The 72,089-nt window shown below is 31.9% G+C and overlaps 1 protein-coding gene and 1 long non-coding RNA gene across 2 annotated transcripts; both read right to left on the bottom strand.

Moving 5' to 3' along the window:
• Positions 1–20,084: 20,084 nt before the first annotated feature.
• Positions 20,085–20,705, bottom strand: LOC129289970 (uncharacterized). The gene has a single exon (XM_054926708.1). It carries the CDS (start codon positions 20,703–20,705, stop codon positions 20,085–20,087), a length of 621 nt encoding a protein of 206 aa, XP_054782683.1.
• A 745-nt stretch (positions 20,706–21,450) lies between these two features.
• Positions 21,451–24,193, bottom strand: LOC129291560 (uncharacterized). Its single transcript, XR_008588703.1, has 2 exons — positions 23,867–24,193; positions 21,451–21,698 (listed from the first exon to the last, which is right to left on the bottom strand). It is a non-coding gene; the product is annotated as an uncharacterized LOC129291560 (long non-coding RNA).
• Positions 24,194–72,089: the final 47,896 nt, after the last annotated feature.

The following is a 72,089-nucleotide window of genomic DNA, read 5'->3' on the forward strand; positions in this document are numbered from 1 at the left end:
TACCAAGCCTTTATCTAATATTCTTAGAACCGAGCAAGTTATTAAATAGAAAAGACAAGCAGTTTAGAGTTCGCACGGTCATGTCGAGATGACGTAATAATTAAATAAAAATAATATTAAATATATATATATATATATAAAATAAATATAAGAAAAAATCTATAAGATATTAATAAAATGATATAATAAGACTGTAAATTAACAATATTATAAATTATAATTTTATAACTTGTCAAATATAGATGAATTTCTATAAATTATATATGAATAGATTTAAAAGTATTTGTATTTGAATCTATAATTGTCAACATCTTTATAAAAAAAAGTCTCAAATCATATTTTATACATGTAAATTGTCTAAAAATTAATAAAGTTGCTTTTAGTAAGATCTAATTTTTGAAATTTTCTAGCTTTTTAAAAATTTTTAAGCTTTTTTAATTTTATGTTTAAAACTGTCAGTTTTTAAAAAACCACTCCAATTCCTAGTTTAACTTTGGTTTTCAGGTCAATAGTGGCTTAACATTAGTCCAATTTAGCTCAATCATGAAAATTATTTTTTTGATCCAAATTGACCTATTAACTGCTTCAGTTAATGGTTTGATTTGTCCAACTGTTTGGTTTGTTCTAGTTTTTAAATCATTCCATTGTCTGATCCTATGTGAAGTTTTGGAAAAAAAAAAAATAACTTCAACCACAAGACGGTAAATGTGGTAATTAACAACTCTTCATTTTTTCATAGACCTGATAATTTAGGTCAAGCCCAACAGGCCAACCTAAACCCATCAGAAAAATTTAGACTTGTGCCCAAAAAAATAATAAATTTTTAATGTCCGGGCCTATTCAAGTAGCCCAAATAGACTCAAGAAAATTGGGGCCAAGCCTGATCGGGTTCGAGCTTGGCTCGAATACCTGAATAGAAAAATAATTTTTAAATAATATATATATAATATAATAAATATTAACTAATTCTTTAAGTTTTATATCATTTTATTTTAAAATACCATATATTTGAGTGCATTATTATAGTTATTTTTTCAAACAAAATAAAAATATTTATATTTTTCCTATTTTAATTATTTTTAATCAAATTAAAATATCTCAAAATTATATTTAAAATATATTTTAATATTAATTTTTATATTTTAAGACACAATTTGTTTTAAAAGTTGAGTCATATACATCATGTTTTGTCCAAAAAATTATATTATATATTTTTTATAAATAAGATAATTAATTTTAAATTAAAAATAATTTTAAAAATAAAATTTGGCCATGTATGAATTCCCGACCCTACTATTAGATAAATATAATAAATAAAATAATATTCTTGAATAACTATTTTATTATCGTTCATGCCAAACTTAGTTACAAATTAAGAATAAACTAAAGTAAATACCTTTTACATGTAGGGGTTAAATAATATAAAAAGTTAAAAAAATTAAAAAAAAATTGTATTTTACTTATAATTAAATAATTTTTTTTATATAATATAATGATGGTTATTTTCTTCATATTCTTAAAAATGAAATGTATAATTTACCCAATAGTTGTTAAAAGCTTTGAATTAATCAAGGTAAAAATTTTAAGTTAGTGGTCAACCGTGATTGAACTGAAATTAACTTATTCATAATTAAAATAATATAATTTAATTAAAATATATAAATATTTTTATATGACCATGATAAAAGTATATTTAAACAAACAAGACACTAATTTACAAGTAAAGAAAATATTCATGAATAAATTGCACATAATACAACAAAACAATGATAGAGCTACTTAACTACAAAGTTAACAAATTATTATTTTATTTTATTTTTTTAAATTTAAAGTAATATTTTATACTTAAAAAATTATTTAAAAATTAAAATTGATTAAAAAATAAAGAAAAGCTATTTTTAAAAAATTTCGAGTATTCAGGCCAATCTCAATAAGCTCAAAGCCTGAAGGTGTTAGGGTCGTGCTTGGTTATATAGGCTTTTTAGAAAGGGTAAGATTTTTTAAGTTTTATTTGAATAAATTCAATCTGAATTGAACTCAATTTAAATAAATCCGACCTACTTGAATTACCGCCTGAATTTTCCCACTGATCATCTGACACTTTTTTTTTTTGGGTCCCCTTTACACAAACTGGTTATTCATGTGACTTGAATGACCTGACACATTCAAACTTGAGCCTTCGGCTTTTAAATCGACGTTGCTTTTGGACTTGATTGCAGCAACATGTCTGGCTTATTTGCAAAGTCATCAATTGATACATCCATATATTATTATTAATTCAGAAATTAATTAATTGCATTTTATAATTAATGATTCGTTTTCTTAACAACAATATACGGCCAAGTTAAAAAATACACGCAACTAGATATTTTTCTTGTAATAAATATTTATTATGATAATATAATACAATTTTTGATAAAATTTTATATATTAATAAGACTTATTAAATACACTTTACAAATTATTTTTTAAAAATAAAAAATAAAAATCTAAAAATAATCTTAATTTAATATTTCATTTGTAAAAGAAATTTAAAGAGAGAGAAAATATAATGAGAAGAGTAATATTATAAAAATATTATTAATGAAATTTTATTTTTATCAGAGCATTTTATATTTTGAGATAATAAATTTCTTTCAAGAGTATCTTATAAATTGGGATGAAGGGATTATTTTATAAAATTAATGAACAGAAACTACAACTTCATATAAATTAGGGGATAAAAGTAAACTTTTTTTTTTAATTTATTAATCCAGATTATAGATCCCCTCAAAGTTACTGTCCTGTCCATTTGGCTATGATATAACTGTCTTTTTCGATTGTCTAGACCGGTGATCGAGGGCCAATTGGCAAAGAATCTCCTTAATTTCAACCCTTGAACAAGTCTTACTCTCTGATTGTATGGAAATATTCATCGAATCAAATGATTCTTAATCTTGATGAAAGACCATATTATATGATCCGCGCGTCTTATTAAAATAATAAGATCACAAGAAAAATTTAAATTTTGTTACAGCTAGGACGATTCCCCTTTGGGAATTGGAAATGGGTTCTTCCTTTTTATGAATTTGCGTTATCTAAAAGCCTCCCACTTGGTTGGTCAAACAAAAAGCCCCCTACTCGGACTCTCGACTCTCGAGAGAAAAGTGTGGAGAAAAGAAAAGGAGGGGAGTGAAAATTATATTTTGGAAGAATGATAGATAAATATTAAAAGAACTAATTTAATCAATTTAGGTTATATGTGTCAAATTTTAAAAATTTTATAAGCTTGGTTCTCAATTTTAAAAATTTGTTGTAATAAATTTATAATTTATATTTAAAATTTTAATATGGAAAACAAATTTATGTATTCTTAACCATGTTAAATTTAAAACATGAGTTGCAAATTCATCACAACGAAGTGGTAAAATTAAGAGCCGAACTTGCAAAATCCTAAAGTTTGATAATTAGAATCTAGATTGAATTAATTGATCCTTTTGGAACCTCTTTGTCATTCTCCCTTATATTTTTTATACCTAACTAAGAAAAGAAAAATGAAAGATAGAGAAAATTGAGGATCCATATGTTATTCTTTTTCAACTTCTTGTTTTTGTTTTGTTTGTTTTGGATGGGTTGGGCAAGCCGAAGAAACTTTTTTTTTTCCAACATTTTATTTAGCAAATATGAGGTTATTTTGAAGAGAAAACTTTATATCCAAATTTACCTATGAATGTTTTTTATTTCATGCTTCCTACCTCCCTCTATTTTCATCCTTATATATGGTTACGTTGTAGTTTAAAAGTTTTAGTTTATAGTATATTTAATAATTTTATAAATAAAATTAAAATTAGATAAAATAATTTGCAATAAATATATTTCTATTCCATTAGTTTTTATCCAAAAAATATTTTATTCCAGTAGTAATATATAATGAAAATTATATAAATAATATATTAAAATTTTAAGTTTTACAATATCTAAATATTTTCTATAAATAATAAGGTTAATATTGTCCATATGAAATTAATAATTTTTTTCTCTCTATTTTTTCTCGGTTAGACAAGCACAATGAGAAAAAATTATATCTCTTTACTTTTCTGTTCTTTTCATTTTCTCTCATCATATTTTATCTCCTTATTTTCTCTCGTTAGCCAAGCACTGCATCAGTGTTCTTTAAAGTGAAAATAGAACAAAAATTCTAAAACCTTCCCTTCTCTATTTACAAAGTTTGCGTCTAAATAAAAATATTTTGGGTTATAAATGATAATTACACAGTGAGAATATCTGCAACAAGAGTTAGTTAGTACATTTTGGACAAACCATTTTATATGTTATTTATATTTTTCGCCAATATATACGTTATTTATATAAAGACAAGTATTAAACATTTACTTGATCCATATAAAAAAGTACTCCTAAACGTAAAATCAGGTTAACTAATTCAAGAAGATTAAGAAATTGGATAAATTGATTATTTGTCATTAGTGTAAAAAATGTGTCATTTTTTTTTTCCTAAAATTCCCATATTTTAATGAAGGTTTGCTTTGTACACTTACTTTGCTAGTATTTAGGGGAGTTCCAGTAGTCCTATTTTGTCAAGGAGCAACATCTAGAGTTCCCTCAGATGAAAGAGCCTGAGTGACTTGCTGAGGAGCCTTTTGGATAGAGTCAGTACCTTGAGACTAAGAGACTAGGTGAGAGGATTATGGTAATGCAAGGTCTCCAGGTGGAAGAGGAGAGTTATCAATTACCTTGGGTCTAACCCGAATTCTTACCTTCTTCTTATAACCCTCTCCTTTCATTCGAGCCTTCGAGAATTGCTGAGCCTTCTCAAGGGTCTCTTCATGTGTACTTTTACTTGGAGTTCCTCTAGCTGATCTTCGCTTCTTAGTCATGATATCTCAAGCCCAGAAGAAATCACCATTATAACATCCTAAAATATTTTAATCTGAGATTACCTAAAATAAATGAGGGGAAATTAGTAAATTAATGAAACAATCGAATTTATCAAGTTTCTATTGGGTTACACTACTACAAGAAGGCCTTTTTATATTGGGTTACACTACTGCAAGAAGGCTTTTTTACGTTGATTATTTTGGACATTTTAAGTTGGTTAAAAGGGGGTCGTCAAAAATTCTGTCATTGAAAATAGGACTTTCCATGCCTGTTAAAGCCTAAACTGACATGGAAAGTAGGCCTTTCCACATTGGTTTATAAAATAACCAACATGGAAAGTTCCTATTTTTTTTTATACAATCTATTTTCCAGTACATCCATAACTTAAACTTATAAACTGTACAAAATATATAGCAAGTAAAAATAGCAAGCCAGCTAGCAAAAACAACCACTAGTCTTCCTCTATACTGATTTTGTTGCTTCCTCCATTTTCTTTTAATCTTCATCCATTATCTTCCCTTAACTTTCTTATATCCTCTGCGAGACATGTAATGGGGATATAAATTCTATGATTGTAATGCTTTATTTGCAATGCTTAATTTCTGTGTAAATGAAAAAAAAATTAAATCAATGAAATCATATTAAATAACTTTAGATAGAAAGTGACAAACTTATTACTTGGAATTTAGGATCATTTCGAGATGCCACAAATTGTCTCCAAGTGCCTCAATTAAGAAAATTGTACTTTTGACATGGATTCCAACTCGCCTTCTTCCTATTTGCACGGATGTATTCTCTAGTCAATGTTGACTTGAAATCCTTCCAACACTCACAAACATTCTTGAACCAATCTTCTTCATCTCAGAGGTAGCAATAGTATCATTGGTTAGCTGCAAAGTCATTAATTGTTAAGTAAGTTTAAAGCTTTTAAAAATACTATAAAAATAATAGTTAACAGTACTTACCAAAATTTTTTCCCAAACTTAATCCTTAATAGCTTGTGGTACTTATCTCCAATTCTTGTATAGAATACTAATTTTGCCATGAGCCTGAAGGCCCACGAAGCTAATAAATCAATCTCCCTCAGCACCAAGTGGAACCAAATCAGGACTAAGTTCAACATATAACCTCACTGTAGTCCAATGAGGTATGACTAACTCTCTCAATTTTGTAGGACCTCTACTTCTCTTCTTACCAGGTGAACTAGTGGTATTATCACCTCCTCCAAAATCCTCCATATATATATATATATATATATAAATCTATTAGAAACAACAAGATGAGATTGATTAAAGAAAGCAAATAAACTAAAATGGTAAACAAAATAAAAAACTATTACTTTATTCATTCCATCATATTTCTTCACAATGATCTTATCTAACAGCATATTCATTATCTGTCACATGCACTACACTTAATTTGGATTTGTTGTCAAAGGTGGAGTCTCGTCAAAATCAAAACTAAAGTCATCATTACCATTTAGTTTAACAATTTGTCTTTTGCCTTGAAGAACAATATACAACCGCTTATTTGATAGATTAGTTACATAAAACATCTGTTTTGCTTGATTTGCTAAAACGAAGGGCTCATCAGTGTGACTCACCCTATCAAGAACCATTAAGGTGAATCCAGCAATCTTGTCTATTTGGATGCCACTCTGATGAGCCTACTTACATTGAAAATGAAAATTTTGAATTTGGTGTAGTTAATCCCCCAAATCTCTTCAATAGTTCCATAATAAGTCATGGGCGGTCATTTTAGTTTTTCATCTTTCGAACTAGAAAAATGCTAAGTTTTAGTGACCACTATCACTCCATTATTATGCACAGTACTTGATTTTTATCTTGGGCTTTCATATATATTGAATACCCATTTATGTCAAAATCGCCCCAACATACAATCTCAGAATGAGGCCTCTCAGCTAACCATTTTATTGTATCAAACATATTGGGCTCTTTGCAAATCTTTTCCTTGTACCACTTGATGAATGTCTTGTTTTGCTCATTTCCTAGCTACATATCATTCTTTTTGGGTTTTTCTCCTTTAACATCTTCTTGTGAGCATCTAAGTAACATTGAACTTCTTCAATATTATTCACGATGTAAAGATGAGCTTGTAACACATCTTTATGGCACATACTCTTCACTCTGACCCTTCATGTTCCCTTGCCTGCAAGACTAGTTGTCATGCCCTAAAAATTAAATGTGATTGGCATGGGATATATGCACAAATATACATCCTTTAAGCCTTGATCGAGGAAACTCTAATATGATGTTATAATTCATTTGAAATAGGATTGGAATTCATTGCAACATTTTTATATAAATAAAATATTTTTAGAATTTTTGTAAAAATTTAGGCAGAACCTCTCCTCTCAATAAAGCCTCCCAAAAACAAATCAATAACCATTATACAAAACAATAGCATTAGGAAGGAACTCTATCCCTATCAATAGATAACAAAAATATAAATAATAAGGATGAGGACCCTAACTATAGCTTATGTAGAGCACCTAATGTAAGAATTTACAAAATATAATATATGGATTTAAGTTTACATTAAAAGAAGCTTGATCTATAGTTCTTTATTTTAATTGAATACTACAGCCCCTTAATGGTCAGCGAAAGGTACAACATCAACTAACATATCTGAGACCAAAATAATAATTTTTCAGTGAACAACATCCCAACATTTATGAAGTTTAAAAGGGTAAAATGAATAAAAAACAATGATTATAAAAATTAAAGAGACAACAACTTCATATAAAATATTTCACAAATTTTGAAATTAAGAAATTCTATATAGCTAGCTATAAATAAAATCTTAACCATTAAATTTATAATATCAAATATTCTTATCACTTGATCTCAAGAAGACAAATAAATATAGTAACATTTACTAATTAAACCAATAGAGTATGTAATCACCAATAATTTAAAAATCATGTTTCCAGGGACTTATCAAAATAATTAATTAACAAATATAGACACATAGTTTACGAGGGTAAATAACCAAATGTGACTTATGCCACGAAGACAAACATGGACACACAATTCATGAGGGTAACTAACAAGACGTGGTTGAAGCCACAAAACAGATGTGGACACATAGTCCATGAGGGTAACTAACCAGACGTGGTTGAAGTCATGAAACAGACATAGGTATGAGATCTACAAATAACAGATGTGAGAATTAAAGCTTATGAAAATCAAACTAGCTAGTCATTGACAATGGCGCACCAAGGACTAATGAAACTACCATTAGCAACTAGTATTCTATATAAAGTCTCCTTCAAATTCATTTTCAAATATATGAGAAAATCATCACTATTAAAATACAGTCTCTAATCCCAAAATCAAACTCACGTGAATATATATATATATATATATTAGCATCAAAAATTGCCAGAATAAAATTTCATAATTGATGTCCATACTCACATTTATTAAATAATCAAAAATTTCCAAAACTAGTAAAATGATTTTTATCAATATTGAGAGTATATCTCATAAGGAGCAAACATTCAAATGCCACGACATAATTGTTCTTCACCACCATCTTATAACTTCCAAATGAAGTAATTTATTTAATAAAATATCAAATTTTCAATATATTTATTATTAACATAATCTATATAAAAATATAATATTTCAGTAAAATAATTTTATTGATACATCAGCTGAGATGCTATCCACCTGCCTAAAGTACTCCCAAAATTAAAAATTCACCCCTTTCCACTTCAAGCAAATTTCTCCTCTTTCAAATATCCTATAAAATATAGTAAGGTTTTAATAGACTTTCAACCAATTCAGTAATTTTCTTCTGACATTATCACGACCAATATTAAACTATAATAGGTATGAAACTTTATAATCGATGCTTAACACATAAAAGTTACTCAGTAGCCATAGATAATTATTGCATTAAAAAATTACCATCTCCTCTTCATTTTTGACAAAACACCTAATATACCTCATTTCCAAACTCTACAATAAAGCTTTGTAACATTGAAAATCTCTTATCAAATAATTTATCAACAACCATCCACTGCCAATAATTCAAATAATTTCATACTAATTTTATAATCAAATTTCCATTTCAATCTTCAATTTAAGTTCATAGAGAGAATTAATGAAATTTCAAAAATATGCAAAATTAAGTAAAACTTCTTCTAGCAGACATTTTGTCAAACACCTATCATGCATCAATTCTCAAACTAATACCAAGTCCTTCCTCCTTCAATCTAATCTCCCACAAATTACAATATTGATATTGAAATCAATCAACCTACCCAATTCCAATCCTTTAATAGAAAAATCAATTGTACTTTGAAAAATTGAACATAATTCCTCCTTCTTCCAATAAATAACATGAGTGAATTTATCTACACAAAATCATGTTCTTAAACTCAAGATTTTGATTTGATTAACCTCATATACTCCCTTCTAACACTCATAATGGTTACAATTAAGGAAGAAAGTCAAAAACCCAATTTCAGCCAAATCCCAAAAATGCACACATACAATAGAAGAAGGGAGATGTATCTTGACTCACTACCAATGCATTTAAGGAACGAAGAGAAGAAGTTGAAGCTCCTTAACTCAAGTGTATTCATAGTAGAACAGGGAACAAAAAATTCCAACCACACGACAATAGAGGAAGACGAAGTTGACGGCACCAAAGAGGGAAAAAGATCTTGAATCACCCACATAGCAACATGAGTGAAGATGAAGAGAATGCTGGCTACACAAACAAGGAGGAAGAGGAAGATAAATGATAAGTGATGCATGTAGTAGGGAAGATAAAGAAGATGGCTCATAATAGTACCCCCATGGTAGTGCACAACCAGAGGAAGAAGGAGAAAGAATTAGGTACATGTAATAACCCAAGAATTTAAGTAAAATTAAATATTTACATTTGTGTTTTAATAGTAATTATATTAGTCTTTGGAATATTTTTGATCAGAAGGCTGTTAGTGTAGTGGAAGATGGTACAAATATTAGGTAACAGGTCTTGTGTTCGAATTTGATGAAGGCAAGGAAATTTCATTTTCTTGCTTTTTGTTTGTGAAATTACTGAATTGCCCCTCATCAATCTAATAAAAATATGCATTCTCCTCTTCAATTTTTCCAGAGATTCAAGAGAAAGAAGAGAAGGTTTGACCCAGCCATTCTTCAATCCTCTACTGCACCTTCACCTTCATCCCCTCCATGGCCAACCGTCACCGACATAGGTGCTGCTGCTCTATTCGCCATTAACCAGTCAACTCGTGGCTTCTGTTTTTATTTCCTTTCCTTATTCTAGATCGGTAAGGTTTCTTCCTCTTTGCTATCGATGAGGGTGTATAGGATTTCTTCTTTCCCCTTACTTGTTCCATCAATATTAGGATGCTCATTTTTCCTTTGTTCATGGTGATCGTTTTTTTCTCCTTGGGTATGCCAATGCTAATGGAGGTAAAGAAGTCTTGAGATCACTTAATTCTCATAGTTTTTGCGTGTGAATCATTGAATGGATGATTGAAATAAAAAAAAATATCTCCTCTATTTCTGCTATTGCTCATACTGTTGAAGGAAGGAGATGACTCAAATTTGAGCTGAAAATTTATTTTGAAGCTTGGTAATAACATGCATATGGGTTATAATTTTGGAGTTAAATAAATTTTTTTGGATTAGTTGATGTTGAAAAAATTTATTAGGGTGAAATTGGGAGAGAACAACTTAGATATAAAACTTAAATATTGGTGCCTATGAGTTGTTTGTTGAAATGCTTATTACAAGAATTGAGCTTGATTTTTAAATTTCATTTATCCTTGTGAGTGAAATATCCAAGTTGAGTGCTATTGCTCTATGAATTTAAGTTGAAGATTCAAAAGGAAATTTGAGTATGAAATTAGTATCAAACTATTTAAATTCTTGGGAAATAGTTGGTATTATGATGGAGTATTGAGTTAGGGTTCTAAGGGACTTTTATGTGTAAAGTTTTCCTCCTAAAATTTCAAATTTACTTTAGTTAAATTTTGATTGTAGTAATGTTGGTAGGAAATAATTGAAATTATGGAAATTTTATTTAAAATTTTTAATTTAATTCATAGGAAATTTGGAGGAGAATTTAGCTGACATTAAAAGGTGAATTCTTGAATTCTGAAAATTTTAGGTAAGTGGATAGTGTCCCAACTGATATTTTAATAAAATTTCCTTCATTAAAATATTACATTGTTATGCAAATTTTTTTACAACAACAATGTAATTATTAGATATTTTGTTGATTAAATTACTTTATTTCATGAAATTATCTTACCAGAATTGATTATTTTAGTTAATCAGTAAATACAAATTTGGATTCTAATTATGAGATTTCATTCTAAAAATTATTTAATTGCTCTGATCTGTATTTGCTTAGCATTACTCTTGTGGACCATGTGTCTATATTTGTTTCATAGCTCATGCTGCGTTTAGTTACTTACCCTCGTGGACTGTGTGTCCACGTTTGTTTTCGTGGCATAAGCCGCATTTAGTTATTTACCCTCATGAACTGTGTGTCCACATTTGTTACTTGTTCTGATAAGTCCCTATAACTATGAGTTTTTAATTATTTGATGGGTTTATTTTCATTGGTCTTTGATTAATGGTATATTTATAATTATTTAATGCAGTTATTTGCTTTATTGAAATGAAATGAAATGATGTTTGATATAATATTTTAATGAATCAAGATTTTATTTAATGTTACATAGAACACTTTATGCTGAAGTTTATTAAATATTTGTTTGCAAAAATTGTTATCTTTAGCACACATAATTATTTTAAACTTTATTTTTATACATATTTAATTATTTATTGTTGAGATGCTATTCACTAGAAATTTATTTTGGTCTCAGATTCTTTAGCTAATGTTGATTCTACTACTGACCTTTGAAGGGCATACAATTGTTCTGGGTAGAATTTTGCTTAGCATTATCTCCTTTTAATGTAAATATTTGAATTCATGTATTTTATTTTGGGAGTAAGGTTAGGTGCTCCACGTAACCTATAGCTAGGTTTCTATTTTGATATATGTTGTCTGCTGGCTAAAAGGAGTTGAGCTCTTGATTGATATTATATTTTGTTTAAAATATTATATTATTAAATTTTTGGGAGATTAGATGCTGTCAAAATTTTTATAAAAATATTGAAATTTCTATTACAATGATTTTTATTAATTATATCACAATTTTCATTTCAAATTCAGCTATGTTTTAAAAAAGAAAGATTTCTCAATTTAAGGCTTAAGGGATGTGTGATATGATTTACGTCTTGTGCCGGTCACCCTCTATTTTCGAGGTGTGACAGTGCACCTTTGATGGCTGAAGATTGAAAGGATAGAGGAAGAAGAAGGTAGTCTCGGGAGCTCTAGAAAATTGAAAATATACAGAGGGAGGAGAAGAATGAAATCCGATACGTGTGCTAAGGCTAGGTTTTGATTCATTGTTTCTTTCTTCTTTTTAAGGGCAAAATAGGAATTTCAATATGGGTTGATGTAAAAATAAATCTTCCTCTTTCCATCTAGAGGATTCAAACCTTGGACCCAAAAATTCAAGACCAATAAACCTTCTACTAAGCCACCATATCTCTCTTGTTATATCTAACCCAAAATTAATAAAAATACATTTAAAATTCCTTATCATAAATTTTAAATTTTTACCTAAAATTTTGGGTCTTTATACTAGTTCCCTTATGGCAAGATTTAGGAACTCTAATAGCCTTTATCCCATTTAGGTATGTGGTACAAAACTCGACGGCCTCTTTAGCAACATATCTTTCAACAACTAAGAATTCAGGATGATATGAATTCTTCAAACATCCCTTTAATATTTTCATGTAATGCTCAAGTGGGTACATCCACCTAAAATAGGAAGGACCATAAAGCCTTGTTTCCCTTACCAAGTGAACAATTAAGTACACCATAACATAAAAAAAAGCTAAAGGAAAGTACATCTCTAGTTGGCACCAATGATATAACCTTCGTTTTTCAATTCATCTAACTAATTAGGGTCAATTCCCTTGTTGCAAATAGAATTGAAGAAACTACGCAACCTTGTAATTGTATGCCTCACATCATCTTTCAATATGCCTTAAATTGCCACCCGTAATAATTGTTGCATCCGTACATGGAAATCATGAGACTTCAAGTATAACATGTTAAATTTCAATCCAAAAAACTAGTTGCTAATTAGGGGTAAATTAGTAATTAGTGGATTGATTATGGTTCTAGATAGGGGATTAATGGGTGGTGTTGATTGGTTGGTATGGTTACTGGATTGAATGGTAGAATGGCAAATCGGGACATAACATGCCAACACTAGTGAGATTTGGCTCACTATGCCACACATCGCGGGTTGCGTTGCATGCGCCGCGACGTATGGCACAAAATTCACTTAAAACTAACATGCATTAGCTCATGAATCATAATGAGAAGGGGAAAGAAATGCATCAGAGAGGGGAGAGAGGATCTCTGTGCTAAGGCTTTAATTATCTAGAGTTTAGAGGTTTGCTTTGGCTAGCTACTTGCCGAGTAAGTTTCATACCACCCTGTACTATGTTTCTATCCTAATTTCATTAAGTTTGGTTAGTAGAGAAATTGAATTAGGGAGCTTTAAGAATTTAGAATCTAAGGACAAGCGTTCAAAAGGGCTTTCAGGTGCGAAACTAAGGTTTAGTGACTAATCTAAAGTTTAATGGTTGAACCTTAAGGATATGGGCATAATTAACATAAATTATTAGGTTAGAATGGAAATAAAAATCATAAAACAAGTTAGGAGGGTATTTTGGTCATGGATGGCCTAAAAGCAAATGACTATAGAGAATGGATTATATGAATTTGAAAGGGTTTTAATTGAGTTGTTTTATGTATTAAGGAATTTAGCTCAGCCAAATTAATGCTTGTGCTAAATGTAGAGAATTGATTGAGGAATGTTTCTAATGTAGATTAAGCATTTGAGAGATTGCTTATGGGAACATACACCATTGGGAGTTAACTGTGTGAATGGTAACCCTTAGTAATAAGGGTAAAAGGTAACTGGAGTAACCCTATTATCTGTTGGTTTGTTAAATTATTTACAAGTACTTTATATAAAAGTGTGCATTGTATTTTATGAACTGATAGATAGTACTATTGTGAAAGAAATATGCATGTGGGTGTGTGAGTAATGTTTGAAATGGATGTGAAAATGCATGTGCATTTGCAACTATAAGTATATCCTAGACTAGAGTAGGAGGTCGCAGTCTTACTCTGTGTAAGCCTAGAAAGTCCTAAAGGTCTTAAGCATAGAGCTTGCTTCGCCAGGAAGACCTAGGAGAATGACCTATAAGTGTACCTTAGACTAGGGTAGGGGGTCGTGACCCTAGCAGTGCAAGGCTAGGAAGTCTTGACAGTTCAAGCATTGAGTGTACTCCATTAGTGGGGACTTAAGAGACCACTCATATTGATGATACTTAGTCTGTGATAGTGGTTTGGTAGGCCTTGTTTCATGTAAGGTTGGAAGCCATGGTTTGAGCATTGAGCTTGCTCCACTAATAGGAACCAGGAATGCATGAGCATAATGGATGGTTGAGTATGACTTTGTATATATGCATTTTTATACAGTTTTGTTGAAATGATGCTATTATATCTCTCATTTATGATTTTACTTACTAACCAATATTTGGGGTTTATCTAAGTTACTGAGACGTATGTCTCATTCTATTACCTTTGTATAACTAGTAAAGAAAGTGCAAGAAGGTCAGGAAAGGAAGCAAGGAAAGAGTAGTCTTAATTAATGGTGGTATGACCACTCTTATGTAATGAATGTATAATAATGAATTTAATGATTTGAGTTGCCAACTAGGATGCATAAGTGTATATGGATGTCAATATGTGGTTTTGTTGTTCAGAACTTGCTTATATATGTGATATTGTATCTTGCCGAGTGTATTACAATGGTGAATACATGAGTAGGTCTAGATATTATCCAAGCAAGTTTATATCGTGTTGTATAACTTATTCCACTATATATGTGAAATGGTTGTATGAAAATGTGTATGTGTGTGGAGCTAGACCAAATGGTTGGGCTTAGCTCCATTTGTATGAGTCAAGTTCATTTGTGATTTCTGAGTATATGATGAGGCTTAGCCCCATATGTAGAAGTTAGAGGTGTGAAAGTGGAATAAAGGTGCATGTATTTGTGTGGATATGTGTATTGCCTCATATAAGACCACAAGTGTATAATGTGGCATTGAGAGGTCAAAATGTGTGTGATGTGATATATATGATGTAATGCATTAGTCAGGTGTGTGTAGTCCTTTGGACTTGGTTCAAAGCCTAAAGTGGTTTAATGGAACAAGAAATGAAAACTAAACTCTTAGGGTGCAAGTCTTAGAAGAAAAAGTGACTTTTTGCACCTGGGTGTCCAATTCTAAATTGGACCATTGGATTGTGTCCAAACTTGTCTCACTAAATAGATTATGTTATAAGCTTCATGTGGATGCTTCAAAATGGTGCACGGTAGAAGTTCATATAAAAAATTCTACCGTCACAATAGAATCTAATACATGCATCGTGGTGCATGGTGTGCAAGCCACAATACAACTAAAACACGCTGCTCTATGCCACATGCCACGTCGCATATGGTGTAAGCTGCAGCACATGACACATTTTTCAAGAAAATAATTGTTTCTTTGAGTCATGGGAATAGCATTTGCGGTTCCGTTAGCCCTTTTTATTTGAACTTATTTTATATAAAGTCGGGATCCTATATTTTTAAAAACAAATTTAAGAGCTTTAACTCTAATATTGTATTGTTATTATATGATACTATGTTTATGGATTGGTAAAGTCTAGATTATACGGGGGACTTCTTATCAAGCCTATTAGTTCAAATATTTCATTGACACAAGATTTCTCACATTAGAAGAATATTTTTGGGGCACTTTAATATCATGTAAACACTTATAGAAGCTTTCTTCCTCCTTTTCCGAAAGTGTGTAGGCCATGGGTGGCAGATAAGTCCTCATTGCTGCTTCTCATCATGCTAAGTTCAATTCAAACTCCCAAGCCATAACTGTGCTATATAAACCATCTAGCAACATTGATCATAATAAAATCATCACAACAAATTTAATTCCTCCAAACAAGTATAAATTTCATTTCTTTATCCAGCCATTTATCACAAAATTTTTCTATCTAGAAATATAAAGAAAATAATTATATTGAAATATATAAAAAATTAAAACAGCAAAAATTCATATCTATATATGTAACCATCCACTATACTTTTTATAAAACAAAGAAAAAAAATATAAAACATCAATGATACTTGGAATCTATGGAGAAGAAAATGCAACCTAAAAAATAGAAAAAAAAATCCTGATACTTGACAATGTGAACAGTGTTTGTGATTAGTGACGGTATGAGTTGATGAGCAAATTTAGACTTTTAGTGAAGAGAAAGGACATCTGCAAAACTGAAGAGCCGTGCCATGCAACTCTTTAGTTTTAAAAGACATACGACGTCTGATATTAGAAAATTGACGTGGTGAAGTCTTTACCCATTGGTTTTTAATAACTAGTGAACATAATATTAAATTCCCAGATGCGTATCAGTTCGACGTAATAGAGAAGGGAGATGAGAGAAGCAAAAACATGAAGGAGTTAAGGTTTGTTTTAGAATCATCATTTAGAGGGGATTTAAGCTTGGAAACACTAAAGTAAACCTTTTCCTTCCCTCTCTTCTCCCTCTACCCATGTTTCATTATTGTTTTTGGGAAAGGGGATGATGATTTCACCTCTGTGAATTGTTTGGAAAAACATATGGAGTTTGTTTGGGTTATTGAGAGTTAATTTAGCGTTCTATACCCAAGGATGGTGGTTTTATGGCATTTTGAAGTTAGGCTCCAGGGTTTGAACGAACCCTAGCTTCAAATTTGTATAGTGGGACTAATGTGGGTTTTAAATTAGTGTTATCTAACTTCATAGAAGCTAAATGAAGCTAATGGAACATGGTTAGGGCGTTTGTTTAGTCAACAATAAAGATTAGGGGTTTCGGTAGCTTGATTAAGCTAACAAATGCCTATATTCTATCTAATAATTAATGATTAACATCTTATAATGTAGATTCTAGTTGTTTGGAGCCTACTTGAGCTTGATGAGACTTGAGAAGTGATGTAAATCCATGGGTAACCCTTTTCAGTTAAAAAAAAGTTGGGGTAATTAGATAATTGACCCTACTTGTTAACTTGTTGGATCATATATAAGGTTTTATAAATGTGTAATTATATAATTGTGTGTGAGAGAGTGTGTATGTGTGCAAGCATGCGGGTGAGTGAGTTTGTTTTAGAACTCATGTGAGGTGGAAAAATGGTTTTGACACTATATTATGATGGTGGCACAAATTTTGGCAATATGTTGATTTAAAATGGTCATAACTCAGGACTTATGCCCTCTCTTTATGCTAATTTAAAATACCTATATAGAAACAATAATTTTAAAAAAATTCAATAGCATAACAATATAAAAATGAATTTTCCTAAGCATAATAATGCCCCATTTTTTAGAACAAATACAGAGCAAAATCATAACACCATTTATAGAGAATAAAATCAAAGACGGTAACCCATTATTTAAAACAAGTGAGGAAAATAGAAAAACACATCACCATTATTCAAAAACCAATAACAAACAATTAATCAAAGAACAATCCAATATCAAAAAAAGTAAATGAAAAAACTCCATAATCCAGAGCAAGAATTCAATTAATTCAATTCATTCTATCATATATAATAATACCAACAGAGGGAATGTACATTCAGTAAGGCAAGTAATTTGAACATATAAATCAAGAAAATTCATTAAAGAAATTGTCAATTTTATATAAAGAAAACAAATGGAGAAACAGAGAACCAACAATGGAGGAAATCTCAAGCAAATACACAACAACCATGAAAAGAATAACATCAAACCTCAATAAAAATAATAAAGGAAGGAGATTTAGGATAAAATCACATACATAATACAAGAATATTGAAGATGGAGAGAAGAGAAGCAAGGGACGAGACCTACGAGCTCCCAATGACCAAAAACTTGAAAGAAATCAAGAAACCGACATTTGAGGAAAACAACAGTGATCCAATGCTTAACGATGGTGGATAATGACAAGGGACTGCCGGAAAAGGGTTTTCATGAAGAAGGGGAGTGTTTTGCAGGAGGAGGAGAGAGTTTGAGGAGTTTGAAGATGTAATGTCTGATAGAATGGAGGCATTATTTGAAAAGTTTTAAACGAGCCTATATAGCAATTATTTCAAATTAATTGCTATATAGTCTCAAGACTATATAACAGTTAATTCAAAATAACTGCTATACAATCTCTAACATTTAAATATTAAAAAATAATGTAATAGATAACAGTTACTTAAATAACCGCTATAAAGTTTAAAAGACTATATAGCAATTGTTTGTAAACAACTGTTATATATTCTTTGGGCAATTTTTTTTTTAAAAAAACTATAGAACGGTTTTACTCAGTAACCACTATTTAGACTTTGAGACTATATAATGATTATATAATATAACCTCTATATAGTCTCTAATCCCCAAACCTGGCTCCACTATATAATGGTTTTTTCAATAATCATTATATAAAGGGCACCATATATTGCCTAGTTTTTAGTAGTAATTCTCACTGACAAGAAATTATGCTCAGTGGGAAAATAAAAGAGCCAAATAAAAGAGTGAAATCCATCCTATCTAGGCTATTCCCTACCTTGATTGGGGGTTTAGAATGAATTCATGGAATCAATAGAAAAATCACCAAACAAAGACATGCATAAACAAAATAAGAAGAAGAATAAAGAATAAGGAAAGCTCCTGGCTTAGAAAAACTTTTTCAGAAACCATACTCTACCTCCATACTCTTACCTGTGATTTTGGATCATCAAAATGGGGCTCCTTAGGGTTTTATTCAGCCCAAGCCTATTTTTATTAGATAAATGAGATATTTCATTTAAAAGATCGATGCTACAGCTGCTACGTTCACATCTGTGACTAGTCGATCAAGCTCGTCTTTATTTTAATTTGTTACGTTCCACTCGTAATCGAAGCACGAAGGGCTCTCATCCATTCAGTCATCCATTGGCGGGCGAGAGGAGAGATTGTGTTACAACCATGACCGGTAAAGATTCATGCTGTCTTCATCCACGAATGATTTGAAACAGAGGCAACTAAGTTTCTCCAAGGAGCTTGGGCTTGTCAGCGAGCAGTTTAGATTTACGATAAGCTTGTCCTCAAACGGTCTTAACCCGAGACGTCACTACTTCTAGCGAGACCTTCATCCGTTAAAGGTGTCCTTCAGCCTTGTCCACGTTCGGACGTAACCTGAGGTGTGATTCTTCTTTCTCTTTAGTGTGTTTTTGTTCTGTTTTAGCTCCCTTTCTCTACAAAGCATATAAAGTTCTTAGTGAAGCAATATATCTGTTTTCCATATATTTTATGCCATAATTACTTCGAATTGAGAGCTAAAACATATAAGTAATGTATAAATTGGACCTATCATGTCTACAGAAAAAAAGAAGAGTTTAGGGGTAAAATTAGAATTTAACTCTTCAGTATTACTCAATATTTACTATTTAATTATTGCAAGTGACCTGTTCTACACATAGAGCTGAAAGTTTTATGAAGTTATACCTCTTTCTTTGGAAAAATCAAAATACCCGTGAAATATTTTTGGGGATTTTCCAATTATAAACAAACAGACAAATATGGATGCGTGCATGCATACATATTAAAAACCAAATCTTCATCACTTTATGAGCAAAATACATTAGCCATGTACTATTTAGACATTTCAACAAAATTAAAGAAAAAGTTGCCACAACTGCTTCTTTCCTTCCGAAGAATAACTTTCCATGATATCAATCAAGCAATGAGCAAACTCAGAGTTGAATGACGAAAAACATTAGGTCCACATTGTTTTCACAATAACACAATATAAGGCTGCAAAGCGATATAATTACGTGATAACATAAAGAAACATATTATAAAGAGTACAAATCAATACGATACCAATAACATTAAAAGTTGTCCAAATTTATCTTTTGAACAATAAATCTGCAAGAGCTTCGTCAATGGTAGTAGGCCATGAAAGAATGACCAGAAAAATGACTATCGTTGACACCATTAGTATCCAAAAGTCCGGGAAGTATATCAACCCAAATTGGTAAGAGTTCTGTTAAAATGGCTATAGTAGTGCTCATTCAACCTCCTCGAAAGAGTGGCATAATAAGTGGCATTTGAAACAATGTTTTTGCAAAGAACATAAATCATGCCAGCCAAATCTTTGTCGCTCCCCTGTTCATGGACAATAACTTTACGCTCAACCAGCACATCCACATCCTTTTCTGTGTGAACGAGATCACCAATTAGAGCAACATAGCTGCATACATAATGATGTTTAGGATAGTGACATTGCTCAAAGCCCATTAAGTTGCGTAGCACAGATTCTGTTGAGCCATCCACTTTCAATTTTGGAATTTGCAAACAAGCTTTGAACCATTTTAGTCCAAAGACTAAGAAACCCAACCAATGAAGAATTGGTAATTTCAAGAACTTGGCACCAAGTAAGCATCTATCTGAAACCGGCTCAAAAGTTATCCCTACCCTTTTCAATTTCGTTGCAGTCTTTATAACTGAAGTAGGCTCCTCATTATAGACCAAGTCCTCTGGAATAAAAAAATATCTAATCAAATCGGTGAAATGTTTTGGGTTGTCCCATCCCTGTTTCAGCTTCTTTTTCGATGTCGGAGTTTTGATATCGCCTACTGTCATAACAGGATAAGGATCATAAGTTTGAAAGAAGCAGCGAGCAAGCTCAAGAAAACTTGAACATGATCTTTCTCCCTTCAAAAGAGACCTTGAACGAATTTCTCTTCGGGCATTAGGTACATGCTGAAATAGTTCGCCCAAGATAAAAAATGGGATTTGGTTTTCTAGTAGTAACAAATCCCGTTGAATGCTCTTATTAATAATGGATTCTCAAACAAGTAATCATTAATATTTTCTTCATCCAATTTCCGGAGGAATAGCTCCATGGTGAACACAGCATCCAACAACATCATGCGTATAAAACTCTTCTTATTGAAATTAGTGTATTTTTCTGAATAATGATTCCTTATTTCTTCAATCCTATCATTATTTCCAAGCCAATTTGTGTAGTCCTTCAAACACTGTAGTTTCCCCTCATTTGATAGTCCTTGATGAAAATAACTAAAATATAAGCATTTCTGTTTTTCCATTCGCTTCAATTTTACATTGCCGTGGTGGATTGGACCAACTGAGATTAAATGAGAAGTATAGGTGTCACGCTCCAAAAATAGGAGTGACGGCACGGGATATGTATACAAACTCACATCCATTAAGCCTTAATTAAATAAAATTTTTTATGTTTTTAGTCGTAATTATATTGGCATTAGAATTAGGACATTTTTAATGTTTTTCCCTCAAATAAAAGTCTTAATATTTTTGTAAATATTTAGCCAGAACTCCTTCTATAAATACGAACCCCTAAAAAGTCTAATAGAAAATTCTCAAATAGAAATCACTATAATTAGGGCCTCTTTTTCTTTTTGACCGATAGACAAAATGTATAATAAAATAATTACTCTAACTATAGTCTATGTGAAACACCTAAACATATTCTTAATGACGAAATAGATAAATTTCATATTTACATCAATAATAAATATTTACTTAACAAATCTCCACCTAGCTTAGCAAAAATCCATCATTGGTAGGCAGGACGTACAGCGCCAGCTACACTATCTGAGACCAAAATACTTTTCAGTGAATAACATCCTAACAATAAATAATTTAACATGAATAAAAAGAAAAGTTTGAAATAATCATGTAAGTTAAAGAAACAACAATTTTCATAAAAAAATGTATATACCTCAGAATAAAATGGCTTTATAAAATTTTGAATAAAATCTTAAACCATTGAACTATCATAGTAAATGTTAATATCACTTGATTTTTAAGAAATCACATAAATGAAATAAATATTTGTAAATAAATTACTAAATAAAAACCAATGGGATATAAAATCACCAAATAATCAGATTCATAATTATAGGGACTTATCAGAACAATTAACAAATGTGAACACATAGTCCACGAGAATAAATAACCCAAACACGGCTTGTGCCACGAAAACAAACATGGATACATAGTCCACAAGGGTAAGTAACCAAACACAGCCGAAGCTACGAAACAAATGTGGACACACAGTCCATGATGGTAATGCTAACGAAACGCAGCTCAAAGCCACGAAATCAAACGTGAGTACGATGCTCATGAATAACCATCCCTCCATTCCACGTGCATTGGCCATTGCACAAGGCAAGTACCTCCTATAAGCACCCTGCTAGCTAGGTGTACCATGGCGCGTCAAGGGCTAACGGAATTGCCGTTAGCAACCAGTGTTTTGTATAAAGTTTCTTTTTAAATCCACTTTCAAACATGCGAGAAAATCACCACTTTCAAAATAAAATTTCCATTTTCAATGTCAAATTCGCATGAATTATTTTTCCATAGCAATTCAAAATTTTTAAAATGAAATCCCATAATCAAAGTCCAAACTTGTATTTATTGAATAATTAACATTTCAAAAGTGATAAAGGTAATTTTATAAAATAAAGAAGTTTAATCAAAAAACTATCCAGTACTCATATTGTTGTTATAAAATGATTTGCATGAAACTGTAATATTTTAGTAAAGCAAATTTTATTAGAAAATCAGTTGGGACGTTATCCACTTACCTGTAAAGTTTTCAAGTACATAACTTACTCCCAAACTAGTCCTCAAGGGTCAATGCTTTGCACTAACATTCCTAATATTCAAATAATATCATTATCACCTCTCCAATCATGCTGTACCACCCAAAATATTGAAATCCCAAACAATTAAAGAGATAAAAGAAAGAAAACCTTCACTTTTATCTTTTCCAATATTGCATCAAATATCCCAATGATATCCCAAAAATGAATATCAAATTGGTTCTTAAATTGTTAGCTTAAATTTCTCTCCCAAAAACCTCTAATTTCTTCTTTAACTTTCATCGTAAAGAATGAATGTTTAACATGATTGTTAAATCAATAATGGCATATTTGTCGTATATATTTTTTCACTTTAGATCAAAATCTTCCTTTCTATACTCAATATCTAAACCATAAAATCAAATGCTTTTTCTCATTATTAACTCCATTTCCAAATGTTTTCTTATATCTATAATTAAAATTTTCACCTCCCAACTCCCATCAAAGAGAGTAATTAGCTTCTAATGATAATTTATTTAATCAACAATATACCCATCATATGTATATCATGCCATTATATAACAAAAACCCCTCTTGGTCATTTTGTCAAATACCTTGTGGGCATTAAACTTCAAATAATCATCAAGCTTCTTCCTATGCGGTTCTACCTTCCAAGAATTTTCCAACATAAATATATGAATAAGTCAACTTTCCAAGTCCATTCCATTAACAAAATCAATATAAATTTTAACACAGCTCAAGCTCACACTAAATCACCTTCATTGGACTAAAATTCAACTTAATTCTACAACCCCCTTTTGACAAGCACGTGCAGCAAAGGAAGAAGAAAATTCACACAGCACATTGAACCGAAAAAAAAATGGAAATTTCACACCAATCACTCCCTCTCACACACACAGATTTAGCAAGAGAAATGATTTACAACGTCAGCCATTAAAACACACGCACGCACACGTAGGGGATTCAGTGAGGAGAAGAATTCTAAGCTTCTGCCTAATAATAGCATCTACTAACACACCAACCAGGGAGAGCAACGACAATCCGAGGAAGGAGAAAAATTTCGACACCCATGCTCAAAATGGAGGTTCACGGCAAACACAGATCTAGGAAAAGAAAGAGGAAATTCAACACAGAAGAGGGGAGGAAAGGACTCACGATTTGCACCACAACGCTGTCGTTCTGGGAAGACATCACAGCAGCGACAAGTGGAGCTCCTGTTCTCGTCAGCAGCATGTTGAAGAGCAAAGGACAGGGGTGGCTAGATCGAGGATGAAGTAGAAGAGATGAGCAGAAAGGAAACAAGGCAGCAGACCAAGGTGAAGATCCGATGACTCCCACACCACAGAAGATGATCGGTGCTGATAGAGGGAAGGATAGCCGGTGACTGATGATGGTGGAAGGATAGTCGGTGATGAGGGAGAGAAAACGAACCAACAGTGAGGGGGAAAAGAAGGAAAATCGAGACTAACTCCGACTCTCTCACTCTTGTTCTATGTAGCTCACCGACAAAGAAGATGGAAAAATAAAATATAAAAGTCGGTGGAAAAATTACAAACAAAAACCCCCATCAGATTTGTTTTTAATATCTTTTATAATAAAAGACAAAGACAAAGGCACCTCAATACTTTCTCCTAAACAAAATACAACTAAATTTTAGACAATTAGTATAAATTTAACTAAATTATCATTTCTCATTTTCCCTAACATTAAAATAAATAAATTAAATTAAATATCAATTGGGTAAAGAAAAAAAAATTATTAAATTTTAAAATTTTGGTCATTACAATAGGCATCATTGTTTTCCTTCGTTAAAAGCTCTGGAACATTGTAGATACAGCAACATTCTTGAGATAACATAGGTTCCCCTTGATTGAGGATGTCTAAAAATATGTGTTCGGCAATATCATTGTTATCTGCTGCCATTGGATCCCTGTGCAATACTCTAACAATTCTGCACTAAAACAACCTTCGTTGTGTTGCTTGTTTAGAATTAGTAGGATCGTGTTCAATTAATAACATTAACTCAGCTTGTCATATGAGGCTAGCTCAAGTTGTAAGGTTAAGATAGGGTGTGAATAAAGGTGTCAAAAGGTTTAAATACTTATGCTATAAACAAAAATACACTAAATTTTCTTGATACAGATATTTTGAAACTAAATAATATAGCGTGTACATAAAATCATCTACATACTATTGATTAAATGAACAAATGATAAAGGCCACAGAGAACAGCAAATAAATGAAACTTACAAGAAACGCCCTTGAGCCTCAAAATTTGCAAACCTCCAAACAGAGCTGATAGTATTGGTGGTACTTCTTCAATCTTCGAGGTCTAGCCTCCACTTCTCCTGCAGTTATATGTAATACTCTATTTTTCTCTCCCTCTTAACATTTTTAATATATTATTGAGTTCAATTGTTAATTTTTATATTCATTATTAGGTTTCTCAATGATTGTCTTCACCTAACATTTTTCCAACAAAACTTAATTAATAATAATAATCATGTTAAGATTAATGACTTATTTCGTAAAAAACGAAAATTAAATCAAAATTATTTATTTAGTTTTTATGCTTGACTTGTAGAGTCTTTTTTAAAGAAGACTTTTATTTCGTGACAAAAGAAGAGTCCAATCCGTATACTATGATTAATATAATTAACCTTCTGTTTTGTCACTACTAGCCAGATGCATGTGAATTACAACAACCAGATTGATTTGAGTTATTATCCTTGTCAATCCAGGCTGGCAAAACATTATAATAGCACCCTCTCTTCTAACTGACCCTAATTGTCTTGATCCAGGATAAAAATGCTGTTACAGTACATATTATTTTCAGAGTCCAAGACAGTTGACAATTATTTTCCCTCATATATGATTAAATTATTTTAAAGATTAGAAAACAGGAAAATTCCACGAGACCTCATTATTGCTCTAAATCTATATATCCACGTTTTTCTTTCTTGACAATATGTCTCTACTTATTTTGGTTGTGATACTATCATCCATATACTATACATACATATATATTAAATTATGAAAACTTGATATCAAAGTAAGTACAAAGAGAATAAAAAACATGAACTGTGTGTGTGCGTGTGTGTGTGAGAGATAGAGAGAGAGAGAGGGTAGGGCAGGAAAGGAGAAAATAGAACCCCCCCTCCTTTTTTTTTTAAGATGGAACTTCTTTTTTTCACATGGATTTCAATTTACTAATTAATTCTGATCCACAACAAAAAATTGCCTCATAACTAAGCAACCCGACTTTCTTTTTTCTTTTTTCTTTTTTTTTTAAAAGGAATTTGAATACACAAAACTTAAACATAAGACCTTCCTTAACATAAACAATGTTGACTCATTCAAACCAGCTACAATGACACCCCCATATGCAATTTTATTTATTAGATTAAAATTAAGTGCTTACTTGTCCCACAAGCTATTTAATTAGATTGTACAACTTGATGAAATAAAATGTAATTAATAATGTGACACGTAAGTTGAAATGGTTCTAGAATATTGATGGGAAAATCACAATTAAGCGCCTCTATAGCATCATATTCACAAAAAAGGGCCAAAATGATTTTAAAATTATTTTGCAGAATCAAGGGACCAAAATGTAATTAAAATTCATTAGGAAATTACAAAACTAACCCTCATTTATTTTTATTGTCAAATGTTTACTAATGGGCTTTGTTTACTTGTGTTTATTATGAAATGTTTACTTGTCAAAAGGTTATGTTAACTTGTTATTTTACTAAAATTTACTTATCAAATTACTTTATAAAACATTTATAAGAACCAGCATATAATAAATTTTTTAACAAGTCTATATTATTAATTTAATAAGTAACTATTTGTGAAATGATAACTAACTTTGATAATTTTCCTTAATAATTTGACAAGTAAATTTTAGTAAAATAAAAAGTTCACATAAGCTTTTTTGCAAGTAAAATTTCAATAACAAAAACAAGCATTTATTAAAACAAAAAAATCAATGCATAATAAATTTTTTAACAAGTCCCTAATAGTAGTTTAACAAGTAACTATTTGTGAAATAACAAGTTAAGGTATTAACTTTGACAATTTTTCTTAATAATGGACATGTAAATTTTAGTAAAAAATATATAAAAGTTTGACCCTAGTTTTGATGATTACAAAATAAAAAAAATTTGTATATTGTAGGTTTATTAATTAAGAATTAATGGCTTGTAAGGAAATTAGTTGCCCTTAAGAGTCTTATTCCGAAATAGGTACTTTTATACCCAAATAAGTACCTTTATTGCCAAATAGCCAAGCAACAGCTAAACTATTCTCATTTCTATTCCAATTAAAGTTTCTTTCTATTCCTTTGTTTTACTTGAAAGATATGTCAATTGATCTTAGGATAAAAAATTCCATTTTTGAAAGCCTTTGTAATTTTTCAGTATTAAGGTCCTTATTCCGGAATGGCTCCTTTATTTCAGAATAGCTTATCATTATTTGATTCTTATTCCTAAGTAACCACTCTTTTGTATCTTTACAAATAGCTTATTTGGGAATAGCTATCCTTATTCAATAATAGTGGTTGCTCTTTCAAAGTTGTTTATTGATATGCCATTTTGAAACATCCTCTTATTGAAGAATAGCTTCCCTTATTCCCAAATAAAGATCTTTAGTTCATGGTATGTGTAAACTTATTCCAATGCAAGAGCTATACTTTGATAGAATCACCTTTAAAAATTTTGTTGAGCTATTCTTCACTATTTTAGAATAAGGTTGTTTATTCCGAAATATGCATGAAGATTCATGCTAATTTCACGATGGCTTCCTTAATTCTTATTCCCTTCACTTTTTATAAGTTGTGTTAGTCATTTAAACATCTTAGAATCATTTTAAACACAACTTTGAGTTGGATTAAGCACTTGTTTCTCTTATTCAAAAAAATCCTTATTCTTCAATAGCTTTGTTCTTCCAAAATAATCTCTTACCTAACTTTGTCAAAACATTTATTGCAAAGAGACGTTACTTTTCTTACTTCGCCATAAAACATTGTGCCATTGCCTCTTTTTTGGAGAAAGCTTAGAAGAGTGAAGACAATGACTCTAATGGATATACTAATCAGAATAATGGATCTTTTAATGAAGAACCTATATAAAGATGAATTTATGAAGACAATGAACAAGAACGAACAATGGAGTTGTTACACGAGCCATTTAATTTATTGTTTCACCAACTTTCTAAGTTTATATTCATTTTAGTGAGCTTTATTGATTGTAAATCAACTCTTTTAGATAGAGAATATTTCACAGAAGTAGTTCATTCTTGAACTTACTTTGCTTTTCATTGTTTTCTATTTTTGAAACAGTGGATCTTAAATTTGGGGAGCTTAAGAGCGATAAATCATTACCTTTATAAAGGGAAGTAGTTCAAACTTTAGTATAATTTTGGGATTGTACTAAGGCTACCAAGAGCTTGAATTAATCTCGGTGAAGTTAGTGGATAAAATCTCAAGTGGTACTTGGGGACTGGACATAGGCTCACGTGGTTAGAGCTGAACCAGGATAAGTGATATGAGAAAGCTTCTCTTCCTTACTCTTTAATATGATTAGTGATATCTTTCTAAATTAATCTCTTTAAATTTATTTAAAATTAGTTAAATTTTTAGTAAACCCAATTCACCCCCTCTTAGGCAGGCTTTCAATTGGTATCAAAGCAAGGTTGCTTAAATTTAACTTAACCATCAGGGTATAAAGATCCTACTAATGTTTAATTTTATAGATGATAACCTTAAAGAAAGATTGTCCACAACTAGACCATCAACCTTCAAGGGTGAGGACTATCCATTCTAGAAAAGCCAAATGATGATGTATCTCAAAGCTTTCAATATAAAAATGATTGACATCATCACCAAAGGCCTATATGTTCTAATGATAGTTGAAGGTGATGGGCTAGTCAGAGAGAAGAGAAAAAGATGAATAGATTAATAAGGATAAGCATGTAGTCAATTATAATGCCAAGGCTAAGCTCACAATAGCCTGTGTTTTCAATCATGCCGAATATTATCATGTCACCTATTATACAATGACTAAGGAGATGTGGGATACTTTAAGGCAAGCTCATGAAGGAATTGATAGAGTAAGAGAATAGAAAGAGTAGTCTTATACATGGGCATGAAACTTTCAAGATGAAAGATGAAGAAACCATCAAGGATATGCAAATCAGATTCACGCATATCATCAACCACCTGATGAATTTGGGAAAGACATATACCCAAACCAAACAAGTAAGGAAACTACTCAAAAGTCTTAATGGAGTAGGAACCCAAAATCATAGCAACCACTAAAGCTCAAGGAGTCTCAATGAGATCTATAGTAGTACTCTTTGGAAGCTTAGAAGAGCATGAGCGCACTCTTTTACAATACAAAGAAGAGATGAACAAGAAGACGAAAGGGATTTCTCTCAAAAATGTAGAAGAAGAGTCAGAAGCAGAATCTGATCAAGATGAGGAATTTGCCATGATGGTCAAAAGGTTTAAAAAATTCGACAAGGGTAAAAGAAACTTTCAAAAGGGAACTTCTAGCAATAAAAAGGATCAAAAAGAAACCATTACATGTTGTAAGTGTAAAAAGCCTGGCCATATCAAATGAGACTATCCTCAACGATAGAAGAAACAAGCACTAGTGCAAAAAGCATTTTTCACCACAGTTAAAACATATTTTTAGCGACAAAAGACTGTGTGGTAGAAGGTTGTGTGGTAGTAAATATACATTTTTCGTGATAGGTATAATGTAACTACGGTGAAAGATGGTATTGTAATAACCCAATAATTTTAAGCAAAAATTAAAAATATATTATTGTGTTTTAATTGTAGTTATATTAATTTTGGAACAATTATGATAAGAGGGGAGTGTTGATATAATGGAAATGTGACATAATTTATCCCTTAGGTCCAAAGTTTGAATCTAATGAAGCATATAAGGAAATAATTTTTTATTATTTTTAGCCTTTAAAATTACCAAAATGCCATCGGCCCATCAGATTAAATTTTCTTTGCTTCCTCTTAGCTGAATTAAGGTTTCTACATCAGAGAGAGAGAGAGAGAGAAATATGGAACTTGGTGTGTAATTCTCATTTCCTCTTCCATCACTGAGCTCTGTTCATTCTTCTTCATTCCATGTTGTCGTCGATGAGAGAGCTGAGCTACTGTGATGTCTCAGTTGCTGAGTCGCCTCCCCTATTTGTTGTTCAACCTTCTCTAATCACGGTGGCACTATTGCTGGTGTGTGGGAGCTAATTCACCAAAGCGAAGGTGCCGCTCATGAGTTCTTTTGATTCTTGATATGATTTTGTTAGCTCTATTCTTCTTTTTTGTAGGTGATGTATTAGATTTTTCTCCCCTGTTCAACCACCAAATCTGCCTCTTCTTCCTTAGTTGTGTTTTGTTGGCTACTAGAGGTGAGAAATTTCAATCTTCCTCTTTATGGTTGCTCTGTGCATGTGTGTAAGACACTGGGATATTATGGCTAAGTTTTTTCCCTCATACTACCATGTTTGTTGAGCTGAAAGGAAAATTGATTAAGTTGAAATTTTATGGTATAAAGAACAAGAGGATGTTGGGCTAGGTTTGAATTTTATTTATTTAATCTGATTGTTAACGCTGGAAAATTTTGGATAAATGATTGGGGGTTAAGAACCTTCATTGATTGAACTTGAAATTGATGCCCATAAGATAGTTGTTAAAATGCTTGTTAGAAGGAGTTATTTAATTGAGTATTTTCCTAAAATTTCATTAAATTCCTTTAAAAAACATAAATGGTTTAGATGTTATTATCTTATGATTTGAGTTGGACATTGTATAGAAATTTAATTATATATATATATATATATTTGTGATAGTTATATTATCATTTTATTAAATAATCATGGAAGATAATTAAAGTTTTCTTGAATCAGCTTAAGGGATGTATGTTTGTGTATATATCCCATGCCGATCATGCCTTATTTTGGGGGTGTGACAGATATTTTTTGCCACAGGTGAAGCTGAGACTTATGGCGAAAAATAGCCTCTTTCTATCATAGTTGTATCTCAGATTTGTGGTGAAAGATGGTATTTTTCACCACAGGTCCAAGATATACCTATAGCGAAAGATGTGCGAACGTATGTATCTTTAGCGAGAGTTGTGGTTATAGCTGTCGCCATAGATGCATTTTTTACCACAGTTACAACAATAATTGTGGCTGTAAATGCTATGTTTTTTTATAGAATCACCTATAATTATATACATCTCTTACTTTACAAAACCTGCATTAATACACAAATAATAGCTCCAGAGGCCAATACAAATATATATCTAGTACAAACATTTCAACTAAAAATCTACATTTTCAATACACATATCTAAAAAGTTTCTACTCTAACCCTATTAATTTAAGAAAAAACAAGACCAAATATTGTGTATATGTCTCAACTGTTGCTTAGAATATGGCTCTAAACTTTACAAGTGCTACAAATTCAATAACAGTATACGTATGAATAATAACTCAAGTATACAACAAGCTTCATAATATAAATCATTATTAGCAAATTATTACCTGATCAAATGAGTGGATAATACCTTGAGTGATGATTTCATACATGAAAATTATTATATAATAACCACATTCTATACTTCTTGATTGTTGAGGACACTATAAAAAAATAAAAATAATGAAATTTATTAAATCAATATTATAATTTTCATTCAAATAAGAGAATAAATTTGAAATACTTACTTGCATTTGCACCCACTTAATTTCATTCTTTTTCTTGTCAACCATTTCTGCTAATTTCCAATATGCTGCTAAAGATCTATTTACCAAATATACACACTTAGAAAATATTAAATATATTAAATATATGTTATTAATAATACAAAATAGAATTATTCAAAGACTTACAATTCGATCAAAGACTTCATATCATTGCTTATTTCCCTTTGTAGTAAACAAAACCAATATATAGTATTTTCATACTGGCAAATGACAGGAAGCATCCAATGATGACTACAATATATTAATTTATATTAATATCACATCATTAAGCAAATTTTTAATAAATTGAGGGATGAATTTAAAATTTAATACCTCTCAATAATTGGCAAAAACTAGCACTTCTTCTTTTGCCTACACATCATCTTTTCAATATAAGAAGCTCTTTGATTCACTTTGTCGATTGCAATTAAAAGTGAAGACAAGAACCCATAATTATAATTGACACTGAGTTCAGTGTATATCTTGTGGAGGTATTTTTGAAAATAAGAAATATGTTAGCAATAAAACAAAAATATTAAATTTTAACTTAGAAATAAAAATGAATGCTTACATAATAAAAACTTGAATTATTGCTAAGTCCAACCAGTCAAAAATAATGAGATCATTAATGTCTTTTCTGGCAACTCTAAAAGTAATAGGCTTAACAACAATATGTTCAATCACTTTTATTTCATCAAAAATTCATTCATGTCAACCACCACCAAAGCCAACCATTTCAAATAATCTTATACCGGTTGGGATTAGAACTCAAAGATTCTTTTGAATGTAGGAGTTCCTATAATTAATATATAATAAAAATTAGAAATACCTATGATGTTAATTAAGAAATATAAAAATTATAACTTTTTTATACCTCATCAGTAACCTATCAGGCTATCCTTTTCAACCAAATAATAAAATTATGCTCAACTTGTCCTACTGTTTGCACCTCCTTAGTAGGGAATAGCACATGATCATTAGCATCCACAACCTCTTTAACCACGACCTTTACTTAGTTATGTTGTATTTGCTGGTGGTGGATTGTAGTTGTATGATTATACACCTTTTCATATGCAACTACTTGTTTTTCATAATCCTCCACATAAAGTATGCTTGGCATTCCTTGCTCTAATAGGTCAAGATCACACCCTAGATTTGGAACACCACCATAGTTCAATGCTTGTTATGATTACATCTAGAGATTACTGATCATTGATTGTATTTCCATCATCATGCTTGATTTTCATTCTGCTACCATCATTTGTACTTGCTACATTGGTACAAGATTAGGACATGGTGGTGGTCCAAAATATTATCTTATACCCACACCTATTAGAACCCCTAACACTGTTGAGGCACTCTTCACTCCATAAGGCTGTAGCCAATATATCCTTCCTACCAGTAGATACAAAGGTCCCCTGAGAGGCTGCTTTTGTAAGAGCATCCTGAAACATGCAATCAACTAATGCAATTAGTAAAATTGAATCATATAATTGAGATGTTGACTATAAAAATAATTATAATTTTTTGGGCCACTTCTCTAGCCTCTGAGGAAATATACTCTCCTTTAGGCTTTGCCTTTTCAGTGCGACTGCTAGAAGGTTTTCTATATTTCTCCCAAAACAAATAAGATAAATAATATTAGTAGAAAAAATGTAATAAATTTAATCTAATATAACAAATGAAAGCATAAAAAAGAAAACAAAAAGGATAAAAAAATTCACAAATATTATGTTACCATTATAAATATATTTTTATTCTCCTACAAGCCTTCATCATAATCAGTTCTAACGTCATATACATCATCATCATCTTCCACATCCAACAAGGGTTGGGTTGGCATAAAAGGAGGAATCTCTTCAATGTCAAAACTTGTTTCATCATTCTCATCATGAGTAAGGAGGCTTTTTCCTAATAGTATGACGGACAACCTTTTGTTAGTTGGATCGGTAACACAAAAAACTTATTTTGCATGAGTTGCCATAATAAAAGACTCATCTTTATGTTTTGCCTTATGAAGGTCTACTAAAGTAAAACCCAATTTATCTTTTTGAATACCATTCTTAATATCAACCCACTTACACATGAAAATTGGCACTTTAAATTTAAAATAATCAACTTCCCATATCTCTTCAATGACTCTAAAATATGATGAGGATGCCAATGTTATATTTTTATCTTTCACACTAGAAAAATGAGTTGCCTCAACTTCTACCATTACTCCACTATTTTGCATAGTACTATTATCATCTTGTATTTTTGTATAGAATGAATACCCATTAATGTCATATGCACTCTAAGTTGTAACATCAAAGTTAGGCTCACTAGCTAACTATCTTATTGTATAAGAAACATTAGACTTTTGATGATCCTCCTTTACCCTTGCCCTAAACCAAAATGAAAAATATTTGTTGTGCTCACTTAACAACCATTTATCGACCTTTTTAGGGCACCAATCCTTTAATTCCTTTTTGTATACATCCAAGTAATCTTGAACATCATTGATGTTATTCAAAATATATAGATGTGCTTGTTGCATTTCTTCATATGTCATGTGCTTTATTTTCATCCCTCATGTCCCTTGCCCTTTAACTCTCATTCCTTCATGGCGAGACTTGGGAACCCTGATAGAATTTACTTCAGATAGGTATTCAGTACAAAACTTGACAACCTCCTCAATAAATATCTTTCAATAATAGAGGCTTTGGGACGACGGGGTTCACATACTGCTCAAATGGATACATCCAATGTAAAAAAATAAGGCTGAACAATTTTATCTCTCTCATCAAATATACAATTAAGTGTACCATGATTTCAAAAAAGGAGGGAACAATATACATTTCAAGTTGACATAAGGTAATGACAATATCATTTTACAATTTATCTAATTTTTTAGGATCAATGACTTTACTACAAATTGCATTGAAGAAGACACATAATCTGATAATTGACTTTCTTACCTTTTCCTCTAATATGTCTCTAATTGCTACTAGTAACAATTGTTGTATTAGTACATGGCAATCATGAGACTTCAAACTAACTAATTTTAAATCTTTCGTCGATACAAGGTTCTTGATATTTGAAGAATATCCTTGTGGCGCCATGTAAACACTTGCAAAAATTTTTTCCTCTCTCATAGACAAAGTATGAGGGGCTGGGCTTATGTAAGTCCTCTTTCCTTCTACTCATAGACCCAAATTTATTTGTATTCCCATGTCAAGTAAGTCTAGTCTTGCTTTAACTCCATCCTTGGTCTTTCCCTTTATGTCTAATAGTATTCTAATTAGACTGTCACACACATTTTTTTTCTACATGTATTACATTAAGATTATGTCTCACCTTAAGGGTGCTCTAATATGGGAGATAAAAAAAGATTGGCCTCTTCTTCCACTGATCCTTTCGAGCTTCTTTCTTCTGGCTCTTCCCAAATACCACATTGATGTCTCTCAACCATTCATATATCAAGTTTGCAATTAATGGCTCTAGAGCTTTATCATACTCTTGATAACCATTGAATTATTTTTTCTACCTACAGTAAGGGTAGTCTCATCTAAAAATCTTTGATAACCAAGATAGACTATCTTTTTCTCATGTTTTAGTTGTTGATGGGATATGTTCTCTTCACAAATAGGGCTTGCTTTATGCCCTTTCACACTATATCTAGATATGTTTCCATATATAGAAAAATGATTTATTGTGCAAAAAATCATAGTTCGAAGCTTGAAAGACACATCCTGATATGAATCAAACACTTCCACACCTATCTCACACATCATTTTTAAATCTTCAGTCAATGGTGCCAAGTAAATACCTATGTCATTTCCTGGTTGTTTAGGGCTTGATATCATCAAAGACATCATAATATATTTGCATTTCATGTACAACCATGGAGGAAGATTATAAATCACTAATAGAACAGGCCATGAGCTATGTTGACTACTTAGTTAACCATAAGGATTCATTCCATCTATACACAACCTAAGCCTAAGATTTCTAGGCTCATTGCCAAATTCAAGAAATAATTTATCAATTCCCTTCAATTGTGAAGAATCAACTGGAAGTCGAAGCATGCCATCCATTTTTCTCTCATAAGCATGCAATCTCATATTCTTTGCCTCATTTGAATTAGCAAATAAATGTTTAAACTTTGGTATTATAGGAAGATACCATATCACCTTCACTAGAGGCCTCTTAGTAACGGAATCATCACTACTATCCATCTCTTTTACTTTGTAGCATGATGCCTTATAGACCAGACAAATATCCAGTACATCAAAATCATTTATGTATAGCCATTTGGGGCAAGCATGAATCTTTTGGTATCCTAAATCTATTGAACACAATATTTTTTTTCCTTATCGTAACTACTGGAAAGTGTATTATCCTTCGGAAGCATCTCTTTTAACAATTTGAGCAACTCTGTGAAACTCTCATTACTCCACCGATACCTTGCTTTCAAGTTGAATAACTTCAATACCGCTGTTAGTCGTGTACATTTTGTGCACCCTAGATACAAAGGGATTTCTAAATCATTGCACAAGTTATCATATTTGTGCACCTTCTCAACAGCTTCAATGCCAATATCACATAACATATCCTCTATTTGATTACCAAAATAATCCATATCATCATCCGCATATTGTGGCACACTACAGTTTCTAGATTAACCATGCAACACCCACTATGTGTATGCTTTATAAATGCAAAAAAAAATTAGATGATCTTTAATCTCAATAGGACTTTGTCGCAACTCATTCAAACATTTAATACAAGGACAATAGAACCATCCTTTATCATTAGGAGCATTATTCTTTGCAAATTCTAAAAATTGATCTACCCCTCTCTCATATTCATCACTTGTTTGCAAAGTATCTATCCAACAATGGTTCATCATTACCCAATTAAAATATCAACAAATAATTTATTATTTGAAATTTTAAAAAATTTCATAGCATAACGACTTATAAATTGAGATTTCTCGAGCACTAAACGCTCCAATTAAGCCAATTGATTTCCAATGAATCACCAATTTCAACCAATTAAATCTAATACACGATATTATCTACTAATTAAATATAATTAACCACACAATTAACAAATAATAATAATGTTTCAATCAAATAATTTATGTTTTGCAATTTCAAAAAAATTTGGTTGCGTAACAACTTACAAGATTCTGTAAGATTTAAAGCCTCAAATTTAACTGTTTTTCTAATACACCAACAATTTCAAACAACAAAACAACTTAATTTAAACTAAATTAAACTCAAGACATGATAGATTATAATTAAGTTTAACAAAATTACAAAAAATGCATAATTATAATTATAAAAAAATTAAGTTTCAAAATGAAATAGAAAAATTTCAGGCAATGGATGCAAAAAAAAAAACTAAAAAAATGAAATAAATTACAAAAAATTTAATAGTATAAAGATAATAATGATGATGATGATGATAATAATAATAAATTGTAAAAAAAAACCTGGGCATCGAGCTTAAAAAGCTATGGGCGACAGAGGAGAATAATGGCCAATAAGTTGTAGGTCAACTGTGGCTGAGCTGTAGGCAAATGGAGCAGTGGGTGACGAGCTTAAGGAAGAAAGCTGCGGCAGTAACAAATGGAAGCTATGGGGTGAACTTGAATAAGAGAGTTGAGGGTTGAGCTTGAGAGAATAGAGCTCATGAAGTTATGGGAGGAGCTCACAAAGGAGCTATGGGCAAATGAAGCTGTGGGTCGAAGAGGTGGCGGAAAGTTTCGAAGAGCTGTGTCTGAGGGCACATACTAAAATTTCAACAAGCTGAGGGTAAAAAGCTTCCCTCAGCTCATTTTCAGTGACAGGTCCTCCTTAGATCTGTAGCCTAAAATGAATAAGCTGAGGTAAAAATGTCCCTCAGCTCGTTTTCGGCTATAGGTATGATTGTATAATCTTTGGACCCGTCGCCAAAAATGAATGAGTTGAGGGAAAGTTTTTCCCTTAGCTCATTTTTGGTGACAGGTGCTCCTCGGACCTATCGCCCAAAATGGATGAGCTAAGGGAAAATTTTTCCTGAGCTCATTCATTCCTTGGACTTGTTTCCAGACATTATTATTGGCGACAAGTCTTCCTCAGACTTGTAGCCATAAATAAGCTTGTTATTTATTAATAATTAATTAATTACTAGTTAATAATTAATGACTAATAATTATAAATTAAATGTTTTAAAATAAAAAAATAAGTTACTCATTTAAATATAAAATTATTTTAACTTCTTAATTAAATTTCATTTAATGTGTCCTGACACATTTAATGTCTTATACGAGACACAATTAACAAAAAAATTAACAAATCATTTTAATAAATAAACTTAATTAATTTTTATACTAAATCAATGAGAACAGAGAATTTATGGCGACAGACATCCCCAATATTTGTCACCATAAATTTGTGCTTGCTCAGACAACCATTTATTGTGATATGTCTTACTATGACTTGTGGCCATAAATAGAACAGCTTTATGTTCCTCATCTTATTATTTAAAATAAATAAATAAATTAATTAATTAATTAATAATTTAATTTGATTAGATAATTTAATTTATTAATTAAATTTTATATAATATGTCAGTTATCATACACAACTATTTTAGCTAATTAATTTATAAAATTTCAATAGTTACCAACATTTTAATTGTAACTAATTAATTGATTAATCATTAATAAACATTAATTTATTCGTATAAAATAAAGCAAATTAATTAATCAATTACATTTACTTATTAAATGAAATTGATAAATAAATATTATTTAATGTGTCTAGACATAATTAATATGTCTAAGTTAAGACACAATCAAAAAATAACTAACGATTCAATTTCATAAATAAATTTTATTAATTTTTAACTTATATTAATTTGAATTAAAATAGACACATTTATGGCAATAACCATCCCTAATGTATGTCGCCATAAATTTGTGTCATTTGCTCGGACAAAAATAATTTTATTTAATTTATCCTAATATAATTTATGGTGATAGACTTTTGTGGTACTTGTCGCCATAAATGACATTTATGGCCATAGTTACCCAAAAGGCCTGTCGTAATAAATTTATCTAAAATAATTTTGTATAAAACCACTTAAATTTAAAATTTTTAATTACTAATTTATTTTAATTAATTAACTTTTTAATTGTCACATAATCATTTATGGCGACAGTTTTGAGTTAAAGTTGTCATCATAAATGCTACTTATTTATACTTATTTACATATTTTCCATTAAGTCTAATATTACCATAGTTCTTTGACAAACTATGGTAAAAAATAAATCATTAAAAGTCTATTTTGTACTAGTAAAGAAAAGGAGATAAAGAAAGCATTTGCTGCTTAGGGAGATAGCTCCTTAAAAGATGAAGATGAAGAAGAAGAAATAGCCAACTTGTCTCTTGTTGCACAAGAAAAGGAAGAAGATAATCCAATTGAATGACAATCAGATATGGCAAATTTAGATATACTACAAGTTGAATATAATGATTTATTCTATCTGTTTCAAGAGTTATGTAAAAAACTTCTACATAATAAGAAGATCATTTTGAAATTACAAGATAAACTAAAAAGCTCGTCTAAAAAGGAAAGTGATGTGAAAAATAAATCTGAGATATGTGCTAATTATATAACTTTAAAAAGTTAGAATGACACCCTAGAAAGGGATTTAGCTAAGTTCACCTTAGGCACCAAAATGCTAACATTTTTATCGGCCATTAACATTGCATCTCTGACGAGTGACTAGAGTTATCGCTACCCTAGCAAAATAATACTAAGCTACATTAATGTAGTAATAGTGTGAACCTAGGTCCATCTCTATGAGGAGGCTTAGTTGAAAATTGAGGTTTGAAGTGTGCTACAAGTTGAATGGAGTTTGGGATAGATTTAACCTTAAAATTAATTAAGCTAATTAATCTAATTTTAAAGTGAAAGACGTGGGTGTGTGTAAAACTATTAGAAGTAGGAACTCCTATGTCAAATTGGTCACCTATCCTTGTTTGATTACAACTTAGCTAGTTTAATTTCTTCTCTCTTCTCTTTGGTTTTAATGACTTAGTTATATTAACCAAGATTTAGCTAATACCTTGACCAACCCTAATCTAAGATTATGGTCTTAGAATGAACTAAAGCAAAGCTAGAATTAAGCCTAACCAAAGTGTTACAAACATAAGTCAATTAGGTCAAGCACATATGAAAGAATCAACATGCTTAAGATTATGATTCATGAAGTTATTCACATGCATTCAAGTTAGCAAGATGATGAAAAGCAAGAAAGCATGTCAAACTCATCAAGCTAACCAAGATTATGAATCAACTTGAAGAGGGCAAAATCTAGAACTCAAAGTAACAAAACTCAAGATGCAACAAGCATCTATTAATCATATGAATCATCTCTTGAAATTACAAGATCAAAGAATCATACAAATTCGTAATTCTAGAGAGAGAAAAGTAGAGAGAAGAAATTTAAATTCAACTAGAAAATAATGCAAACTCAAGGTTTCCTTCTCCACATAGTAGCTTCTTCAAGAATCTAGCCTTGCATCTTCAAGTGATGAACAAGATAAAGCTTTAAGGTTATGGTCTACTTCACCATGATTTTTCCCTATGATAGCTTGCTTTGTTCCTTGAGAAATCTATTAGGTTATGTAGAGGAAGAAAAGAGGAAGAGAATGGTGGTGGTTTTGTGAAATTTGGATGGTTAGATTAAAAGATATGGAGGAGAGAGAGTGGAAGTGTAGAGACAGAAGTGAGAGAACTTGAAGCTTGAAATCTGAAAATATGAGTGAATGACCTGAAAAAAAAAATGATCCTAATCCTCTCTAAATTTGTTAGTGGACGAAAATATAATGGTCACCTACTAAACAAGTTGCCACAAAACTAATTACAAATCATTAGGTCAAGTGAGATTAAGGGTAGTCTAGGTTGCAAGTCACTTGGGTGATAATTCCAATGCTTGTTCTTCTAATCCCATATTTGCATATATATGATAAGCTCTTATTCTCCCTTAATTGCCTTGGAATTCACTCCTAATTCCATTCAAATTCAGATCTAAAATTTTCTTCCAAGCTTCTTAGACATATTACAATTATCTTGAGCTTTGAAAAGTCAACTTGATCCCTTGTGTGCATGTGCAAGGAAACTTCATGTGTGCCTCATTGGACTTGATAAATCACATCATTTTGAAGCCCATTCAGGTCTGAAATTTCGTGCTCAATGGCTCCCCCATGTGCCAAACCAAGTCATGAACCAAAGCCTCTTCCATGCAAAGTGTTACTTTGATTTATGTCTTTATTTGTCACACTTATTCACCTAAATCACAATTAAATCAAATAATCAAATAACCATAGTGTGACATTTATTTAATTAAACTAAGATAAGAAATATTTAATTCATCTAAGGTATTAAAATGACTAAAGGAAAAGAGCCTCACAAGACACAAGTGTAGACAAGCACACACTTGAACCAAAATCAAAGGGAGACAACCTTAAAATGTTGTATTTTTCTAATAATTCTTAACCTAGGATGAATCAATGAAAACTAATTAGACCAATAATCTTAGCTCATTAAAAAACATAAACCTCTAGCTTAACCCTAATTTGGTGAAAAATTACATTTTATAACCAAATTACCCCTAATGCATGTATTTGAACACCTAGGCAAAATTGCACTAAGAATGTGATATCAATGCATATGAAGACTCTTAACATATAGAAATGGTCCTAAAACTAATTCACACATAAAATTCCCAATTTTTCCTTGAATTCCTAACAAAGTGAAAAATGACCAAAATACCCTTAATATGCATACTTTCTCACTAGGGCCCCAAATCCTAATTTAACACCAAGAATGCACATTTTAGGGTTTCCTATCATGAAATATGGTCTTAAATGCCTAAGAAAAGTGTGTAACAAATATGACCTATCAAAATTCCCCCACACTAATCTTTTGCACTCCGGGCAAAATCAAATCAAAATAACACCTCACCTCACAATTCCCAAAAACCTAAAAACAAAAGAAGAAAATACAAATGAAATGCCAAGGGAAATCAAATCCAAGGTCAAGGAGATTTTCATATAAACAAAGAAGATGTTGCTGCCCTAATTGAAGAATTTATCCCTCACAAATTAACCATTAAAGAGATGAAAAATCATAGATAAAGCCTCACTAGGGTATAGTGTTTGCTCTCAATCCACTCAAGTGTTTGAAAGGGTATGTCATTTCACTCCATGTACATTAGTAAAACACCCTACCATAGGCTTGAAATTCCTCTACCTCTCCACTACTAATTTGCAAATGTTCTCAAGAATCAATTAGTCTTTATTATGGATGTAATGTGGCTATCAAAAGGATATACTTGGATTTGCATGCGAGAGGGTAGGGTTTTCGCTCAAGAAACCATGTTTTGGCCACAATGTGAGCATGCAACAATATTCAAAACTTTTCAAACCTTAACTAAGTGGATATAAACTCAAATAAGAATGAAAATGAGAGGGATATGAAAGAACAAGGAACAAAGTAATAAGATGACTTGTAACTCAAGAAAATTCTCACATTCTTGCTTGACTTTTGCTTTTGCATTTCCTTTATTTTCTTCTCTCATTTTCATTTATTTATTTCAATTTTTTTTTCTTTTGGCAACCTTTTATTTTCTTTCTTTTGCTCTTTCTTCTTCTTTCTATTTCTTTTGCAATTCTTTTTCTTCATATATATATATTGACATTCTTTCCATTTTTTTTCTCATACAAAAGCCATGAAATGTCCTGGGTTCAAGAATAAGAGTCACATAAAATAAGGCTTATTTCTTTAAGAAGATGGAATAGATGTAGGAAGATGATAGAGGAGTGAGTTTATCTACTAAGTTAAAGCAAGGAAAACTAAGGACATTGAAGAACACTATAAATGAGTGAGTACATGCAATTGATGGAAAAACAAAGGGATAGTGTTTAAAAATGAATGAAACAAAAAAAAAGGCTCAAATTGGCTAATAAGAGATAATCAATCATATTAGGGTTAGCTAAAAGCCCTTGTGCTTTATATATGAATGCTAAAATCATCTTCTCTACAAAAAATGCAATGATTTAGGCTTGATTAAGAGGAAAGAGAAGTTCTAGAGGGTGCAAATACTAAAGACATAACTCTCATTGGTTGAAGGCTTCTTCCATATTGGCTAATTTTGCTTTTCTAATCAAATGCACTCACTCTAGTAGAAAACTTTCTTCATAAAGTACAAAAATTAGGGCAACATCATCTCAAAAGTTCATATTCCAAAACCTAAAGCAAAATTTTTAATTCCCCAAGGCAAATCGAAACAAAAAGAAAACCAATTTTTATGCTCTCCCCCCACGCTTAAACCATGCATTGTCCTCAATGTAGGCCCAAATATGTCTAGGACACTAAATCCATGAATGAATGCATCAAAAGTACAAGAGAAAAATTTTTGGGAGGAAATAAGGTCATAGGACCGAAAAATTCCAAAACTATGACTATTTTGGAAATCCTGAAAATATCTCTCTAGGGACGGTGAAATTTTGGATTTTATAATAGAAGATCCCATAAAAATTTTATGAGAGACCAAAGATACATGTAGGAAAATGAAATAAAAATTTCAGTTCAAAATTCCTTCCTAATTATTCCTAGAATTCTTCACAAAATGGTCCACAGTTCTGGTGAAACAGAAATTCATCTAGAGGATCTTATGAGATTCCAACAAACGTTTCAACAAGATAAAGACAAAATAGAAGAAAATAATAAACAGAAGAAATAGGTCCAAGACAATAAGGAGAAATTCAAGACTGGAACCAAGCAATTTTGACACACAATGTGAGAGATATACTGATTCAAAGTTACTTCAAGGTTTCAGGATCCTCTGCAAAGACTTCAATGACCTTGATAGCTTAGAAAAAATATACAGAACACTCCTCATGTCCAAAATTGACCAAATAAAATATAAATTTAAGCTAAGACATGTATATTTCAAATGAAATAAATCCCAGGTCAAAATGCCTTCAAATGCATTCTCAGTGAATTTTTGAAGTTAAGACAGAATTGTCAAGTTTTAAAAGATGCGAATTTTTTTTCCTTTTTTTCGAGATTGAAATCAAAACACCACTATCAAAACCAAAAAATGGCAACTTGACCAAATCAAACTCTCCAAAAATTAAGGCACAATTTATTTTCTAAAACAAAATCAAGAAAAATAAAACTAGAAATTCTTAAACTAATGAGCTCGGTTGTACCTCCCCCACACTTATACTTTAACAAGAATCACACAAAGCATAAACATATGCAAGAAAAGTGCTCCACATGTGTGAAAAGTGGCAGCAAGCATATACCAATAAGTGTATCGCTTATGTGCTATGTGTACAAGAAATTCAAGCAATAAGCAAGAAGAGATACAACCTTTGAAGCTTGTCATGGTGGCTTGAAGTTGTGCTTCTCCAAAATGCTTGTATTTCCAAGTGGAAAAGCTCTTCCTTTATCTGGTGCAAGATCACATGAAATGATCTCTTTGAAAGAATTACAAGCAAGCTTTTTATGAGTTTGTGGCACATCTTGAAAATCTAAAAACATGAGCTAGTGTAGAGCTTCCATTAAGTGGCATGGCCTCTTCCAATTCATGTGCAATTTCTCCAAATTCATCATCAATTTCAGCCATGTCCAAATGTGCACCTATAAAATCAACAAAATACATTTTTTTAAGCACATTTGAGTACAAGGAAGTGTTATTGTTGTTAAAGACAAAGGAATCAATTTCTAAGCAAATAGAGGAAGGAGCATCATTTGAACAGGTGACAAGAGAGTTAGAATAAGTACTTTAAAACAAAGCCAATTCATCATGAAATTCATCAACATTAAAATCATTACCATCTATATTATTGCTAGGCTTTGTACCATTATTTTCTTGAATTCTAAACTCTATTTCATCTTGAACTAGTTCCACTTCTTTGTGCATCCTTGCTTTGCCTTCCTCCTCTTCAATTTCATTGTCTTGGATGAGATTGACTCCACACAATGTGCTGGAAAATTTTTCAGATTTGAGCAACTTGCTTCATCCCTCAATTTATCCACCTTTGCACCCTCTTCTTGCTTTAGTCAATGCTCTCACTTGAATTGGTAGTTTCTAAGGCCTCTATTATTATTTTGTTTAGGCTTCCATCCTCATGCTTGGGAATCCTAAGAACATCAAGAGAAGGATGGTTGCCTACGTCCTTGGTACCTACAACATAAGGAGAAATACCTTTCTCATGATTAAACATAGAAATCAAAGAAGATAAATCCAAATCATCTACAAGAGACATGTCCAAAGGAAAATCCTCATCAAGCAATCTAGACTTAATTTCTTTACAAATCTCACAAGAAACTCCATCAATACAAGCACACTCAATACTAGGCTCAAAATTAGATGACAAAGTATCACAAGAAAGAGGCAAATACAAAGCATGCTCATCTACTAAGTCATCAACAACAATTTCAATAGCATTTAGACCTAGCAAAGAATAATCTTCATAAGCACTTTTCATGGCTTCATAGATATTAAAGCAAATACTCTCATCACCATACTTAAGCACCAATGTCCCCTTGTCCATATCAATAAGGGTCTTTGTGGTCCCCATGAATGGCCTACCTAAAATGAGTATATCCTCCCCATTCCCCTTCCAAGCCATATCCAAAACATAAAAGTTAACCAAAAATAGAAGATTTTCATACTTATAACAAATCCTCAACAATTCCTTGAGGTCTCCTAGCACTTCTATCGGCCAATTAATAAATCATATTAGTGGCATGCAAACAATCAATTTTTAATGAAGCATAAATAAAAGATGGCATCACATTTATTGCTGCACCTTAATCAATCAATGCATGAGAAAACTTTAAAGGCCTAATTTGGCAAGGGATAGTGGAGGATTCTGGGTCCTCACACTTTATGCGAAGTCGGGGCTTCATGATAGCACTAATAGAGGATGGCAATTGCACTCTAGCATTTGATTTAAATTTTTTCTTATTTGTGCAACACTCCTTAAAAAACTTGACATATCTAGGAATGTTTTCAATCAAATCTAAAAGAGGTACATTCACTTGAATTTTAGAAAATAAATTTATTACCTCTTGGTCTTGTGGCACTCAAGCTAGTGATTTGGATGCTTGGGCTTGACGGAAGCGCAATTTCCTCACAATTTCTTGGCTTGGTGTAGCTCCTTGACCCTTCTTCTAGACAATCATGTTTTTTATACTGGGCACATTACTACAAAATCAGTATATGGGAGTGCTTTTTTTTGCCTTAGAGAGCGCTTCAAAAGCATTCCCGTATCAAGCGCTCTAGTATATACAGGAGTGCTTTTTTAAGCGATCCTCTATGTATGCGATATAGGAGCACTTTTTGAAAAGTGCTCCTAAAGTTAGAGGTGCATATGAGAGCGCTCTTCGAAAGAGCGCTCCCATGTGCTTGCTATATCGGAGCCCTCTTCCTAAAAGCGCTCTCGTAGATTGTATTTTTTTTAAATTATATTTTTTAAAATTTCTTCCTTTACGTCTCTTTAACAGTGACTAATCATAATATCAAAAACTAATTCAGAAATAATGTCAACATAAAAATTTATATTCAAGGAAAGAACTTGAAATTAAAACAACAATTTCATTTTCCTGACTAGCTAGTTTAATTTCTAACAAGAGCCTAACAAATGAAACTATTAGCATTTTTTTAACATTGAAAATCTAACTTCCTATCACAAATAGCCAATAATATATTCTAACCACTCTTCAACTAAATCTTCCATTTGCTCCATAGTAAAATGCGAAGATCTTGCTCCAACAAAATACTACACAAAATATGAAAGCAATATATAAGTAATTGACATTATATTAACTTAATTCCAAAGATTTTGACTTACATTTTTAGGAATGATCAACTCTTGTTGGGTGATTACTTCTCTCATAAACTTCATAACATAGTCTCCACACTCCCAACATTGTAATTGGTAGGTAGCTATAAAACAATAAAAGATGTCATTATCAGAATATGGCAGAAACAAATTTAAACTTAATTTAAAATACTTTAGGGATGAAGTTATATATTTAATACAAGCATTTGCTGTTGAAAATCCAGCAGAGTCTCCCCTATAACTTGAAAGTTTTAGAATTTTCCAAAAATTCTACATCAATCCAAAACAGCATATTCTGAATAACAAACATAAAATATCTATAAAGAATATAAAACTAAAAACTTACTGATTAAATAATATCCTTATAGATGTGTAGTTATTAAAGTCATTATCTCTTAATGAGTCAAGATAATAAATCACAGTGACGAATGGATTGATACAAACAAGCACCCAATGTTGCCTGAAAAAATAAAATATTTCAATAACTAAAATATCAACTAAATTTAAAGATAAACAAAAATAACAATTTATCCTGGATTGTGAGGAGCTAAAAATAACATGTTTCTTTTGCCTTTGACTTTAAATGCATTAGTAATCTTTTGAGAATGGTATTTAACATTGTAGGTACTAGTGTTGTGAGGGCTAATAAATAAAAATTGTCATCAATGAGCCCGGCACCACAAAAGTATGATACAAGTACCTAAAATGAAAAAAAAAATAGAATCATTCACAACTAAAATTAAATACATACCACAATAAATAATAAAAATTTAGAAAGTACCTAATGTATAAACTAATTTGGGTGGTCTGTGCTAATCTTTGGTCAGAATCTCATTAATATTTTCAACCGCTAATTTTTAGCTAATCATTTCACCATAAATCTCCTTTTTAAATTCTACTTCACGGATCTTATTTTTAAATGTTGTCTGCATAATCACTTCAAGTACGTTTTGATAATGATATTTTAGCTGAGTAGATTCTGTGCCGGTCTTCCCTGCCTTAGTTACACAGGTAGGTCCTTTCGATGGCTTTCCTTTTGCTTTGATTGGCTTCTTTACTACTTCTTTAGATTTTGAGGACTACAAAATGTAAAATGAATTAGTAAGGCTGAAAGAAAACATAAATGATTTTAAAGAACCATCAATTATTATACTTGTAACTTAATTAGCTTTGTAAGCCAAGCCACATAAGTTCCAACGGCGTCAAAAATCGTGAATATTTCCTCATCTTCTATCTTCATTGGCAACTCAACATCATTTTTTATTGGAATACTTATAGTCACCTTTAAGTGATCAACAGGCAATAGTCTGGAGTGTATAGTAACACTATTGTCATTATATATAGATCCGAGTACCACAACACAACAATTTAGTGATTCTAACCATAATTGACACTGAGACTCACCCTAAAAATAAAAAAATTAATATTTTAAGAAAATATGAAATATAATCTATGAATAAAGAGAAGATAATATAAAGAAAAATTATAACCTTAGGAAAATCTTCTTTAGTATGGAATGAGAAACTATCTTTATCATTGGGGCTAACTTGTAGCGCATTTATGACTCCAATCATTTGCTCAAATCTCTTTTCCGTTTGAGCTTGAAATTTTTTTTCCCATTCTTGCCTCTATTTCCGCCATCCTTGCATTAAAATCATCTTCAGTAAAAATTTTGGACCGACATCTAAAATAGGTGCCTTGAGAAATGTCGAATCTAACTCCTCTAATGCGACCAGAGACCTCTGGAGCTCCTAATGCCCTACCAAGGACATCCACATGTTCACCCGCATCATCTTGTGATATTGATTATAATAATTCTTCTTGTTGAACAAATTGTAAATTGATTATTAAGTAAATAATGTTAGTAAAGTAATATACTAAAATATTAATACTTACACAATCCTCCCAGACTTTTCGAGCGTGTTCATCAAGTAATTTGCCTTCTTTATCTTCTTAAACAGTCTTCCAAACAAGAGCTCGAGAAATTGGAGTATTAGGTCCAGCCTCTTCCATCTATTTAAAGAAGATATTAGAATGATTAAAAAACATTTCCTTCTATATAAATAATATCAATAGACAATATTAATTGGAACTTACCAAACCATGCTCAATATCTGGATAGCTCTTTCTTCCTACTCTATATTGAAAAGGAGTACTTGCGGCTCTAGAGCGATTGACTTGGCTGACCTGTTGAAATTCAGGTCACTGATGCATTTTAATAAATTCATCCTAATGCTTTTGTTGGATCTCTGGATACATTTCAGGAGGATGAGGATTGAATTCTTCATTTGCATCTTTTAGATGATATGTTGAGAGAGTAGTTCAAAATTTTCTATGAGCATATACTGCTTTTCTCATGATGTAATGCCTATGACTCTCATCCAGTTCAAAAGATATACATAGATCTTCCCAGATATTACTTTTTGCTTCTTCAAGCTATGGGTCATTTTTCTTTCTCTAGTCTGTAATGCAACAAGGCACATAATGACGAGCTAAGACCCTTATATAACTGACAAAACTGAGGAGACTTAACTAGCTAACCCCTATCATTCCAATTTACTAGTAATTTACGACCAGCTATTTGAGCCCGTATCATTGCTTTCATAACATTTTTTCCCTACTTAACCTTTTTGAATGCTTCTTCTTCAGTGGGTGAAGCATCACTATTCTTCTCAGGTGGGGTAGCCATTTACCTATAAGAAAAAAAAGCAAATTTTTAACAACTAAAAGTAAATTTTTAACAAATAAAAAGAAATTAAAGAAAGATCTTACAAGCATTAAGATTTGGTTTTTCTTTTTTTTTGTTTTATGTGTTCTACATATCCCTCAATAATTCAAATGTCTTCCGCGTGATCTTCTTTAATATAGAAAGCATTATCCCCAGTTGAAATATCAAATGTCTGTGATGTTCCTATGAAAGTGTCATCCTCAACATTGAAATCTTCATCCTCTTCATTACCCACTATTTTATTTGTTAAAAGAACAATTGACCAATTAATTTTTATACGCTAGATCTGACACATAGAACACTTATTGAGCTTGTGATGCTAAAATGAATGGTTTATCTTTATGAGCCACCTTATTAAGATCTACTTGAATAAAACATAAGTCATCAATTCGAAAGCCTTTTTTATTGTCAACCCATGTGCAGTAAAAGACAAGTTCGGAAAACTTGATATAATCCAATTCCTAAATATGCTCTATAATCCTAAAATATGACATCATTGCATAGATTGGGTTCTTGTCTTTAAAACTAGAGACATGCATTGATTGAGCTACAAGTGTTACACCACTATTTTGCATAGTACTTCGAGCATCTTGGCTTTTTGTATAAAATGTAAAGTCATTGATTACATAACCTGGATAAGAAAATACTTCAAATTCAGGACCCCTAGCCAAAAACCTTAACCTTTCTGATGGGTGGGACTCCTTAGAGATGGGAGCTTTAAACCAATATATAAAATGCCGGTTGTGATATGTTGCTAGCCAACTTTCATTCTTACCCTTGTTTTGACTCTTAACTATTGCCTTGTGTTCTTTGACATAGGGCTGAACTTCCTCAGTATTGTGTAAAACATACAAGTAAACTTGCTCCCATTGTGTCTTGTCTATGCTAATGAGTTTCTTCCAAATGATTTGTTCACATGTGGTGTGCTTTATGTACTTTGGCAACCTAATGGCATCTACATTAGAGAGATATATGGTGCATAATTCAACTACTTCTTCTACAATGTACCTCTCAACAATACACCCCTCGGGCCGACTTTAATTTTTTACATATCCTTTTAATACCTTCAAGTAATGCTCTACCGGGTACATCTATCTCAAATAAGCAGGACCACACAATTTTATCTCTCTAACCAAGTGAAATGATAAATGAACTATGATGTCAAAGAACAAAGGCGGGAAATACATTTCAAGCTTGCTCAGAATCTTAGCTATTTCATGTTTTAGCTTTGACAATTTCTCCAATTCAATCACTTTACTACAAATTTCCTTAAAGAAGAAACAAAATCTAGTAATTGTGGCTCGCACCTTCTTCAACAAAGTGGATCGTATACCTACCGGCAATAAATTTTCCATGATGATATGACAATCATAAGTCTTGAGACCTACTAGTTTAAGGTCTTTTATGGATACAAAGTCACTGAAATTTGAAGAATATCCTTCTGGCACTTTAACTTCATGCAAGAATTCATAGAAAGCCAATTTTTCCTTTCTAGACATGGTATGGGCTGCTGGACATAAAAAAGTGCATTTTTCCTTCCTTTTTGGTGCCAACTCTTCTCTTAACCCCATACTTATCAAATCCATCCTTGCATTAATATCGTCCTTATTCTTTCCTGAGATGTGGAGTAACGTGCCAATAAGACTCACAAACATTCTTTTCGATATGCATCGTGTCTAGAAAATGCCTAACATCTAGGGTCTTCCAGCATAGTAGTTCAAAGAATATGGACTTCTTTTTCTAACCGTTCTTAACAATCTTATTTTCAAATGATTTTCCAAATTCAATATTCAAATCTTTAACCTTTTGAAAGAGCTCATCGATTAATGGCAAAGGAATCTACCCTTCTATAGGTAGCCATTGAAGGCCTTTTTCAACTCGTCGGTAATGATGTGTTTGCAGAAAAAATCATCGATGACCTATGAAGACATTTTTTCTACAATGTTCCAATCACATCAATCAAGTGTGCTCCTCACAAACTAGACATGCACCTTGCCCTTTGATACTGTATCCTAACAAATTGCTATAGGCAAGAAAGTCATTTATGGTGCCAAACGATATTGCTCATAGGATGAAATGTTCTTCTCTATACCCATCATAAACCTCCACACCTATCTCCTATAGTATCTTCAGATTTTCAATTAACAGAGTTAAGTACACATCTATATCATTTCATAGTTGTCGAGGCCCCAAAATCAATAATGACTGCATCATAAACTTGAGTACTGCTTTGCAAGCCATGAGGGTTTATTCTATCAGTGGCTAATGCAAGGCACGGGTTTCTATCTTCTATCCTGAACTCAGGGTATATAAGATCAAACTTTTTCTATTGAGGAGAATCTGCAGGGTGTCATAGCTTGCCGTCCTTAATTCTCTCGTCAGCATGCCATGTTAAGTGTTTAGCATCTTCTGCAATGCTGTATAGGCGTCTAAATCTTGGTATGATTGGAAAATACCACACCATCTTTGCCAGATTATATTCATTTCTCTTGTATCATGATGCATCACGTTTTGGTCACTTATCTAAGGTTGAATACTCTTTTTGAAAGAGGACACAATCATTTGGACATGCATGTATCTTCTCATAGCTCATCCTAATAGAACAGAGCACTTTTTTAGCCTCATAAATATTAGTTGGAATCTCATTGTACTCTAGAAACATCTCATACAAGAGTTCAAGAAAATCCATGAACTCTTGTCGCTCCATCCATTAGTAGCTTTTAGGTTGTACAATTTCAAAACAATTGACAGTTTTGTGAATTTTTTACAACTAGGGTACAATGGTTTGTCAGCATCACTCTTCAACCTCTAAAACATCTCAGGACAATCCTTAAGATCCTCTTCAATCATATCAATCATCTTATCAAGATGATCAACATCGTATGTCCCACTATCATAACCAAATATTGAGCAGCTCGAATTATCCCTCCAATCACTAGTGTTATTCCTTATCTCCCCATGCATGGTCCAACAAGTATAAGTTGGATTAATGCTATTACAAATCAAATGATTTTTCAATTCTATTGGCCTTACTCTTTTTCCATAGCAACATTTTAAACAAGGACATATAACTCCATAAGGGTCTTGATTATGAAAAAATGCAAATTCAATAAACTCATCTACACCATCCCAATATTCTCTAGACAGTCAATTAGCTAACATCCACTTACGATCCATATCACTAATATAGTCATACAAATTCAAGAAACAAAGACTTAGATTTTTCTTAAAGGAAGAACCTCCCAAATAATCAAATCATACAACACAATACATTTAAACTAAATAAATCAATTCATCCAAATAATAATTTATTTACATTAATTCATTTATATCCTATCAATCAATTGTAATATAATAACAATCTCTCTTAAAAGTGAAATATCCAAAAAAACAAACACATTTAATAAAGAAAATTAAAAAGTTCAAACAGTTCTCTCTTTAATATTAAACTTTAAGCTAATGAAATTAATAACTTCAAATTCTTCAAAATTTCAATGCAAATAATTTGTACCAGAAATTATCTATACATTTTTATAACTAAATTATTCCCAAAAATATAACTAAATTATTCTAAAATTTATAAAAAAATTATTATAAAATTAATTATTAAAAAAGTACCTTAGACGGCGGTACAACCGACGGACGGCATTAAACAGCAACGGACAACATGCAGACACCAGCGGGAAAAGGTGAATTGACGAACAGTGCCGCACGACAGACAACACTGGCATAAAGATAGGCAGCGTAATCTATAAGTCGGCTTGTGCAAATTTACACAGTGACGGATGGCGCAGCATGACAACAGCATTAGGATGGAATGGACGGCATGCACGACGAACAGCATTGGAAGTAAGACGAACGGCATGGTGCACTGTGATTTGTGAGTCGACTTGCATAGATCTATAACTTTAAAATGCAGATTTGCGATTTCAGATCTACAACTTTAATGGCAACAAAGTCAAAAGGAAGGACAGAGATGAACACTCAGACGTCGATGAAATGTGGATAAGCTTGATGGCGCGAGAACTAGTTGCACGGACGAACGATTCGCAAGAGAGAAAGAGAAAGGAAGAAAAGCACACTTGAAAAAAGAATGCTTAACTGATTAGAGAGGCGGGCTATAGAAAAAAAATACTGACCCTTCTGGAGAGCTCTTTAAAGAGTACTCCAAAAGGTCACCCTTCAGGAGCGCTCGCTTATGAGCGCTCCTAAAAGGGAAGTCCTTCCAGAGCACTCCTTGGACGCCTTTAGAAGTGATCTAATTTAGAGCACTCCTGAAGTGAAGAATTCCAGAGCGTTCTTTGAAGAGCACTCCAGAAGGCTTAATAATTTTTTTTATATCAGAGTGCTTGAAATACAAAGCACCCTGATAAATTTTGCCTCAACATTTTAGAGCATTTTTTTCTAAAGTGCTCCGAAACACCCACTCCTATATATATATATATATATATATTGTAGTAGTGGCAGTGGCATTTTGGACTTGATTTCCTTAATTTAATTGCTCTTTTGGCTCTTTTTGAGGTGGGGAATCACTATAAAATTGTTCCACGCCTTCTTTATCTTTATCACTACAAGAAATAACATCATTAGAGGAAGAATTTACATTAAAATCACAAAGAATAGGTGTTGGAATAGAATTTTCAGAATTAAATTTTCCATCAATAAGATCATTTTCATCATTTTTACCAACATTTTTCTACTTCTAATCTTAATAGCATTAATAAAGGACTTAGGATTGACAACCGTATTGCTAGGCAAAGTAGGTTGTTGAGCATTAGTAGAAGAAATATGATTAGGTAAATCATTTTTTTACATAAAGTTCATATTGCATTTTTTATGGAAGACACATCATCATTAGTAGCTTTGTTTTGAGCTTGTTGAGCTTCTTTATTACTCTTAACCTCATTTAATAACAACTCAAAATTTTTGGACAGCATGGTATTGGCATTAGAAGGTGAAGAAGATAGTCCCTTAATAGGTACAAGTTGCCTAGAAGAACTAGCAGGTTGAGAGTAGGAACCATTAGTTTTGCTTTGAATAAAATTTGAGGTACTACCTTGTCCATATGGCAATGAGTTGTTATTGTTTTGGTATCTTTGAAATCCCCCTCTTTGGTGTTCTTGATTTAAGGCTCCACTTGGATTAGCATAAGACAAGTTGGGATGATTTCTTCAAGTTGGATTGTATGTGTTCCAATACATGCCTTGTTGACCTCCTCCTTGGTTGTTTGCCTTATACATAGCATTCAACTCATGAGCATATTCATATTGTAAATGACAATTACCTTCATTATACATGGAAGAGTTAGAAAAAGAACAAGACACAAGAACCATAGCATTGCAAGGAACACCAATATTAGACACACTCCTCAAATTAGCATTTGCATTTATTTGTGGTGAAATGAGCTTCCCTATTCTATATGCAAGGTCATCAATTGTGAGTTAGACAAACCATTAGCAATCGAAGCCAGTTTAGGTTCCCTCACCCCATATTGAGCTCCACTTTGTTCCATTTTATCAATCAATTCCCAAGCTTTGTTAGGAGATAAATCACTAAGAGAGCCATCAAAGGCGACATCTAAACTCATTTTATCTTTTGGCAAGAGACCATCATAGAAATATTGAATAAGATGCTCACTTGGGATTTGATGATGTGGACATCTAGCTAGCATAGATTGGAATCTATTCCAAAACTAAAAAAGACTTTCATCAAAATTTTGCACTATACTTATGATTTGTTTTCTCAAGCTAGTTAGCTTAGATGATGGAAAGAATTTATTCAAAAACATGTCTCTCAACTCTTCCCATGTGTATAACTTTACATGAGGTGGAAAGTTCATGTACCATTCTTTTGCATATGACTCAAGATAAAATAGAAATACCCTAGCTTGAACATCATCTATATGAGCACCCACTAGTTTCATAGTATTGCACACAAGATATAAAGAATGCAAGAATCTATGACAATCCTCACTGGGCTACCTATGAAACTTAGGTAATTCTTGAATAAGAGAATGTTTAAGCTCAAACATATGATCATGTTGAGGAATGTACAAACCATAGGGATTAGTATTCCAATTAGGAGAAGTAAGTTGCTTAATAGAAATCTCATCATTTAGAGGATGATGCATGCCTACTTCTTCCCTAAATGAATGGTTATGATTTTGCATGAAGTTTCCATTATTCCCTAGGTTTGGTAGATGGATTTGAGTGTTGTCAAAGGTGAAATTGGTGCTGGACCTTCAAGATTTACCCTATTTCCCTTGGTTAATGACCCTAAAATTTTGGTTTTGAACACTTTGAAGCATAGAATTGACATTAGCGTTGGGATTAGGGTCATTGTTAAAGTCCCTAGGCATTCCTAAATGAGCAAGATCAATGTTGTGGTTAGGAGTAGCCATAGAGGATTCTAAAACAAGATAGTTATCAATTGGATTTTTCTCTTTTCTTATCCTCCTCAAGCTTCTCTCAATCTCTTGGTCTATTGGTATTTGCACACTAGGTCTCCTATGGGTCATGCAATGTAATGCAAAGAAAATAAAGAACAAGAACCAAAATCAACAATAAAAACACACTAAATGCAAAAACAAAGACACCTAGAGCTGGTTCTAAAAATCAAAGACTCAAGGAATGCAAAACACACAAAAACTTGCAATGCAAGAAAGCAAAAGACTCACAAGCAAAGCAAAAGAGAAAAGTAATATTTTGTTTTCTAAAATTAGAGAAAAACTCAAAAATAACTCAAACACAAAATTAACTAAAATAAAAAAGTGAATTCAGCACTAAAACAAGCAAAGGATGAGTTTAGAAATGCTCAAGAAGAGTCTTCTTTCAAAACTGGACATTCTAGAACTTTGCTTTTTGCCCAGTCCGCTTGTGCAATTTCTACAGATCAATTCCCATGACCAAATGACCTGAAAATTTAATTGTAATTTGGGAAGATACGGAAAAACAATATATAAAAATTTAATAATTTTTAAACGAGCCAATACTTCCCAATTTTTCTTGCAATTTGGGCTACAATAATCTAGAAACAGAATTTCTTCCAAATTAACCCTACGAGTTTTGTCACTTGTTTCAAATAGGTTAGTAGATGAATCACAAAAAACGCAAAACACAAAAAATGAATCTAAGATACTGAGGAGAAATCTAAGCTTTGGATGGAAAAATTTGGATAGGTACAGAAAAGGTTATGGGCACACAAAATTTATACAAAGTCCTGAATTTCTCCAGAAAAGTATACTTGACCATATGTGCTTCAAAAATTCACTCAAAGTAGTATATGAATCCACATAATACCACACCACTTTTTTTAAAAAAAAATCTAAGATATAGATCTTGTCGTACATAAATTTGAAAATTTTTTTCCTAACATAATAGTTCTCGATGAATTTTCAAAATTCATCCAGGAAAGCTAAGAAATCAGTTTTCATAGAGTTGCACCCTTAGTAACCCAAACTTCACAAAATCACATAAAATTCACAAAAAAATTAAAAATCACATAATTGACAAATTAAACACATATTAACCCTAAACAAATCCTAGCCTTGCCTCCCCAGCAAAGTTGCCAAATTTTGACTAGAGTTATCGCTACCCTAGCAAAATAACACTAAGCTACACTAATGTAGTACTAGTGTGAACTTAGGTCAATCTCTATGAGGAGGCTTAGTTGGAAATTTAGGATTGAAGCATGCTACAAGTTGAATGGAGCTTAGGACAGATTTAACCTCCAAACTAGTTAAGCTAATTAATCTAATTCTAAGGTGAAAGAAGTGAGTGTCTGTAAACCTATTAGAAGTAGGAACTCCTATGTCGAATTAGTCACCTATCCTTATTTGATTACAACCTAGCTACTTTGGTTTCTTCTCTTTTCTCTTTGGTTTTAGTGACTTAGTTATATTAACCAATACTTAGCTAATACCTTGACCAACCTTAATCCAAGATTATGATCTTAGAATGAACCAAAGCAAAGCTAGCATTAAGCCTAACCAAAGTATTACAAACATGAGTCAATTAGGTCAAGTACATATGAAGGAATCAACAAGCTTAAGATTATGATTCATGAAGATATTCACATGCATAGTTGGCAAGATTATGGCAAGTAAGAAAGCATGTTAAAATCATCAAGCTAACTAACATTATGAACTAACTTGAAAAGGCCAAAATCTAGAACTCAAAGTAACAGAACTCAAGTTGCAACAAGCATCTCTCAATCATATAAATCATCTCTTGAAATTACAAGATTAAAGAGTCATACAAATTTATAATTCTAGAAAGAGAAAAGTAGAGAGAAGAAATTCAAATTCAACTAGAACATAATACAAAGTCAGGTTTCCTTTCCACATAATAGCTCCTTCAAGAATCTAGCCTTACATCATTAAGTGATGAACAAGATAAAGCTCTAAGATTATGGTCTTCTTCATCATGATTTTGCCTATGATAGCTTGGTTTGATCCTTGAGAAAGCTATTAGGTTATGTAGAGGAAGAAAAGAGGAAGAGAATGGTGGCAGTTTTGTGAAATTTAGATGGTTAGATTGAAAGATATGGAACAAAGGGAGTGGAAGTGTAGAGAGAGAAGTGAGAGAACTTAAAGCTTGAAATCTAAAAATATGAGTGAATGATCTGAAAAAATGATCCTAATCCTCTCTAAATGTGTTATTGGATGAAAATATAATGGTCACCTACTAAACAAGTTGCCATAAAACTAATTACAGGTCATTACGTCAAGTGAGGTTAAGGGTAGTCTAGGTTGCAAGTCACTTAGGTGATAATTCCAATGCTTGCTCTTCTAATCCCATATTTGCATGTATATCATAAGCTCTTATTCTCCCTTAATTTCCTTGGAATTCATTCCTAATGCCATTCAAATTCAGATCTAAAATTTTCTTCCAAGCTTCTCAAACACATTACAATTATCTTGAGCTTTGACAAGTCAACTTGATCCCTTGTGTGCATGTGCATGAAAACTTCATGGTGCCTCATTGGACCTGATAAGTTAAACCATTTTGAAGCCCATTCAGGTCTGAAATTTCGTGTTCAATGCCTCCCCCATGTGCCAAACCCAGTCTTGAACCAAAGTCTCTTTCATGTAAAGTGTTACTTTGATTTATGTCTTTATTTGTCACACTTATTCATCTAAATCACAATTAAATAAAATAATCAAATAATCATAGTGTGACATTTATTTAATTAAACTAAGATATAAAATATTTAATTCATCCAAGGTATTAAAATGACTAAAGGAAAAGAGCCTCACAAGACACAAGTGTAGACAAGCACACACTTGAACCAACATCAAAGGGAGACAACCTTAAAATGTTGTCTTTTCCTAATAACTCTTAACCTAGGATGAATCAATGAAAACTAATTAGACTAATCATCTTAGCTCATTAAAGGACATAAACCTCTAGCTCAACCCTAATTTGATGAAAATGTACATTTTATGGCCAAATTAGCCCTAATGCATGTATTTGAACGCTTAGGCAAAATTGCACTAAGAATATGATATCAATGCATATGGAGACTCTTAATATATATAAATAGTCCTAAAACTAATGCACACATAAAATTCCTAATTTTTCCTTGAATTCCAAACAAAGTGCAAAATGACCAAAATACCCCTAATATGCACACTTTCTCACTAGGGCCCCAAACCCTAGTTTAACACTAAGAATGCACATTTTAAGGTTCCCTATAATTGAATGTGGTTCTAAATGCCTAAGAAAAGTGTGTAACAAATATGACCTATAAAAAATTTAGGAATTAGGTATAATCCCATAACTGATACAACTTAAAAGAAGCCAAAGAAGGCCACAAAGTATTACCTTAGTTATTTTAAGCCTTCTATGCATTAATCTAGTCCTTTTATCACCTGTGCATATAATAACAAGAAGGGTCACTATGTTAAGTCTTGACTTCATAGGAAGAATGACACTAATGGCTCTATAAGATAGGTTCCCAAAGGTACTTATGTACCCAAGAATGTGACTATAAGAAAGGACCCAAAAAAAAATAGGTACCTAAAGTAAAATGATCTCATATTACAAGTGTGCCTTACTATCTCAAAAAAGAAAAAGTGGTATATAGATAGTTTGTGTTCGAGACACATGATTGGACATATTGATGAGTTTGTAGAACTAGTAGAGAAAGAAGGAGGAACTGTTACTTTTGGCAAAAATAAAAATGTCACATACATGGCATTGGGAAGGTTGGTAGAGGAAAGGAAGCAAGGCATATCTTGTCTTGACCAAGACCAAGGAAGAATTAATCAATGTTGTCTTTGATAAGAACCTGATAAAGAATGATGTCTTAGATGCTAATGAGATAACTAAGATGATAGATAATCTCTAAATTTAAAAATCTCAAAAATCTCAAGACTCTGTGGAGAAGGAAGAAAGCTTACTAGTAGATGAAGAACTAACTCAACTAATTTCTTGGAGGATTAACAAGAATAATCCATTTAATCTAGTTATTGGTAAGATAAGTGAACCAATACATACTAGAAGCCACCTTCAAAACATAGCTAGTCACTTAGCTTTTATATCAGAGATGAAAGCCTGAGTCTGTTAAAGAATCTCTATCTGACTCTTACTTGAAAGACACTCTACAAGAAGAGCTCAATCCATTCAAGCAAAGTCAAGTTTGGGACTTGGTGTCCAAACCCAAGATCATCTTATTATTGGAACTAAATGGGTCTTCAAGAATAAACTTCAAAGTCAAAAACAAAGCTTGGCTAGTCACCAAAGGGTTCAATTAAGAAGAAGGAATAGGCTATAAGGAGACTTTTGCTCCAGTTGCAAGATTAGAGGCAATTTGTTTACTTTTAGCCTATGCTGTTGTGAAGGACATCTAGCTTTACCAAATAGGCATGAAAAGTGAATTTCTTAATGGATACATCCTTCAAAAAGTGTACGTTGAACTAATACTTAGTTTTAAAGATCCTCAAAAGCTTGATGCTATATTTAAGCCCAAGAAGTACTTTACAAACTCAAACAAGCACCCAGAGTATGGTATGATCGGTTGAGCTCTATCCTTCTGGAAAAAGGTTTAATTGAGGTAAAGTTGACACTAACTTATTCATTAAAAGAAAAGAAATAACATCTACTCATTATTGAAATTTATGTAGATAATATAATATTCAGTGCAACTAATAATTCCTTGTGTAAGGAATTTTTTTTAAGTTAATGTAGGGTAAATTTGAAATGTCGATGATGGGAGAGCTCAATTTCTTACGGGGACTCTAAACTATGTAAAGGAAGGATGGAATCTTTATCTGTCAAACCAAACATCTGAGGGAGATGCTTAAGAAGCTTGGAATGGATCAAGCAAATGGAATAGAGACTCCCATGAGTTCCTTTATCAAAATAGATGCGAATGCAATAAGACTAGAGTACGATTATAAATAATATAGAGGAATGATAGAATCACTCTTATGCCTTATTACAAGTTGTCCTGATATATCCTTCAATGTGGGTCTTTGTCCTAGATTTTAATTAGCTCTAAAGGAATCTCATGTGACAGTCGTGAAGAAGAATATTTAGATATCTCAAGGATACAAACACATTAAGGCTTTGGTATCCTAAAGGTGAAAGTAAGTTCTTGATTGGATACTCTAATGTAGACTTCAAATGATGCAAAACAGAGAGGAAAAGAACAAGTGGGATTTATTACTTCTTTAGTAGCTTACTTATGTCTTGGGCAAGCAAAAACAAAATAAGGTCTCTATATTATCAATAAAATTAGAGTACATTTCTGTTAGGCTGTGTTGTTCACAAATCCTTTAGATGAAGTAACAACTTGAAGACTTTTGGATAAAACTCAAAGAAAGTTTGATCAAGTATGACAATACGAGTACAATATGCTTGATGAAAAACTCAGTACATTATTCAAGAACAAAACATATTGACATTAGATATCACTTCATCAGAGATCATGTACAAAAGAAAGATGTGATGGTAAAGTTCATTCCTACAGGATTTCAACTTGTGAATATTTTCACCAACCTATTGGCAGCTAATCAATTTGTGTATATTAGAAGAGAATTGGTTTTGTTCAATCCTAATGAGTTGTAAGTATTTCTTACTCATTTTGAGATTATGTGTTTTAAAATTGAAAAAGAGTAACTTAAGCTTCAGAGTGTTTTTAGTTGTTTTGGCAAGACTCTATTTGTATATTTTAGAATAACAAGATTCTGTGGGCAAAAAGATTATTATAAACATTGCTATACTAGAATTAACATGTTTTCTAAATGTTTAGAGGCTTAAAATGCTTATTTTGAAATAAGCAATATATTTGGGAATAGTGGAGTCTATTTTAGAGTAAAGCTCTTATTCCCAAACAAGGATGAATATTGAAGAAAAGCTTATGAGGAAACTATTGAGGAATAGTACATTCACTTCGAAACAAGTCACAGTTATTCTGGAATAAAGACACCTATTCCAGAATAAGTTATTTGAAAGGGAGAAAGCTACTTTAGAAGCACATCCTAATAATCAAAAACGAGCTATTTCAAAATAATACTACTATTCTAGAATAGTAAGGTATATTTAAATTTATGTCATTTTAAATTCCCTAACGGCTAGTTCCAAAATCAGAATAGAGGTAACTAATCTAAGATAGGTTATTTATGAGTTATGCTTAGTTCATTTATCTTTCTAGTCAAACATCTCCCAAAGTAACCCTAACCTTCTCTACTTGTTCAAATCTCTCTCAAATCTTATCTGAATCTAAATTCCCTTTGTCCACTATATCGATTCACCTTCTCGAACCTAAGTCCTCATCAAAGTCAACCTTTAATATTCTCATGGTTATTACTCTGAAGTATATGGCATGAACGAAGAATACCATAGAATCGTTGGCTGCTTGTAGGCTTGCTCCATAAGATTTCTTTAAGGCTAGAAATGTCATGGTTAACAAGAAAAGACAAATTCATATTATTTATGTTAGTAGTCAACATAAGGAAGTTTTGAAAAAGGCAATACAGTTTGCCAAAGTAAGAAAGAAGAAAGATATGAGTAAGAAGGTTCCAATTATGAAAGCTCGACATATCGTTGTTGATACACAAAACACTTTAAGTTCGAGAAGCATTCAAGGTAAATCTCAAACTCATATGCATGTTTTTCAGTCTCAAGGTTCTAGGTGTTTTGAAAGAACACTAAAAATGTCACTTTGAGCAATGTTAATTTTAGGGAGTCTAGTATACAATGAAAAGAAATAGAAAGGGTAAAGAAAAGGTATTTGAGAGTCACATCGATGAGTCTGAGTATAACTGTGGAAATCTAAATAAGGGTATCGTGCAATTTTAATATGCCAAAATGCAGTCCAAGAATCTAGGTTTAAGTTAGTCTATAGACTTTAAAATGTTAGAAGAAAATGGGTTAGATGTGAAGAAATTCATTAAACCTTATGTGAAGTTGCTAGAACCTAACTATCTCACATATGAAGAAGTTATAACAGCTTCCTATGGCTCTATCTGTCTCTTTGATGATTGGAAAATACTAAGGGTAAAAGTTTGAGACTAAGAGTTTGACATCATAGAGGGCTATCTGATTAAGATACTAGATTTTCCTATTAATGGATATATGCTAAAATTATCTAACTTCAACTTCATTAAGCCATTAATATAGAAGACATTAGTACCTAGTTGGGAGCTAAGTGATCCACCTGTAACCATGCTAGCTACTATGCTTGCAATCCACAAGATTTTTCATCATATATTAACTAAAGTCATCTTGGGAAAGCAAACTAGATTCAATACTCTGACTTATGAAGACTATATGCATCTAACTGCCATGATTAACGAGATAAAGATCAATGTAGTTCCAATAATATTGGAGAAAACAAGGTCGTTAATCTCATTAGATCATAAAAGGGCTGGGAAGTCCTTACTATATAGATCTCTCATCTCTAGGATTTTGGATGATGAAAAAATCAAATACTTAAAAGATGGCAAGAAGATTACTCATGTTGACATTATAAGACAAACTACCCAAAAGAAGATATAGCTTCTTACAGCAAGAGAAGGTCAAGTGGAAGTTTCCTCATCTACTGCTCTAAGAAACCCTACTTTCTTTATGCAGTCCTTTACCAATAAGAGGAGAAGGATATATCCAAGAACTTTTATGCCTATTACTTCTAGGCTTGCTTAGGAAGAAGAACATTTGCCTAACATGGATGCTCGCATAGTGACATGGCTAGATAGAAGGTTCAAAACTTTATTTGAAGTGTTCACTGTGTGATTGGAGAGGTAGAATGAAGGATACAAATTTGAGTTGCAAAATCTCAAATTTGATGTTGAGATACTTAAAGCTCAAGTCAGTAGCTTAGGATAATCTTTATAAGAAATTTAAGTAAATGCTTAGAGGAAACCCTAGAATACCTACTCCTAAAAATGTCTCTATGCATGAAAATGAGACCTTTTCTCATAACTCTAAGTAAAACAATCTTGAGGAATTTAAAGGTCATAATGACTTTGGTACTTCTAATGAAGAAGCTATGTAGCCTATTAAGAAATAAGTTGTGCAAGAACTAATTATGGCTGAAGAACCTAAGGATCAAGAAGGTTCAATGGATGTAAATATTAGTCTTGATGTAGTGACTGTAATTACTCATACTTATGGAAATGCAGATTTTGATGTGGAAGAAGTTACTCCTAAGCCTACTATAAAAATTCATTCACCTATCAATCCTCCTATGGTAACCAAAAAGTAATTGTTTATAGGTTTGATGAAGAAAAATTACCAAGTTTTTTGAAACCTATAGCCACTTACTTCGTTACTTGCCTCTAGAAAACTAGTTCATTTATCTCCACAGTTCACTCCAAGGCTATTTTAGGAAGAGATTGAAGCTAAAGTCAAGACTGTAGGTCCCTTAACTCTAATTACTCTATGTTTACATTTCTTCAAGACAATAGATCTAACTCCTAAGCCGCTTGATGATGACAAAAAAGGGAGCAAAAGGGTACGAGTTTGGTTAAGAAGGAAGATAGATCAAAAAAATTTAAGGAGAGCTATAAAATAATTGAGGATTTAAGAAAAGACAAGAATTAAGGGAAGCCAATAAGAAGGAATCCTATTGCAAGGGAGAAAATAAGTGAAAGAAAATTTAGGCCAAGAGTTGTTAAAGAAAAGGTATCTATGCTAGCCAGTACCTTAAGACCTTCCAAATCTTTGCCTAAGTGTTCAGCTTCTACCCATCCTCCTCTAGCTACCTCATAGCCACTTATAAGCATAATCCCTGATAATTATGTGATAAACTTCCTAGCCAAAATGGACTCAATCAAAGTTAATAAGGATCCTTTGACCAAAAAGCTAAAGTCTTAAGCCCTCTATCCTTTATATTTGAACTGAGCTTATGTTTTGTTATTTCTTGTGGTTATCTTTTAGTTAATACCTTGTATTGCTCATAATTATTCATTAATACAAGTACTTTGTTAAGTTCCTAGTTTGTGCAATTTACTTTCATTATTGAACCTATTTAAGGGGAGAAAAACTCTATTTAAGAATAATAAAGTGTATCTCATTTTGTCATTAGCAAAAAAAGGGAGAAATATTGAACCTTAGTTTTGATGATTACAAAATAAGAGAAGTTTGTGTATTGTAGGTTTAATAATTAAGAATTAATGGCTTGTAAGGAAATTGGTTGTCTTTGCTTGAAATTTTGGATCTCGAGTCTTATTCCCAAATAGGTATTCTGTAATATCCTGAATTCCTAACGCTGAAACTAATTGCTAATTAGGGATAATTAATAAATTAGTGGTTAGTTAGGAATTTGGATGGTAAACTGATGTTTGGTATGTTAGGATGTTGTACGAATAGGATTGAGTAGAAGAACAGTGTCTTAAAGTAAAAGCGTGCTAGCATGGTGAGGCTTTCTTCACTGTACTACATGTCGCGACATATGCTTCATGTGTTGTGGTGCATGGCACAAAAGTTTAATTAAAGGATGCATGATCAAGCATGAAGGCAGAGGAAGGAAAGGAGAGAAAGAGATAAAGGAGAGGGGGAAAAGGCTCTACTCTGTTAAAATAAGAGTTTTTAGAGCCTTGGGAGATATTTCTAACTAGTTGCTTACTGGGTAAGTTTCAAACTGCTTTAAGCTCTGATTTTACCCTAATTTCTCCTAGTTTAAGTTATAAAATATTGAATTAGGGAGTTTTAAGAGGTTGATTTCTTACCCTTTGGTGATAGAAAGATTCTTGGGAATTAAACCGAGGTTTTGCAACTAGTTTAGGAAGTAATGGTTAAGATTTGGGGTTATAGGTTGAGTTTTATCCTAATTTGATAACTGAAAGGGTAGAGATCTGGCATAATATGTGCTTGGATTTATAGAGTGATAAGAAGGTTAAAAAAGGATGATTAAGACTTAGAGTGGTTAAGTGAAAAGAAAAGAATGGTTAATTATGATAATAGTGATAATTAGTGCTTGTGGTCAATTTATTAGTCAATTTTTAAATTGACTAATAGTGTCAATTTATAAATGCGTGTACAACTTGAGGAGGTGAAAGTGAGTTGTGACATTAAGTGATTAGAAGAATACTAAGGGTAACATTTCTAGTGACAAAGGGTTAAAGTAACTAAATAATCTACTCTGTTTGACTAATTCTCTTAATTATTTGTGAGTAGTCACGTATTGTGTGTGTGATTTGAAATTGTGGCTTGTTTATGAAATTGGCATATTGTGTATTGGAAATGATTTTAAGAAAAGGGGTTTATGATAATATATATGTATAGTTATACATGTGGCATAAACTACAAACATGTGGTTTATAGTTAGGAAGTAGATCTTATTAAGGGTAGGAGTTCACTCGTAGGAAGGAGTAGTGAAAGACTATGTAACATTTATTCTCTCAAGTACCCAACGAGATGCGATGTTAGAGAATTTTTCTCCTTAGTGTTGGAAATTGTGCCCTAGGGCCAATTATTATACTATAAACATTATTATTTAATGAATTTCTCTTTTGTTATCATATTAATTGCATGTTTACTATAATGATTGTATCTTTGGACAAACTATAGTGATTGTCCTAAATGTCCCTGATCAGTCATCTATGAGGGATCATAGATGAAATAAGACTAGTATGACTTTGATTAATTATAGAGATATAAATCAAATTTGTAGGCACTTAAAAGGGTTATAGGTACTAGACCAACTCGTTATAAGAAAGCTACATAGTACAAGTGATAAGCTTGTCTCATATGTAAGCATGTCACTAAGCCCTTTGACTTGAGATCATCATGGATTCCTACATGATGACCACTGAACTTAAAGTCCCTTTAACCAGGTAATCATAATGGCTATGATTGAGTTTAGTGATATTCATGCAAACGAATATAAGTAGTCAAGATTGAACTTGTCCCTCACATTACTTGAGAGATATTACTGGGCCCCTTAATGAGAAAGACTGAGAAAATGTATGGCTATATTACAATGGAAAGAGTTTTTCCATTGTTATAGTTAGTCCACTCAAGGATCAAAAAAGTAACCATTAGGTAAAGGAGAATGACATTCCATGTCTTACACTTGACTGAAATATCACGTGACAAAAGAGATGTGATACAGTTATATAATAGCTTACATTGGATCATTGATCCCTATATGAATTGGGTAGTTACAATGTCTTGCTAGAGGTTACTTGTGACTTATGGGCTAGTAATGTTATTGGCCTATGGCCAACTTCATATGGGCCTGTAGGGTCGCACACAAGAGCAGCCCAAGTCGAGCTATAATATTCAAGTTCATTGAACCTAGAATGTGTCAAGATTCAATGAATGTAATGATTTATCTAGGGTGAACAAATTATATATGTGTATATATATATATGTATTTGAATATTTATCTGATAAATATTATATATATCTATATAAAATATAAAATTTTAAAATGTAATATTATATATATATATATTTGATATATATATATATATATATATTTGTGTGTGTGCGTGTGTGTGTATTAGATTATATTGTGTTAGTTTTAAATTTAGTTATATATGATAAATTAAATTTAATAACTAACATGATATAAGAGGTTATCATATTAGTTCTATAATTTGAATTTATGAGATAAATTAAATTTTATTTCGTTGGCTCAAGATTTGATTTTTGAAATAATTATGATTATTTTTGAAAATGCATAAGGGAAGGCAAAAACCCTAATTTATATAATATATAGAGAAGGATGTGCTTCATAAGAGAAAATAGTTAGAAAGAGTCTTGATGGCAAAACGTAGTGAGAGCCATAAACATACCTTAAAGGAAAAAAAAAAAGCTAGATAAACGTTTGGAGCACTAGCATGTTGTTTATATTGAAAGCTATTCGTGTGGATATTGGTAGAGGGAGTTGATTTGCGTTGTCAGCTTCTGAGGTCCAAACGCTTGATGGGAGCTTAAGAAGTTTGACATTTAAAAGGTAATTTTTCTATTGACCTAAACTTAAATGAATTTGATCGGTTTGTGATCATGACTAGGGTTCTAAATTTTGATTTTAACATTTTCGTTGTGCCCCCGAATCCAACACTTAGTGCCTATATAGGTACGATATTGCAGATTCTCTCCTTAGTGTCTATGTGGGTACAGCGTTAGAGATTTATATTTCTTAGCATTTGTGTAATGCGATATTAGAGTAATAACACCCCAATCGTGTGTGATAGGGTGAAACTATAGTCTGAAAGTGGCAAAGAACACCTTTGGCTAGGTAAATCTACCACTGAAGGTGCGATCAAATCAACGCATTTGTGATTGGTGCAGTGGAGCCCTTAGCTTCGGTCAGGGTTATATGGAGGATTGGATGGTAAAATGATCATACTTGAGTGTAAAAGTAGCTTTATGAAAATGGATATGTGTCTATGTGTATCTATGTGTGAGTGTGTTTATAAGTTTTACTTATTTACAATTATTCATATTAATTAATAGATATGAGTTATTTTATTACTAAGATGTTTATCTTAGCCCGTTGTTATATTTTAGAGGTTTTGATAGTAAGGTAAAAAGAAAGACTTAGAATAGGCACAGTAGTACTATCGCCGTGCTACAAGAGTTTGTGTAATGAAGTTGTTATGTTGTAAATTATAAATAATTTAAAGTTGCCATAGGAATGCATGAGCATATAGCATCTGATGTGTATGTGTATAATTTTTGTGCATATCTTAGCCTTAGTGTATGATAATGTGTGACACGTGGTAAAATGAGACTTGATGGCTAAGATAGCATGGTAAATATAGTGGATGTGTGATGGTGGTGAATATTTGAATATTTGGCCATATATGTATGATTATGTGAAAAGGTTATATATAGGCCCTATTATATGAAAAAGGGCGGTTTGTTGGCCAAATTCATGTGAATGTGTGATTTCATTGTCATTAATGCTTAATTAGGTGAAAATATGCCCCATTAGATGTGGTCAAGCCCTTAAAAGTGGCTAATGACATTAGGGTTAGATAAAGGGCACTTGGGTTGGGTGAAAATGACAAATGTAGTCACTTTATATCTAATTTTTCAATTAAATATCAGATTGAAATGAAACTAGTGTCACTAGATAGCTTGTTGAATAAGCTTCATGTGGGCACTTGAATCACTCTAATCAAACTTCGTATGAAGAACCGGTGCATATCATATTAGTGAGCTATCATTAACAACAAAACTGATATGTGTGCGGCGCATGTCACAAAGTGTGGGCTTATGGTTTTGTACTACATGTCATGGCATATTGCCTTTTTTCTGAAGTCATTGTTTTGTTTATGTTTTCGTATCATATGATACTTATGTAGCCTATAGGCTTTTGCTAAGCAATGAAATATACTTTTGAAGGATTTTCAATGGTTTTGAAGTGTTTTGGGGGATCCTAAATATTTTAAAAGTATTTGTTTTCAATATTCTTGAATAATTATTATTTTGATAATATTAAGGCTTTAAGGGATCTCTAATTGTATTATATGGAAATTAAGGGTGATAATTTAGTATTGTCAAGTGGACATTACATACACTCATTTCCAAATAAATACCTTTATTTCCAAATAAGTGTGTTAATCCTAAATAGCCAAGAAACCTAAACTATTTTATTATCTATTCTAATTGAAGTTTCTTTCTAAAAAAAAATTAAGTATTTACTTGATCTTAATTCCATAAGGACACTTTGTATTATTTGAAAGGTATCTCAATTGATAATGGAATCAAAAATCCAATTTCTAGGAGCCTTTGTAATTTTTTAGTATTAAGGTCTATATTTTGGAATAGCTCCTTTATTCTAGAATAGCTTACTCGTGTATCTGATCCTTATTCAGAAGTAACCACTCTTTTGTGTAACCTCTCCTTATATACCAAGTAGTAGTCCCGCCACTAATCTAGTATAAGAAAAGGGTTAAACAAATCATGTTTGCGCTAGGATTCATTAATTCACTGTAATTTCACTACATAATCACTACTTACATATTTATAACACATTCACAATCAAATCATAGCCCGTTATCAAATATTTCTCTATATGCATCACATTTTTACACACATAGGACCAAAATTCTCAAAATAATCACTTTTCACAACAAAACACATGCATATGTGTCCTATAGAAACTTTTAATTTACAATATACAAATAAACAGATTCATTATACAAACTCAAAGAGCACATGGCTATAGTACTACTACATAGGTTGGTGTCTTTTCCTTTGCTCGGCTCATTACTCTGACTTGTAAAAATGTAACCATGGGATGAGATAATAATCTTAGTAATAAAATAACTCACTACTACTAACTATTACAAGTAATTATAAGCAAGTATTGCATATACATAATCAAATAGCATATAATATAATTTCACTTCAAAAATCTCTTTTCACAACTAATTATCACTACTAGCATGATCAACTACCATCCGAACCTCCATATTACTCTAACTAAAACTATAGGCCCATATTAGGCCAACACACACTTATTGACCTGTGTACACCTTCAGTGGTAGAATCACCTGGCCGAAGGTGTTCTGACCTACTTTCAGACTATGGTTTCCACCTATCACACCATGATCAGGATGTCAATACTCAACATCACATCACACAGATGCTAAGGAGCTTAGATCTCTGATACCTTACCCTACATGGGCACTAAGGAGAAAATCTCTAACATCGCACTCTGTCGAGCACTAAGGAGAATAATGTCATATTGACTTTTCACTACTTCTCCCTATGGGTGAACTCCGACCCTCTATGATCATGTTCACATAGAAATCACTTATTCGTATTCAAATCCATATATATATACAGTCATATATTTGTATAACTTGATTTCCTTGAAATCTATTTCTTTAAAACTAATTTTCATGGACAACCATTTACTTTCTCAAAACATGTATAATCTAAAGCCATTTAATGCAATAGCTATAATGCTCATAAATATTTACAATAGATAATCATATAAAGAAAGTTATTAGGTTACCTCAACTCTTCTATTATAAGAAAGGGTTACCTGTGGATGTTTGTAACATCATGAATTTCAATTCAAGGAACCAGTTACTAATCAGGGTAAATAAGTAATTAGAAAATTAATTATGGTTTAAGTATTGGATTGATATATGATGATGGTTGGTTGTTATGTTAATAGGATTAAAGGGTAGAATAGTAATTTAGGATGAAACGCGTGAGCATAAGTGAGATTAAACTCACTGTGCCATGCACCATGGCTGGAGCTACATGTGCTATGGCATATTACACAAAAATTGCTTAAAAGCTATGTCTTCAACTCGTGAAATCAAAAGAGATAAGTGGGGAAAATGTGTTTTGAGAAGAGAAGAAGTTTATCTCTGCTAAGGCTTGCATTGTTCAGTGATTAGGAGTTTGCTTTAGCTAGTGACTTATTAGGTAAATTTAGTATAGCCCTAAGCTTCATTTCTACCCTATTTTATTGAATTTGATTAGTTGAGAAATCAAATCAAGAAGTTTTAAGATGTTCAAATTTAAAAGAAAGGTTTAGAAAAGGCTTTCGATTATGAAATTAAGGTTTTGTGACTAGTTCGGAGTTACATGGTTGACCTTTGAGAGTTTAGGCTCAAATTAGCATAAAGAATTAGGTTGAAATTGAGGACAATGGTAAATAGGTTAATTAGAAGGGTGATATAGTCATTTGAATAGCTCATAGGGCCAATGACTATAGATAAAGGACTTATGAATTCCAAAGATGTAAATTGAACTATTTTGTGTATTAAGGGATTTGGCTTAGCCAAATCAATGCCTATGCTAAATGTTAGAAATTGACTGAGGGACGTCTATTATGTAGATTGAGTATCTGAGGGTTTCCTGAGGAAGCTAGACTAACTTGTGAGGTTCAATGCGAACAGTAACCTTTGATAAAAAGGTTAAAAATGTAATTGGAGTAACCTTTTTACTTGTTCATTTATGAAATTGTTTACAAGTATTTATATAACTATGTACATTAGATTATGAACTGATAAAGTAGTAGCATTGTAAAAGAATATACATGCGGGTGTGTGAGTATCGATTGAAATGTATAAGATGAGGCATATGCATTACATCCATGAGTATACCTTAGACTAGGTAAGGGGTCGTGGCCTTACTCTGTGTAAGTCCAGGAAGTCCTTAAGCTTAGATCTTGACTTTGTCAGGAAGGACCTATTGTGTGTACATGTGGTAAAATGTGACTTATTGGGCTAAGATAAAAATATGAATGTATAGTGCTTATGACTGTGGTCATTGTGTGAAAATTTGGCTAGGATGCTATATATATAAAAAGTTGTGAAAATAAGCCCATCGTTTGAAAAAGGGCATTTTGATAGTGAAATTTGTGTGGATGTGTGATTTTATTGATATTATTGCTTAATTAGGTGAAATATGTCCCATTAGACATGGTCGAGCCATCAAAAGTGACTAACGGTGCATGAGTTAAATTTGGGACACTTGGGTTAGGTGAAAATGGTAAAAAGTGGTCATTTTGCATGCAATATCACTGACAATAAAATTTAATATCTGTGTCGTGGTAC

This window comes from Prosopis cineraria, unplaced genomic scaffold (assembly GCF_029017545.1).
Source record: "Prosopis cineraria cultivar Desert tree isolate PC_DT_omini unplaced genomic scaffold, ASM2901754v1 PC13, whole genome shotgun sequence".
Lineage (NCBI taxonomy): Eukaryota > Viridiplantae > Streptophyta > Magnoliopsida > Fabales > Fabaceae > Prosopis > Prosopis cineraria.

Coding starts and splice junctions, on each gene's coding strand:
- LOC129289970 (XM_054926708.1), bottom strand. CDS start 20,705: ATGACAGTAGGCGATATCAAAACTCCGACATCGAAAAAGAAGCTGAAA.